The sequence below is a fragment of the Gossypium hirsutum genome, chromosome A05 (genome assembly GCF_007990345.1).
Source record: "Gossypium hirsutum isolate 1008001.06 chromosome A05, Gossypium_hirsutum_v2.1, whole genome shotgun sequence".
In the NCBI taxonomy this organism is placed as follows: Eukaryota; Viridiplantae; Streptophyta; class Magnoliopsida; order Malvales; family Malvaceae; genus Gossypium; species Gossypium hirsutum.
In genome coordinates, this window is record NC_053428.1 from 87,976,636 (window position 1) to 88,048,724 (window position 72,089).

The 72,089-nt window shown below is 35.6% G+C and overlaps 1 protein-coding gene across 3 annotated transcripts; it reads right to left on the reverse strand.

The window, feature by feature from the left end:
- Positions 1–32,308: 32,308 nt before the first annotated feature.
- Positions 32,309–39,633, reverse strand: LOC107926112 (beta-taxilin). 3 transcript variants are annotated; one of them, XM_016856918.2, is made up of 13 exons: positions 39,443–39,633; positions 38,917–39,232; positions 38,719–38,807; positions 38,155–38,263; positions 37,057–37,124; positions 36,016–36,093; positions 35,421–35,485; positions 34,239–34,305; positions 33,946–34,128; positions 33,260–33,316; positions 32,842–32,937; positions 32,599–32,741; positions 32,309–32,529 (listed from the first exon to the last, which is right to left on the reverse strand). In XM_016856918.2, exons 2-12 carry the CDS (start codon positions 39,227–39,229, stop codon positions 32,601–32,603), a joined length of 1,266 nt encoding a protein of 421 aa, XP_016712407.2. In that variant the 5' UTR covers positions 39,230–39,232; positions 39,443–39,633; the 3' UTR covers positions 32,309–32,529; positions 32,599–32,600. The 3 variants fall into 3 exon arrangements, 2 of the variants coding, with proteins under 2 accessions (XP_016712407.2, XP_016712415.2); XM_016856926.2 differs by lacking the exon at positions 39,443–39,633 and having other exon boundaries at positions 38,917–39,418; XR_001692155.2 differs by lacking the exons at positions 32,309–32,529; positions 39,443–39,633 and adding an exon at positions 33,027–33,157 and having other exon boundaries at positions 38,917–39,418.
- Positions 39,634–72,089: the final 32,456 nt, after the last annotated feature.

Genomic DNA, 72,089 nt, shown 5'->3' on the forward strand with positions numbered 1-72,089 from the left:
GTCGGTTCTAGGACTAGCGTAGCGCGTCTAAGTCTAGCTATACATGCCGTATTATATATTACGATAGTGTGATGAATTCTGACATTTGAAAATGTATTTTCATATAGTAAATGGATCCCAATAGAGTTGTAGCTGATGATGTCGAGAGTGTAGCGCCTGCTCCCGTACAAGGGACAGCGCCGGTTGATTCTCGATCGATTTCGAGTAATTAGGAGGGAGAGGCTAAATAAGCCTTTTACCAAATGATGAATGACTGATTTACTCAGTATATCCTAACTAACTCGGCTACATAACAACCTCTACCCTCGACTAATCCATCTTCGATGCTTACTATACCTTAAGTAAGTGATCCGCTGAGATTACATAAGCCACCTGTTGATAAAATCAGAAAACATGGGGCTGAAGAGTTTAAAGCTACTGATGATGATGATTCTGAGCAGGCTGAGTTCTGGCTTGATTGTTTGATGAACTGTCTTGTACCCCGGATGAATGTTTAAAATGTGCCATATCTTCGTTTCGAGACACATCATATCACTGGTGGAATACTCTAGTATTAGTGGTTCTAAAAGAGTAGGTGACCCAAGAATTCTTTCAGACTAAGTTCCGTAAGAAATATATCAGCCAGAGATTTATTGACTAGAAGTGCAAAGAATTTTTTGAGCTAAAATAGGGTCAGACAACCGTGACAGAGTATGAATGGAAATTTTTGAGACTCAATATCGATTGTGTGTTTCTACCGAAGCCATAATGTGTAAAAGTTTTGAAGATGGGCTGAATGAAGACATTAAACTGTTAGTTGGAAAACTTGAGATAAAAGAGTTCGTAGTATTGGTTGAGTGAGCCTGCAAAGCTGAAGAGCTCGGGAAAGAGAAAAGAAAAGCTGACTTTGAAGCTAGAGATGCACGTAAAAGAACATCCAGTAAGTCATTCCAGTTGGAACCAAAGAAGTTCCGAGATGATTTCAACTGTTCTAAAGACACTTTGGGTTATTCTAGACGGGATCAGAGTAGACCACCTATGAGCTCGAGAGCTACCTCAGTAGCTAGTGTGGGTAATGTCAGAACAAATCAACCCGAGTGTAAACATTGCGGCAAACGACATCCCGACAGTTGTAGATTGCATGATCGGGCTTATTTTGAATGTGGATCGATGGATCATTATATTCGTGATTGCCTAGTGTTAGCTGAAGAAAATCCAATGTAGAATACGAGATTGGGTAATACTGCAGCTTGGGGTAGACCACCCAAAAATGCAGATAATACGAGTGGCAGTCAGATCTAAGGCTCGTGCACCTGCCAGAGCCTACGCTATTCGCGCACGAGAGGAGACTTTATCCCTAGATGTCATTACTTGTACATTCACTCTCTATGATACTAATGTAATTACATTGATTGATCCTGGTTCGACTCATTCTTATGTTTGTGAGACTTTAGTAATCAATAAGAATTTTCTTGTTGAGTCTACTGAGTTTGTGATTAGAGTGTCAAACCCCTTGGGCCGGTATGTTATGGCTGAAAAAGTGTATAAGAATTGTCCCTTGATGGATCAAAATTTGTGCTTTCCGGCTGACTTGATGTTGTTACAATTTAATGATTTCGACATAATTCTTGGTATGGACTGGTTGACTTTGAATGATTCTGTTGTAAACTACAAGAGAAAGACTATTGATTTACGGTGCCAGAATGATGAGATTATTCAGATTGAATCTAATGATCTGAATGGGTTACCATCTGCGATTTCTTTGATGTTAGCCTAGAAATATGTGAGACAAGGCTGTGAAGCTTACTTTGCATATGTGCTTGACAGTAAAGTGGCCGAAAGAAATGTTGAATCAGTGCTTATTGTGTGCGAGTATCTAGATGTGTTTCCTGAAGAATTGTCGAGTTTACCACCTATTCGAGAGGTAGATTTTGGTATTGAGTTAATGCCTGGGATGACATCGATATCCATAGCTTCGTACAGAATGGAACCTACTGAATTAAAAGAATTGAAAGCTCAGTTGAAAAAGTTGACAGATAGAGGTTTTGCGCGATTGAGTTTCTCACCCTGGGGTGCACCAGTGTTATTTGTGAAAAAGAATGACGGAACTATGAGAATGTTTATTGATTATAGACAACTCAATGAGGTGACTGTAAAGAACAAATACCCGTTGTCGTGGATTGATGATTTGTTTGATCAACTGAAAGGAGCTATAGTATTTTCAAAGATAGATTTGAGATCAGGTTACTATCAATTGCGAGTTAAAGACTCTGATGTGCCAAAGACTACTTTTCGAACGAGATACAGACACTATGAGTTTTTGGTTATGCCTTTTGGACTTACTAATGCACCTGCTATTTTTATGGATATGATGAATCGGATCTTCAGATAGTATCTGGATCAGTTTGTAGTTGTGTTCATAGATGACATTTTGATCTACTCCTATGATGAAACCGAACATGCCAAACATCTGAGACTGGTGTTACAGACTTTGCAAGATAAACAGTTGTATGCAAAGTTCAATAAATGTGAGTTCTGGTTAAGAGAAGTTAGTTTTCTGGGCCATGTGGTATCAGCATCGGGTATTCAGGTTAATTCGAGTAAAATTTTAGCTATACTTGATTGGAAACCCCCAAGGAATGTTTCTGAAGTCTGAAGTTTTCTGGGACTTGCGGGTTACTACCGACAGTTCGTGAAAGGTTTCTCTATGATTGTAGCCCTGATAACAAAGCTATTACAGAAAGATGTTAAGTTTGAGTTCTCAGAAAAGTGCCAGAAAAGTTTTGATTAGTTGAAAGCCCTTTTGATCGAAGCTCTAGTACTAGTTCAGCCAGAATCGGGTAAAGAATTAGTTATTTATAGTGATGCATCTTTAATTGGCTTGGGTTGTGTTTTGATGCAGGAAGGCAGAGTTATAGCTTATGCCTCGAGACAGTTAAAGCCACATAAAAGGAACTATCCGACACACGACTTAGAATTGGCAGCTATTGTGTTTGCATTGAAGATATGGTGCCACTATCTGTTTGGTGAGAAATGTCATGTTTATTCTGATCACAAAAGTCTGAAATACTTGATGACTCAGAAGGATCTGAATTTGAGACAATGTCGATGGTTAGAATTGCTAAAAGACTACGAACTTGTGATTGGCTATCACCCGAAAAAAGCTAATGTTGTTGCTGATGCTTTAAGCCAAAAATCACTATTTGCTTTGCATGCAATGAATACACATATGGCTGTGTCTAATGATAGTTCTATAATAGCTGAATTGAAAGCAAGACTGTTATTTGTTCAACAAATTTGTGATGCCCAGAAGGTTGATAATGAGTTGATAGCAAAACGAGCTCAATGTGATTCAAATGCTGATTCAGATTTTTGAGTTGATGCTAATAACTGTTTGAGATTCAGAAACCAAATATGTATCCTGAGAAATAAAGAGTTGATTCAGATGATTTTGAGTGAAGCTCACAGCAGTTGGTTATCTGTTCACCTAGGTAGTATGAAGATGTATAATGATTTGAAACAGCTTTATTGGTGGCATGCTATGAAACGAGACATTTCTGACTTTGTTTCAAAATGCTTAATCTGTCAACAAGTAAAAGCCGAGCATCAGGTACCTTCTGGATTGCTTCAGTCGATTATGATACCTGAGTGGAAATGGGACAGAGTTACTATGGATTTTGTATCTGGTTTACCGTTGACATCGAGAAAGAAAGATGCAATCTGGGTTATTGTGGATAGATTAACTAAGTCGGCTCATTTTGTTTCGATACATACAGACTACTCGCTTGATAAGTTAGCTAAATTGTATGTTTCTCAGATTGTGAGATTACATGGTGTGCCTATATCTATTGTTTCGGATAGAGATTCGAGGTTTACATCATAGTTTTGGAAGAAACTATAAGATGCACTAGGTACGAAATTACACTTCAGCACTACTTTCTATCCGCAAACAGATGGTCAGCCTGAGCGAATCATTCAAATACTTGAGGATATGTTGAGATGTTGCATTCTCGAGTACGAAGGTACGTGGGAACGATACCTACCTCTGATTGAATTTGCGTATAATAACAACTTTCAATCGAGTATCAAAATGACACCTTATGAGGCTTTGTACAGTCGTAAATATCGTACACCATTGTACTAGACTGAGCTTAGAGAAAATAAGATACACGGGGTTGATTTGATCAGAAAAACTGAACAGAAAGTGAAAGTGATCCGTAAAAGTCTGAAAGCAGCATCAGATTGTTAGAAATCATATGCGGACCTGAAACGTAAAGATATAGAGTTTCAGATCGGAGATAAAGTCTTCTTGAAAGTCTCACCGTGGAAGAAAATACTTAGATTTGGTCGTAAAGGCAAATTGAGTCCGAGGTTTATTGAACCGTATGATATTATAGAACGCATTGGCCCGGTTGCTGGCCCGGTTGCTTACAGGCTATTGTTGCCACCTGAGTTAGAAAAGATCCACAACGTATTCCATGTTTCGCTGCTCTGTAGATATTGATCTGATCCTTCACAAGTGATTAGCCCATCTGAGATTGAGATTAAGCCCGATATAACGTACGAGGAAGAACCGATTCGTATTCTAGGTCACGAGATTAAACAGTTGTGAAATAAGAAGATTCCATTAGTTAAAGCATTGTGGCATAAACATGAAGTTGAGGAAGCAACGTGGGAGCCAAAGGATGCAATGAGAGAATGTTATCCGAAACTATTCACCGGTAAGATTTTCAGGGACGAAAATCCCTAAGGGGGGAGAGCTGTAATAGCCTGATTTAGACCCTAATCAGAACGGTGGTTTCGGGACCATGAATCCCAGTCAAAAAAATATTTAAAAAATATTTTATTTGTTTATTTTGTCTGAATTTATATCTGTGAAGTTTTCGTACTTTAATTTTATCGTTTGAGTGTCCGATTGAATAAATGACTTAATCGCGTAAAATAAAAATTTGGTAGCTAAAAGTAGAAGGGGCCGAATTGTTATTGGCTTATTAAATGGAAGCCTTTAAGTTGTAAATAGCCTATTGATATATTAAGTGGACGGTAATAGGCATATATTATAAGGTTTTGTTATAATTTTATTAAGGTTAAAAGTGTAATTAGGTAAAATGTTAATATAAGATATAATAAACATAAAATAAGCCATATTCAAATTATTTTCTTTGTTCTTGCACCGAAACTAAAAAAAAGAAAGAAAATAAAAATAAAAACCTAGGGTTCAGCCATTTGTAAGCTCAATCAAGGTATGTGTTTAGCTCAGTTTTTGATAATTTCTACGTTTTTGAGATCGTTGCTAAGTTATCTTCAAGACCCATGCTCGAATTTTTGGTTTTGGTGAATATTTTGAGTTCTGTCATTTTTGAGAGCTTGTGATTATTGTTGTTTCATGATGAAATATGAAAAGGTATGTTTTAGATTAACATGTTTCGTATTGGAGTTTTTGATGATTTTGAGTAATTAGGACTAAATTGAAAAAATAATAAATTGAGGAACTAAAATGTGAAATAAATGAAATATATGGACTTGTATGAATACTAGGAATATTTGGTCAAACATGGGTATATTGAAATTTTGCATATTTTGTGTTTTATGCAATAGGGACTAAATTGTAAAAAGTGTAAATGTTAGGGGTAAAATGGTAATTTTCCCATTTATGTGTTTTTGGACTAAATTGAATGAAAATATGTTTGAATGAGCTTAATTTGAATATGTTTAGATCAAGAACCAAAGAAATCAGATTTGGATCGGGGGAAAATGAAAGTTATAGACTAGCTGTCCCATTCCGATTTACACAGTCCAAGGTAAGTTTATAAGCAAATAGACGCACTCAATTTTAATTAAATGTAATATATATATGATGAAATGAAATATATGATTTTATATATGCTATAGCTGAATGTGAATAAGCTTGATTACTATGTTTCCAAATTCGTTTCGACCGAGTTATGACGTCTGAAAGCCCCGCATGAACCTTAGGAATAGTTAGGATACATATGTCATGACATAGGATTCCGATATATGTGTAAGAGTAAGACCATGGCATCGATATGTGACTCTGATATATGTGTGTGAGTAACACCCTACTGGGACAGTGGCATCTATATGTGATTACATGTAAGACCAAGTCTGGGACGTTGGCATTGTACGATATATGTGTGATTATCTGAGTGTCCTATCCAATTCCAAATGGTTCATCGGGCATCGATAAGTTGTGATCAAAAGTGTAAAATGAGTGGAAACAACCAGGTATGAAATAGTTGGTTACCTAACTAAAATAAGGTAAGTAAGTAATTTGGTTATTTATTGTAAATCATATGTGATATAAATAAAGGATTTATGTGACCATGATATATGTGTTTGGTTTTATGAATGAATGATATGAATATTATAGAATTGATTTTTGAATAGGTATATACAAGACCATGTATATTCAGCTATATAGTTATGTATATATATGATGTTATATTATGATTTTAAGCTCAACTATATAAGTGTATGTATATTCAGCATAAGGTCGAATGATAAATAATTATTGGATTATATTTGTGTATGAAAACACATTAATTATGAAACATGGTAGTTGCAACTAAATGTAATATCTATATTATATTATGGTTTAGTTTAATTAAGCTGATAATATCAATTGGTTGTTTATTTGCTTATGACTTACTAAGCTATAATAGCTTATTGTGTGTATATTTGTTTCTGTTTTATAGATTTTGGATTCAAGTTACAAGCTCGGGGATTGTCAGCAAAGTCTATCACATTATCGACCGCTTTCGGTATTTTATAATTGCATTTTGAAACTATCGCATGTATAGGCTGGATTTAGTTTTGAAATAATGAACTTTGGTTATGTATAAGGCCATGCAAAAATGGCTTAATTTCTATGTTTAGTTTCGGTTTTGTTGGATTATGATTTAAGTTCTTTTTGATTATTATATAATGTGTCCTAGTTGATTATAACTTATGCAATGTGTTTGCATTTTGTGGTTAGTTGTTGAATCTGGATGTGGCATGAATATATTGGTTAGGTTATATATATGTTTGGTCTTGTATTGAGTCTATATCGAGAGTGTAATCAAAATACACGATATTTGTGATGATTTTATGTATTCGGCCGTATGGTTCATTATGGATGTTATTTGAGTTAAGGTAAATTATGAAATCGTTAGGTAAAGATTAAGACATATGCATGATATAAATTTTGGTGTTCACTTATGGATTAAGTTAAGACATGTGTACATGACATTCGACCTTATCATATTAGTTGAATTTTTATATGCCTTACATGTGTATAAAGATGTTCAAATTTATGGATGCTATATACATATGTATATGGCTATATGAACTTCCGAATTAGGTGTAAGTTTGTGAATGTGTACAATGATTTATATCTGCCGAATAGACTAGGAAAGAAGCGAGTTTACTTAAAATCGAATGCTTGTTTTTATTTGGTATTAATATGTAAAATATACGAGTATCATATAGATTAATATGTTAATGCCACATATATGAAATAAAAAGGGTTGATAGGGAAATTTATTTCAATTGATGTATATCCTATGTAAGAATACGTCATAAAAAAAAAGGTTTAATATTCAATAATGGAATTGATGTATTGTATGTTCTGTTTATTTATAAGTTTTTTGATATATTTGGAGGATTCGCTTAGTCAAACTATTATGGAGAAACCACAAGACCAGTGAAGCTATGTAGGAAATAAAGGAATCAATGAAACAACAATACCCTCAACTAGTTGAAGCTGAACATTTCGAGGACTAAATGTCTTAAGTGAGGGAGAGTTGTAACATCTAGAGATCAAACCTGGAAGTTTTGGCCTTGCAAGTAAGGCTTCATCAATGTTTCAGCGAACTAAGTGTTCGCTAGTGCTTCAATGAACTGGGAAACTCGCTAGAAGAGTATCAGCAAGGAGTTTGCCAAGTGTTTTGACGGAGCAGTATACGCTAAAAGATGTAGTAAGGGGTTCGCCAAATTTATTGAAATTATGTTCTCCAGTATGTTTGGCGAGCTAAAGTTCACCAAGTAAGTTGTGAATTGGGGGTTCACCAATTCAGTTGCGAACTAGGGTTCGCAAGTCAAAGATTGAGTCAGTCTCGAATTAGAAAATAAAGATATGGTGTATCTAGGAAAACTGTATGTGCAAGTAATACATTTCCTAAGTCAAATAGGGTATCCTAGGATTTCCAAGACACTTAGGTCTATAACTACGACCTTAATTCATGATAATTCTCTCATTGAATATCCTATCGTTAAGTCTATGTTCTAAGGCTAGTTCGTAGCGTCCATGGTAAGTCTCTATCTTGTTAGGTGATTTTCCTAAAATCTAGGTTCGCTTACATGTGTGAATTCTATAAGTATGGTCTGTTTAAGTAACTGTGTGTTTGTTTATATTGCGAACTAGCCAGACCATCCACTAGAAAGGATAAAAGTAAAGCCAAGCTTTTCTAGTTTCTCAGTGTTTCGGTGAGTGATTTGAATAGTCATAAGTATGTTCACTATCATGATTTTCACTATGAATGTTTAAAGTTTGTATCTTGTGTGTGAATTGTGATGGTTTCAAGAACTTTATTTTTTAAACTAAGCTTCAAAAGTAAGTTTTCAACAAAACCATGTTTTCAAGTTCTAAGAATCTGTTTTAAAAATATGTTTTTTTAAGCTGTGTTTCAAAATTATGTTTTATGCGAGCTCCTAAGTGAGCCAATGTTTTTAAGTATGTTTTATAGAACGATTTTATAAATTTTGTTTTTATGAGCTTTTGTACGAGCTCTCTGTGATAAGCAAGTTCTTTATGTGAATGCTGTATGATGTGTTTCTGTACGTACTCATTTGCGATCCATATTGGACATATTGGTATACAAAAAGATTTTGAGTACTCACCTATTTGTTTTTGTGATTTTGGGCACTGAGGCCCTAGGACATGTGGAGAGATAAGGGAATGTCGAGCTACGCTCCATTCGCTGAGACATGTTGGTGTATATGAGAGTGTATTACTTTGCCTACACTTATGGGAGATGTTATAATGACTCTTTTTGTCATTCTGAGGCGTTATAAGGAGATTCACTTCTCCACAAGACAAAAATTTTGATAAGTGTGTTATGTGTGAGAACATATTTTATGTTTTTCAGCCATTCTGATAAGATAAGTATGTGAGCATGACTTCATGTTGTATAAGTTCTATTTTTGAAAAAGAACAAGCTAAGTTTTTAAATATGATTTTAGTAACACATGCGAAACTATTTTACAACTATTGTTTTCTGATAGGATCTGCGAACTGGGTTTCTCATCCTCACTCACGAACTCAGCACATGAAATGATTTACAACATACCTTGTTTATTCCTGATTATTCACTGATTTTTCAGTGAACTCACCCATTCCTCTCTTCCGTCACATATAAGCAGGTAGCGAGGTAGATGACTTGGTGAAGCTCACTCCTGACTAGATATTGACGAACCTAGAAACATTGGCGATGGGGTTTATTTTTATGAGGGATTTAGACTTATTTTGTTTTGTTTTGCGAACCTAGAAACATTCCCGTTCCTTTAATGTTATAGTTATTTTGTTTTGCGAACTATGACTTAGAATATTTGATAATCTTTTGTTATGAATAAAATCAATGTTTTTCATGCACGACTGTTACGTTGATATACTATTAAAATATGCAAGTCAAATTTATTACTAAGTATCATTTTCTTCGATCCCTGTATATTTGCGATTCTAGAAATTACATGATTACCCCTGATTTAGCGAACCCATGCATGCATACAAACCCTATTAAAGTGTGAAAACCCATACATGTATGATACCTCTCGTTGAAAAGATTGTTTGTTTCTGAACCTATAATGCATGTTGCGAATTTAGGTACTATGCAAACTATTGGTATCTAGCGAACATATACTATTGTATGCGAACCTATGTTGTTGTATGAACTCATACTTTGTGTTTTTGAACCCATGTTGAATGCTTCTAAGTGAGCTTATGTTATTCGATGTATATGAACTCTTAAGTTTTTCTGTTGTTTGACATGCAAACCTTTCCTTTGATGTTTAGTAAGCTCATATGTTTACATTCTATGTATTAAAATAATTTCGCTGTAGTGTTTTTATTTAACGCTCTATTGTCACAGGTAAGTGGTGTGTTGGAGGTTAGGTTAGGAGTTAACGAAGAGTCACTTCGGTGGCTAATGTAGCTCACTAGATTCGGGTTGAACCTACTCAATCGGGTTTAGGCTATTATAGCAAGGCCTGAGAGCTTCACATGTGGCGGTAACTAATACGTTCACTCCCTATTTCCCCTCTTAAATTTTTCTATCCCATTGAGGTTTAACCCTAGTTATCATGTAATACATGTATATATTTATCAGCTATGTTAAAACAACAGTAATCAACTTGTTATGACTCAACAACAATATTCATGCATAGATTACTCATGCATTCACTAGTTCATGCAAGCAACATATCATTGTTTATCGTCCAGAAGCAGGCTACAGAAAACTCACATTATTTCCTTATCCTTGTTACCGTGGTTGCTCGAATGCTAGTGTCTCCTTAGACCTAGCAGCAGTCCCTCAATTTTTCTCCTTCCTGGACATCTAGGCCTACGACTACTGCAATATGCAGGGAGTCTCACGACTACAGTCTTTTTCTTGTTCAAGATAACTAAAGAAGATGATAATGACTTTGAAAAGAAGAATGTGTAAACAAGATTAAGGAATCCCCCCTCTTCTCTCATCCTCCAACCTATATATATATATTCTCATGGCGCAATCTTCACAGACTGTCACTATCACACAATCCTAATTATTACGTTTCCTACCTAACCAAACTAGATTTGGAGTTGAAATTTCTCCCAACCATCCACTAAATTTTCTAAATTTCTCTCTAGTACCCCCAACTTTCCATTACTACTTAATCAACTCCCTGACTCCTTCTTGAATTTGGGTAATTTGGAAATTTAGGTGTGACAGATACTTTATCTTGAAGTGTTCTGTCTTCTCATGAAAAATGGGATACTTCGCAATTGCAATGGTGGATTGATTGTCACACAGAATATGTGTTACTTCAACATGAAAAATATTCAAGTCACCAAGAAGTTTCTCTTCCAAATAACTTGATTTATCACTACTACTGAAGCTAAATACTCTGCTTTAGCTGACGACTAAGCAACAATCTGTTGCTTTTTAAAGCTCCATAAAAATATTCCAGATCCAAGTGAAAAGAGACAACTAGAGGTACTTTTCATGTCATCTATCGATCTTGCGCAATCATTGTCGGTGTAGCCAACTAGCTTTAATGGTTTTTCCTTTTCAAATTATACGTCAAGATTAGCGGATCCCTTGATGTATCTTAGCACCCTCTTAGTAGCCTTAAAATGCGATGTGTTGTAACATTGCATAAGTCTTGATAACATGCCCACTGCATACATAATTTTAGGTCGAGTTGTAGTTAAATACAAGAAGCAATCAATGAGACTTTTGTAAGCTCTCTCATCGGCCATCTCAAACTTATCATTGTTGCTAAACTTTTCTTCAAGTATCACTGGCACACTGATAAATATCCATCTCTCCATGCAAAACCTCTTTAAAATCTTTAAGGAAAAGCTCTGTTGGCTGATAAATATCCCTTCCTATACTTGTAGCACCTCCATCCCAAGAAAATACCTCATTTCTCCTAGATTTGACATCTCAAATACTTTCTTCATCTGTACCTTAAACTCCTTCAACAAGTTATCACTACTCCCAATTACCAATAAGTCATCAACATATAAAGAAACTATTAATGTTGTGACCTTTTCCATTACCTTTACATACAAAGTTGGTTTCACTTAGGCTTATCTTAAATCACAAATTCTGCAGGAACTCATTGGTCATTACATACCAAGCCCTTAGAGCCTATTTTAGCCCATGCAAGGTTTTCCTAAGCCTGCAATCCTTCTCTTCACTTTCTCTAACTGTGAAACTAGGTGGCTGTTCCACATAAATCTCTTCTTATAAGTACCCATTCAAAAAAGTTGATTTAACACCTAACTAATGAATTTACCATTCATCCATGCTGCCAAAGCTAAAGTAGCCTGATTGTATCTAGTCTTGCTACTGGTGCAAAGGTCTCCATGTAATCAACCCTATATTACTGACTGAACCATTTCACAGCCAACCTTACCTTCATTCTATTGAGTGAACTGTCAGCATTGAGCTTGGTTCTATACACTCACTTGACATCGATAACTCTCTTGTGTGGCGGCTTATCAACAAGCTGCTAAGTCTGGTTCTTGTGAATCATTTCCAGCTCAACTTGCATTTCCTTCTTCCAGTATTCTATTGATGCAGCCTCTTCATAACAGATGGGTTCAAAAACTGTCATATCAGGCCTTTCATAAATTTCACTAATAGGTCAAGTCTCCATTACTGGAAAATCATCAATATTGATCTCATCTTTATACACTTCATCTTCATCAATTATAACCATCTTACTTCCATTGCCTTGTTCTTGTTCTAATTTGTTTCAATTTCATGCTGTAGTTTCAACAAGCACAACATCTCTACTTGCAAACACCTTGCTGGATGACGGATCAAAAACTCTATAGTCTTTCTTGTTGTTGCTATAGCCCAAAAAAAATATCAGGTTGTGCCTTCTTTCAAGTGAGAAACTAAAGGTTTGAAGCCAAACCAAGCTTCAAACTGAGTCTTCTCCTTCACAGCCTTGGTTGGCAACATATCCTGAAGATAAACAACTGTACTTATAGCTTCAGCCCAAAAAATCTTAGGCAATTTTTTCTTAAACATGAGGCACTTCACCATATCCATCACGGTTCTGTTTTTCTTTTCACTTACACCATTTTGCTAAGGTGTATAAATACTAGTGAGCTGGTGTCCAATCTATGAATCTTCACAAAACTTCTCAAACTTCCCTGAGGTGTATTCAATTCCATTATCAGACCTCATGATTCTGATCTTGCACCTAGACTGAGTTTCAATTGCTAACTTGAACTTCTAGAATACTTGAGCAACCTTGGAATTCATTTTTAAGAAATAAACCCAACAAAACCTTGTACAATCATAAATTAACAAAAAATATATATATTGTTGCTTAATGATTGAGTTCTCATGGGTTTGCACACATCTGTGTGAACCAAGTGAAACTTTTCAGAAGCTTTCCAAGCCTTGTTCATAGAAAACGACAACCTACTCTGCTTTCTAAATTGACAAACTTCACAGACATTTTCATGCTCAACCATTTTTGACAAGTTTTCAACAAACTCATCCTTAAACAACTGAGATAATGACCTGTAATTAACGTGACCCATTCCCCTATGCCATAACTCAAATTCATTTGCTGAAGTTATAAAGGCTTTAGATGTTACTAAGTTCCAACCCCAAAAAAAGCTTCTATCAGACATAGCAACCACTATAAGCTCACGTCCACATGGATCAACAATCAAGCGTTCTCTATTCTTAAACACAACACAATAGCCCTTTTCAAGCAACTAACCTACACTTAGTGTAACACCCTATACCCGTAACCCACACCGGGGAGGAGTACAAGGCATTACCTAACTTGATCTCATGCATACAACCAATATCAAGTCACCGAGACTCGATTCAAACTTAAAACTTCATCAATATCTACCTTAAACTTCTTGTTATGGGCCTACGAGCCCCAAATCGATCATTGAAAGCTATTTGGAGCCATTCCGGGTCCTTAAACCAACCTTAAGAAATTTTCCTTTAAAACAGGGCACATGCCCCTATGGAAGAATAACACGCCCGTGTAGAATAAATTTCTAATTCAAACCTACAGGGGTTTTCACACGGCCAGACACATGCCCGTGTCATTGGCAAGTATCCCTCACACGGCCACGACACGCCCGTGTCCTAGCCCATGTGTAAAAACATTGACATTCTATTTCTGACATCGGCATACTCATAATGTCACACAGCCAAGGCACACGCCTGTGTGCTGGGCCATGTCCTCCACACAGCTGAGACACACGGTCGTGTCTCTGCCCGTTTGTTTATTACCATGCATACTGACTTGAAATTTTTATGTGTAGGGGCTACACGCCAATGGAGCAGATCGTGTGTTACACACGGCCTAGACACACGCCCGTGTGTCTACCTGTGTGGACAATATAAGGCTATTTACCAAGCCTTATTGTCACTCATACATATATTGTTCCATACAAATACCAACCAATATTGAAACAAGTATAACTCCTATAACTAAATCATCCATAATAGACATTCATTCAACCATGAGAATGCATCTTTCATAAACTCAAAATGAATATTAACTATCATTCAAAGCTTAATACAAATTAAAGGGTTTCCAACCCGAGCCAACACATTTGGACAATTCTCAAAGACACAAAATAACAAAGTCTAAGTCCTATACATGCCATATTCAAAAATATGAATCCAACTATACCGAATGCTTTTGTTGATAGTGTGATCGATATCTCTGACTTTCAGTGACCCTTGAGCTAGTTAGGCACCACTAAAAGAAAATGGAAAGGAAAGAAAGTAAGCATAAAGCTTAGTAAGTTGCATATAAGTAAGTACACAACAACAACATTTTATCAATGATCGACATGCTCATGATACCAAGGTAGGAATAAGCATAACTTACTCATTACCATCCATACTAGTCACATATTGTTAAATGAGCTCATATCTCATACATACCAATTAGGTACTTGTACCATTCACAACACGGTTATACTTTCCCTATTAGCTTAAGAACATAACGTTCACCGTTGAACCTTTTGGAACACCACTGAATATTCATTAAGTCTCAAACGTGGGTAAGGTGCCGATGCCATATCCCAGACATGGTCCTACACTAGCTCATATCTCAACTCGATACCATGTCCCAGACATGGTCTTACACTGACTATCATCTCGTAGCAGATGCATGTATCAAACATGTCTTACACTAGCTTATGTCTCGAGGCCGATGCATGTCCCAGACATATCTTACACTAGCTCTCGTCTCAATGCTGATGCCATGTCCCAGACATGGTCTTACACTATCTCTCATAATGTGGCCGATGCATGTCCTGGACATGTCTTACACTTGCCAATAATAACCCATATGTCATGGCATGAATATCCGATTTATTTCCTAAGTTCAAACAAGAACTCTATCATCTCTATTATCATCATACCATCTCAATTCCACAATCAAGCAATTCATGCTATATTAATTCAAATACAATTCAACACATACATTAGTAATGTAGTTTTATTATTTACATACAACTTACCTCAAATTACAAAATGTGGCGACTAGTCAATTTACTCGATTTGCTTGGCTTTCCCCCGGTCTACACTTGAATTTGGTATTTCTTTATCTATAATAGCAAAACGCACTTATTTAATCACTAAGTAAGTTTAAGCAATTAAAAATTCACATCTTCGATAAAATAACCATTTTGCCCCTAAACTTTGGCAAAATGACCATTTTACCCCTATGCTCAAAAATCGATTTTTATCGAATTTCTTTGTATCTTAAACTTAGCTAAACTCTTTTTACTCTTATAGAAACCCTATGTACTCTCCATTTCACACATTTATCACTTATTTCATAACTTCTGCAAAGTGGTCCCTTTAACTGTTTACAGGATAACACCTTTCACAGAAGTTGTCTATTACACAACTAAGACTCATATTCTTCCATAAAATTTCAAAAAACACCCTAAATGCTCGCATGGAAAAACCCTAGACCTTCAATCATTTTGCAAGATATACCCCTCATGTGAAAGCTCATGCTTCAAGGGTCTCAAAAATACAAAAATCATCAACAAAGGACATGAAAATCACTTACTTGTGAGTGCTTCAAGTTGCTGAAAATTTTAAGCTCTCAAACCCCCTTCAATGGCTAATTTTAGGTGGAAAAAAGAGATGAGTAAGGGATGATATCATCCCTCTTTATTTTATTTCTATTTTAGTCAAAATTGGTCACCCAACCTAAAAAATTTTAAAAATTTTGACCACATATGTTTCCTATGGCCGGCCACTCTATTTCTAGGGGTCTAATTTCCCTTTAAAATCCCTAAATTTTTCTTCTCTAATAAAATAAAACCTTTAGCTATCAAAATAAACTTTTTCACTTTATGCGATTTAGTCCTTTTTCGCAATTGGGCTCACAAACGTCAAAATTAGCTCACCAAATTTTCATGTACTATTATAAACATGCTATGACTCCAAAATAATAATAAAATAATTTATCCAACTTCTAATTTGTGGTCCCGAGACCACTATTCCACTAGCCCCAAAATTGGGCTGTTACATTTCTCCCCCTCAGGGATTTTCATCCTTGAAAATCTTACAGGTGAACAAGTCTGGGTACTGATCTCTCATAGTCTTTTCGGGTTCCCATGTGGCTTCCTTGATTCCATGTCTATGCCACAAAACTTTCACAAGTGCTACACTCTTATTTCTTAGTTGTTTGACTTCTCGAGCTAAAATCTTGACCGGCTCTTCACCATAAGTCATGTCCGGATGAATCTCAACCTCTGAAGGCGTAATCACATGCAAAGGTTCCGATCTATATCAACGTAGCATGGACACATGAAACACGTCGTGAATCTTCTATAACTCTGGTGGTAAAACCAATCGATAGGCGACTGGTCCTACTCTATCAATATAGGCTATTTACAAAGCCTCATTGTCACCCTTACATATGTAGTTCCATACAAATACCAACCAATATCGAAAAAAGTATAACTCCTATAACTAAATCATCCATAATAGACATTAATTCAACCATGAGAATGCATCTTTCATAAACTCAAAATGAATATTAACTATCATTCAAAGCTTAATACAAATTAAAGGGTTTCTAACCCGAGCCAACACATTTGGCCAATTCTCAAAGACACAAAATAACAAAGTCTAAGTCCTATACATGCCATATTCAAATATATAAATCCAACTATACTGAATGCTTTTGTTGATAGTGTGATCGATATCTCTGACTTTCAGTAATCCTTGAGCTAGTTAGGTAGCACTGAAAGAAAATGGAAAGGAAAGGGAGTAAGTATAAAGCTTAGTAAGTTGCATATAAGTAAGTACACGACAACAACATTTTATCAATGATCCACATGCTCATAATACCAAGGTGGGAATAAGCATAACTTACTCATTACCATCCATACTAGTCACATATTGTTAAATGAGCTCATATCTCATACGTACCAATTAGGTACCTGTACCATTCACAACACGATTATACTTTCCCCATTAGCTTAAGAACATAACGTTCACTGTTGAACCTTTTGGAACATTATCGGATATTCATTAAGCCTCAAATGTGGATAAGGTGCCGATGGCATGTCCCAGACATGGTCTTACACTAGCTCACATCTCAAGTCGATGCCATGTTCCAGACATGGTCTTACACTGACTACATCTCGTAGCCGATGCATGTCCCAGACATGTCTTACACTAGCTCTAGTCTCAATACCGATGCCATGTCCCAGACATGGTCTTACATTGACTCTCATAATGTGGCCGATGCATGTCCCGGACATGTCTTACACTAGCCAACAATAACCCATATGTCACAGCATGAATATCTGATTTATTTCCTAAGTTCAATCAGGAACTCTATCATCTCTATTATCATCATACCATCTCAATTCCACAATCAAGCAATTCATGCTATATTAATTCAAATACAATTCAACACGCATATTAGTAATGTAGTTGTATTATTTACATACAACTTACCTCGAATTATAAAATGTGGCGACTAGTCAATTTAGTCGATTTGCTTGGCTTTCCCCCGGTCTAGGCTCGAATTCGGTTGATCTATAATAGCAAAACGCACTCATTTAATCACTAAGTAAGTTTAAGAAATTAAAAAATCACATCTTCAGTAAAATGACCATTTTGCCCCTAAACTTTAGCAAAATGACCATTTTACCCCTATGCTTGAAAATCAATTTTTATCGAATTTCTTCGCATCTTAAACTTAGCTAAACTCTTTTTACTCTTATAGCAACCCCAAATTCTCTCTATTTCACACATTTATCATTTAATTTACAACTTGTGCAAAATGGTCCCTTTAAGTGTTTCATGATAACACCTTTCACAAAAGTTATCTATTACACAACTAAGAATCATATTCTTCATAAAATTTCATAAAACAACCGAAATACTCTCATGGAAAAACCCTAGACCTTTAACCATTTTGCATGATATACCCATCATTTGAAAGCTCATGCTTTAAGGGTCTCAAAAATACAAAAATCATCAACAAAGGACATGGAAATCACTTACTTGTGATTGCTTCAAGTTGATGGAAATTTAAGCTCTCAAACCCCCTTCAATGGCTAATTTTTGGTGGAGAAAAGAGATAAGTAAGGGATGATATCATCCTTCTTTATTTTATTTCTATTTTAGTTAAAATTGGTCAACTAACCCAACAAATTTTGAAATTTTTGACCACATATGTCTCCTATGGCCGGCCACTCTATTTCTAGGGGTCTAATTGCCCTTTAAAATCCCTTAATTTTGCTTCTCTAATAAAATAACACCTTAGCTATCAAATAGAACTTTTGCACTTTATACGATTTAGTCCTTTTTCATAATTGGGCTCGCAATCGTCAAAATTAGCTCACCAAATTTTTCATGTACTATTATAAACATGCTATGACTCCAAAATGATAATAAAATAATTTCTCCGAGTTTAGATTTGTGGTCCCGAGACCACTATTTGACTAGCCCCAAAATCAAGTTGTTACACTTAGCATATTCAAATAGATTTCGGGTACAAAAGAACATTTGAAACAAGTTTTGCGCCAAATAGAGTGTTGATTAAAACATCTATTTTCCTTTTTGGCTTGATGTACTTAGCATATTCAATAGTGATGTGATATTTTCCAAGTTCCGACGAAGACTTAGAGTATATTACTAAGTCTTCAAATTTGAATAAAGAGAGTTCTCTTCTTCTCTCTTCAAAAATATTGAAATCTAAGGCTGGACGAAACGATAGTATTTCATTAAGTTGGATCTGAGACCTTGAATGTTATTGATGATTTCTTCGTGCTAAGGTAAGTCTTATTGCTTGCAAAAGTAGATCTATATGAGTACAAGAAGAAATAAGGCTCTATTTTAGAATTATCTAGGCACGATGATTGTAAAGATTATCTGGATGGGTGTTAATGGAAAATTTTTTATTTTTACAAGGTAGTGGTCGCTACAGTTCTAAAAAGACCTTAGGCCTAGAGCCCAAGTTGATTAATATCTTTAACAGGTGAGTTGCTAGATTGACTCTTACATGTGTATTATGCTTATCTATAAGCTTCTATGCTAAGTGGGCAAAGCATGAGATTGAAAATAGGAAAAATATGATTTGACGAATTTGATAAGAAATGTAAGACTTGTAAATTTGAATGACTATGGTGTGTTTATGTCTAAAAGTAACAACGAGTCTGACAGGAAGTGCATGTGTGTCTAGTAAGCATAAGAATGTTTTTCATGAGTGAATCAATGTATAATGAGTCTGTGTTTGTCTCCGGAGTCATCAAAAGGGTCCGTCGGGACTAAAAACATGAATTTCTGAAAGGACAAGTCCATGACCATGGTGCAGAAGGACCATATCATGTAAGACCGTGAACTGGTGGGTTATGGCATCATATCCTGAGGAATAAAAGAAGGTTATTACCTAACATGGTTATCTGCCAGTCCCAGAATGATGAGGGGCAAACCTCACTAAGTGTGAGTTTAGGCAAATCCCTATCATTTAAAACACCAGAAAAAGGACAGCCTTTGTGGCAAAAATTTGGAAAGGCAAGCATTGTTGGCGAACCTATTAAAGGATAGCCTTTATGGAAAAACTCTCGAAAGCAAGCCTTTGTGGTGAACATGTTAAATGATAGCATTTGTCGCAAATCTTTAGAAGGGTAAGCTTTTGTGGCGAACCTCTTAAAGGATGCCTTTGTGGCGAGACCTTGAAAGGAAAGCCTTTTTGGTAAGTACTTAATGAAAATGACGCCTTTGTGGAAATCTCTAGATAAAGAATCCTTTGTGGCTATCTCTGAAAAGGAATGCCTTTGTGACACCATCTAAAGAATGAACCTTTTAGAAACCATTTGAAAGAAATGCCTTTGTGGCAAACTTTGAATGAAAAGAAAGAAACCCATGGAAAAGTTTGATAAAATGACATAAGAAGTCTTCTGAAGGAACGATAAGTATGACAAACTCTGAAAGAAAAGCTCCGTAAAAAGTGTTTTGGCTAACCTAGTATAGTAACATGGTAAGAATAACGAGACTAGAGTGTGCCAGAGTATGTGGCGAACCTAGAACATTATGTTTGAAAGGCCCTCTAGAACGAAAATGGTTAAGGAACCACAAAAGAATAAGACGAGTTACATGAGAGTGGTACAGAAGATATGAAAGGTAAGATATGACCTCAGTAAGAAGCGTGACACCCATGGTATAATGAATAGAATCCAAAGGATGTATCCCTTAGAGTTAAGTTGATGAATAAAAGATAATGAGTTAGATAAAAGAGTTCTCAGATGAGACTCAAGTAAATAAGAGCTTACTCACTAAGCTCAATTGAACTTACCTCTGTGTTCTTATGATTTCATGAAATTTTTCTCAGTGTTTGGAAATTTTTCAGATGAGACACACGCCAATGTCTTTGCCCGTGTGCTCAATTCTGAGCATTCTGTTTCTCCCAATTAAGGTGTCCCTGCAGGGGACACACAGCCAAAACACATGCCCATAGGACAAGCCGTGTGTCACACACGGCCTAGACACACGTCCACACGTCTATCCGTGTGGACAAAATAAAGACTATTTACCAAGCCATTTGCCACCCTTATTTGCTTAAACACATACACCATTTCAATGACATAAATTATAGTATACTTAGGCAACCAAAACATCCACAATCATGGCTAGTGCATGTCAATGCAATACCATCATCTAACATGCACATGAAATTTTAATAACCCAAATCAAACATACCGTTCTCACATTCCAAAAACACCATTAAGACTACTATCAAATTGTATTCACTCATCAATGTGTTATAGCATATTAATGAACCAACTCACCCATTTCACAACAAGGCATTAAACCACAATCAACAAATAGCAAACCAATGTAAACGACATCTCTAAAAAGCATTGGCACATACATGCATATAAGTAGACTTGCAACCAAGTTAACCAAAATGAGCCAATTTACATGGCCAATTTCCACAACAAGCCTTTGATTACAAGCCAATACATTTGGCTAAAATCATAATGACACATATTTCAAAATAACCTAGTCCCTATACATGCCATATACTCAAAATGTTAAATTCCATCAATACCCAAAATGATAGTTTTGATAGTGTGAGGTGAATCTTCGATAATCCCTAATCTGAGCAAGCTTGGCGGCACTATAAAACATGGAAAATAAAACGGTGTAATCTATATAGCTTAGTGAGCTCGTATGAAGGAATTAAGAAACCTTACCATACATTAATCATGAAAATAACATAACATAAGATAATGTAATTTACTAAATTCTCATGATCATAATCCATTCCATCACAAACTTACCTTGTAATCGTCATCTCACAAATTAATGATCGTAAGCTTAAAGTACATACGTGTACCATATCATAATAATTTCATACTTAGTCTCATCATTTCCATACCCAATGAACCATTTGGAATAATAATATCATATACACGTGAAAACCTTGCACACAAGGTGCGGTATATGTAGCCATTGCTACCTCTATCTCATAACACATATATGCTCGTTCTCGAGCCATTATCGAGCCTGCTCACACAAGCTGTCAGTCGAGATGTAGCTACACGGTGCTGCTCACACAAGCTGTCAAGTAACCACAACATATGTCAGTATACTCAGCCACCGGTAGAACGTATAGGACAAGCACCCGGATCACATAACATAAAACCCTGGTAACATGTCACATCCTAATCTATTCCTAAGGTTCGATTGGGATTTCTCGCTTACCAAAACGTTGTCGAACATGTTCGTAGAGTCATTTATGCAATTCATGAAATATTAAAGCATTTAAATACAATTATAATAGAACTTATTCATCATACGCACTTACCTCGGATGCAAAAATGGCCAAACGAGTCTATTCATCAATTACTTTGTTTTTCCCCCGATCTAGACCCGAACTTTGTTTTTCTTGATCTATAATACCAAATTCATATCATTTAATTATCACATTATTCAATTTAGCCTAAAAACACATTATAGCAAAAATTACATTTTTGCCCCTAACTTTTCAACATTTTACAATTTAGTCCCTAGGCTCGCAAAATGAGTTTCATTCAATTTCTTCTCAACCCAAGCCTAGTCAAACCTTACTCATACTCATACCAGTCCGCATTTTTCACCTTTTTCCACTTTTTTACACATTTTACAACTTTTTACAAATAGGTCCCTAATCGACGTTTTTACCAAAAATCACTTTGTAAAAGTCGTTTAACAAACAATAAACATGTATTTTCCACTATCAAACATCAAAAAACAAACATATTCATCATGAGTCAAATTTTAGATTTTAGTTTTCTTTCAAATTACTCCTTGAAATAACTAAATCAAGTTACAACGATCTCAAAAATATAAAAATCGTTAAAAATGGGACATGAATGGACTTACAATCGAGCTTAAAAGTGGCCAAAACCCTAGCTATGTCTTCTTCTTCAAATTCGGCTTGAAAAGATGGACACTTTTGTTTTAGCTTATTTTGTCTTTATTTACTAGATTACCAAAATGCTCTTCACTTAAACTTTGAAATTTTTTTCCTAACCATGTCCATTTTTGTCCATATTAAAGTATAATGGTTTAATTACCATCTAAAGACATCTAATTTAGAGTTTCATAATAATTTACTACCTTTAGCCTATAGAACTCAAATTTTGCACCTATTGCAATTTAGTCCTTCTAGTCAAATTGAGTACTCAATCAATAAAATTTTTTAACGAAATTTTCACACAATTATTCTATTATACTGTAGACCTTAAAGAAATAGCAAAAAAAATATTTCTACTCCAAATTTGTGGTCCCGAAACCACTATTCTGATTTGACCCAAAAACGGGCTATTACAACTCTCCCCTTTAGGGATTTTCGTCCCCGAAAATCTTACCAGAAAAAAGGTTTGGGTACTATTTTTTATAGGTTTCTCGGGTTCCCACGTAGCCTCTTCGACCTCGTGTCGTTGCCACAAAACTTTCACTGGGGTTATGTTTTTATTTCTCAACTGTTTGACCTCTCGAGCTAAAATCTTGATCAGTTCTTCACCATAAGTCATATCAGGTCAAATCTCAACCTCTGTTCGTGAAATTATGTGTGAAGGATTTGATCAATAACGACGCAACATCGATACATGAAACATATTGTGGATCCTTTCTACTCTGTTGGTAAAGCTAACTGATATGTCATTGGCCCTATTCTTTCAATAAGCTCATACGGACGAATCAAACGCGGGCTCAGTTTACCCTTGCGACCGAATCTAAGAATTTTCTTCCACGGAGACACTTTTAGAATTACCTTATCACCAACTTGAAATTCAATTTCCTTTCATTTTAGACCCGCGTACGATTTTTGTCTATCCGAAGCTGCTTTTAAACAATCACGAATTACTTTCACTTCTTCTTCGATTTCTCTGACCAAATCAATCCCATGAATCTGTCTCTCACTGAGCTCAGTCCAGTACAACATAGTTCGATACTTGCAGCCATACAATGCCTCATACGGTGCCATCTTTATACTCGACCGAAAACTGTTATTATAAGCAAATTTGACTAAAGGTAGATATTTTTCCCAGCTACCTTCGAACTCTAAAACAAAATAGCGTAGCATATCTTCGAGAACCTGAATCGTTCTTTCAGAGTGACCGTTGGTTTACGGATGAATGCAGTATTAAAGTTCAACTTTGTGCCCAAAGCCTCTTGCAACTTTTTTCAAAATCGAGATGTAAACCTCAGATCTGTATCTGAAATAATAGAATTAGACACCCCGTGCAATCTAACAATCTCAGCAATGTATAATTCAGCTAGCTTATCAAGTGAATAGTTGGTACGTACTAGAATAAAATGAGCTGATTTCATCAATCTATCAACAAAGACCCAAACAACATCTTTCTTCTTTGGAGTCAGAGGTAATCCAGTTACAAAATCTATCGTAATTCTTTCCCATTTCCACTTGGGAATCATCACAGGCTAAAGTAAACCTGAAGGTACTTGATGTTCGGCTTTTACTTGTTGACAAATTAAACATCTCGATACGAATTCAGAAATATATCATTTCATACTCGACCACTAATACAATTTCTTCAAATCATTTTACATCTTTGTACTTCTTAGATGAACAGACATACAACCACTATGTGCTTCGTGAAGGATTTTCTGAATAAGCTCAGTGTCTCTCGGTACAGAAATCCATCCTCAAAACATCAAACAATCATCGGTCCCAATCTGATAGTCTGAATCACTAGTCGATTCGCACTAAACTCTTTTAGCTTGAAGTTCTTTGTCACATTTCTGAGCTTCATAAATTTGGTGAAGAAATACCGGTCTAGCTTTCAACTCAGCTAGAATCAAACCATTATCAGATAAAGTTAGTCGCGTATTCATTGCTTTCAAAGCAAACAAAGATTTCCTACTTAAAGCATCGGTGACTACATTTGCCTTTCCCAAATGATAATCGATTACCAACTCATAATTTTTTAATAGCTCGAGCCATCTTCGTTGTCACAGATTCAAGTCCTTCTGAGTCATCAAATACTTTAAACTCTTGTGATCAGTGAAGATATGACATTTCTCACCAAATAAATGGTGTCTCCAAATTTTTAAAGCAAACACAATAGTAGCTAATTCCAAATTGTGCTTCAGATAATTCTTTTCGTGCGGTTTTAACTGTCTTGAGGCATAAGCTATCACTTTACCCTCTTGCATTAATACAAAACCAAGACCGTTCAACGACGCATCACTAAAAATCACAAAATCTTTCCCCAACTTAGGTTGCACTAACACCGGTGCCTCAGTCAACAACGCTTTCAACTGTCTAAAACTCTTTTGACATTTCTCAGACCACTTGAATTCCACATCCTTTCATAACAATTTTCTCATAGGTGTAGCAATCATCAAAAATCCCTTAACAAAGCATCGATAATAGCCAACTAAGCCCAAAAAGCTTCTAACTTTGGATGCATTTCTCGGTGGTTTCCAATCAAAAACTGTTGAAATCTTACTCAAGTCAACCAGTATACCTTCTGTTGAAACAATGTGTCCCGGAAATCCAACTTCTCGGAGCCAAAACTAACTTTTGCTAAACTTAGCAAACAATTTCTTATCTCTTAAAGTCTGTAATACAATTCTTAAATGATCGATATGCTCAGACTCATCTGGGGAATAAATCAAAATGTCATCAATAAATACAACCACAAACTTGTCTAAATACGATCAAAAAATTTGATTCATCAAGTCCATAAAAACGACAGGAGCATTAGTTAACTCGAAAGGCATAACAAGAAATTCATAATGGACATACCTAGTTCTGAACACGGTTTTTGTCACATCTAAGTCTTTAACTCTCAGCTGATAAAAGCCGGAACAAATATATCTTCGAGAACACTGTTGCCCCTTTCAATTGATCAAACAAATCATCAATTCTCGATAAAGTATACTTGTTCTTTATCGTAACCTTGTTAAGTTGACGATAATCAATAAAAAGTCTCATAGATCCGTCCTTCTTCTTGAAAAACAACATTGGTGCACCTTAGGGCGAAAAACTCGATCTCGCAAAACCTTTATCTGTTAACTCTTGCAACTGAGATTTCAATTCTTTCAATTCGGTCAGAGCCATTCTATATGGAGCTATCGATATTGGTGAATTTCCCGGTACCTAATCAATAGTAAACTCAACCTCTCTGACCGATGGTAATCTAGACAACTCCTTTGGGAACACATCCGGACATTTACAAACTACCAGCACAGATTCAATCTTCAATTCAGACACTTTCGTATTCAGTACATATGCAAGATAGGCTTCACAACATTTTCTTACATACCTTTGAGCCGACATTGACGAAATTACAATAGATAACTCAACCAATACATCCCGTTCAATAAGAAGAATTTCATTATTTTGACATTTCAATTCAATAATCTTTCGTATACAATTCACTATAACATCATTTAGAGTCAATCAGTCCATTCCAAGAATTACATCAAACTCGTCAAATGGTAGAAGCATTAAGTCAGCTAGAAAACAGTGACCCGAATCATTAAAGGACAACTCTTGCAAACTTTATCAACTAGAACATATTTGCCTAAGGGGTTCGACACCTAAATCACATACTAAGTAGACTCAACAAGAAAATTCTTACTAGATAACAAATTTATACAAATATAAGAATGAGTCGATCCAGAATCAATCAATGCAACTACATTAGTATCATAAAGAGAAAATGTACCAGTAATAACATCAGGAGATAACGCATCTTTACGAGCGCGAATAGCGTAAGTTCTAGCAGGTGCTCTGAGCTCTAATCTCGTAGTTAATTCTTTCGTCACACCTCTGCTACTGTTCCCACTTCCAGTATTTCTCGGTGGCCTCCCTCTAGTGGCAGTGTTACTCAGCCTTGCATTTTGAAAACTATCTTTCTCAGCCATTTCAGGGCAATCTCGAATGAAGTGATATTGGGAGCCACATTTAAATCAAACCCAGTTATTCATCCTACATTCACTGGGATGTCGTCTACGATAGTGCTGAATTTCAGGTCTATTAGACCTAGCATTACCAACGCTCGCTATTGACATAGTTTGGACCTTAGAACCCAAATATTGTTTCCCATAATCTTTGTTGGGATACCTAGCTGAAGCATTCAACGAGTATACAAATCCCTCGACTTCTTTGAGGAAGATTGAAATGATTTATTCATCAGTCTTTTTCTTGAGTTTCTAGCCTCAAACTCAACTTTTCTCTTTTCCTTGCTTAACTCTTCAGCTTTGCAAGCTTAGTCGACTAGCACGAAAAATTCTTTCAACTCTAAAATCCCAACTAGCAGTCTGATATCTTTATTCAACCCATCTTCGAATCTCTTGCACATGATAGCCTCGGTGGAAACACATTCCCGAGCATACTTACTGAGCTACCTTACTTCAGTTCCAGAAACTCCTTACATTTTTTATCAATGAACCTTTGACTGATATATTTCTTTCTGAACTCTTCTTAAAAGAAATCCCAGGTAACTCTTTCTTTTGGTACGACAGATACAAGAGTATTCTACCACTGGTACACTGAGTCCCTCAGTAGTGATATAGCACATTTCAAGCACTCATCCGGTGTGCAAGAAAGCTCATTAAATACCCTGATGGAGTTCTCAAGCCAAAACTCTACCCTCTCAGGATCATTGTCAACATTGGCTCTAAATTCTTCAGCCCTTTGTTTTTGAATCTTATCAACTAGAGGTTTGTTCAGTCTAATCAATTCCACACCTTGGGGAGCTACGGGAACCGGTTAGGGCTTAGGTGGGGGTGGAGGATGTTAGGCAGCTGGATTTGTTCAAACAAACTTGGCAAACCACTCATTCATCTTTTGGAAGAAGGCTTCTCTAGCTTCTCCTCATTGACTAACCATTACTGGTCTACTTTTAGATGGCGCTGTCCCTTCGGAGGGAGCCGGCATATTACTTTTAACATCATCAGCTACCTCTTGGTTGGGACCCATTTACTAGATGAAAACACAATTTAAATTGTCAAGAGTCGTCACACTATCACAAATTATATATGGCATGTATAACTAGACTCCCACACACACTATGTTAGTCTGAGAATCGACTAAACCATAGCTCTGATACCACTAAATGTAACACCCTTCACCCGTATTCAATACTGAAACAGGGCTTGAGGCATTACCGAACTCTCATCACAAATAATCATACAAATCAAGTCATAAATTTGCATCTAAATTTAAACCATTCATATTCAATCATAAAATCCCTAATACGAGCCTACGAGGCCCAAAACATGCTTTTGAAGTGGTTTGGGACTAAACGATGACTCACGAAATTTTTACAAAACTTAGAAAATTTTTTCCATGAACAAGGGTCACATGCCCGTGTGCTTTTGGGACACGCTCGTGTGGGTAGGCCGTGTGGCTACACACATCCGTGTCCCTAACCCGTGTAACTCTTTGACTTGCAATGCATGAACAAATTGAAGTCACACGCCTATGTGCTAGGTCGTGTGGTTAATTTAATTTTCATAAAATAGGTGCAGACTTCACACGGTCGGGACACACGCCCATACCTGAGGCCGTGTCCCTCACACGGTTGAGACACACACCTGTGTCCCTGGCCGTGTGCTCAATTCTGAGCATTCTGTTTCTCAAAATTAAGGTGTAGGGGACACACAGCCAAAATACACACACCCGTGCATCTACCCATGTGGACAAAATAAAGGCTATTTACCAAGCCATTTTCCACCCTCCATTTGCTCAAACACATACACCATTTCAATGACATAAATTATAGTAGACTTGGGCAACCAAAACATCCACAATCATGGCTAGTGCCTGTCAATGTAATACCATCATCTAACATGCACATGACATTTTAATAACCCAAATCAAACATACCATTCTCACATTCCAAAAACACCATTAAGACTACTATTAACTTGTATTCACTCATCAATGTGTTATAGCATATTCATGAACCAATTCATCTATTTCACGACAAGGCATTAAACTACAATCAACGAGTAGCAAACCAATGTAACCACATCACTAAAAAGCATTAGCACATACATGCATATAAGTAGACTTACAACCAAGTTAACCAAAATGAGCCAATTTACATGGCCAATTTCCACAACAAGCCTTTGAAAATTACAAGCCAATACATTTGGCTAAAATCATAATGACACATATTACAAAATAACCAAGTCCCTATACATGCCACATACTCAAAATGCTAAATTTCATCAATACCCAAAATGATAGTTCTGATAGTGTGAGGAAAATCTCCGACGATCCATAATCCGAGCAAGCTTGGCGACACTATAAAATATGGAAAATAAAACGGAGTAAGCTATATAGCTTAGTAAGCTCGTATGAAAGAAATAAGAAACCTTACCATACATTAATCATGCAAATAACATAACATAAGATAATGTAATTTATCAAATTCTCATGATTATAATTCATTCCATCACAAACTTACCTTATAATCGTCATTTCACAAATTAATGATCATAAGCTTAAAGTACATACCTGCACCATATCGTAATAATTTCATACTTAGTCTCATCGTTGCCATACCCAATGAACCACTTGGAATAATAATATCAGATACACCGGAAAACCTTGCACACAAGGTGCCACATATGTAGCCATTGCTACCTCTACCTCATAACACATATATGCTCGTTCTCGAGCCATTATTTGGCCTGCTCACACAAGCTGTCTGTCAAGACGTACCTACACGGTGCTGCTCACACAAGTTGTCAAGTAACCGCAACATATGCCGGTATACTCACCACCGGTAGGACGTACAAGTCCAGCACCCAGATCATATAACATAAAACCTTAGTGACATGTCACTTGTATCCTAATCTATTCCTAAGGTTCGATTGTCATTTCTCTCTTACCAAAACGTTGTCAAACATGTTCGTAGAGTCATTTACGCAATTCATGAAATATTAAAGCATTTAAATACAATTATAATAAAGCTTATTCATCATATGAGCTTACCTCGGATGCAAAAAAGGCCAAACGAGTCTATTCGTCAATTACTTTGGTTTTCCCCTGATCTAGACTCGAACTTCGTTTTTCTTAATCTATAATACCAAATTCATCCCATTTAATTATCACATTATTCAATTTATCCCAAAAACATATTATGGCAAAAATTATATTTTTTCCCCTAACTTTTCAACATTTTACAATTTAGTCCGTAGGCTTGTAAAATGAGTTTCATTCAATTTCCTCTCAACCCAAGCCTAGTCGAGCGTTACTCATACTCATACCAGCCCACGTTTTTCACCTATTTACACTTTTCTACTCATTTACAACTTTTTACAAATAGATCCCTAATCGACGTTTTTACCAAAAAACATTATGTAAAAGTCGTTTAACAAATAATAAACATGTATTCTCTAACATCAAACATCAAAATACAAACATATTCATCATGGGTCAAATTTTAGACTTTAGTTTTCTTTCAAATTACTCCTTGAAATAGCTAAATCAAGTTACAACGATCTCAAAAATATAAAAATTGTTAAAAATAGGACAAGAATGGACTTACAATCGAGCTTGAAAGTGGCTAAAACCCTAGCTATGTCTTCTTCTTCAAATTCGGCTTGAGAAGATGGACACTTTTATTTTAGCTTATTTTGTCTTTATTTACTAGATTACCAAAATGCCCTTCACTTAAACTTTAAAATTGTTTTCCTAACCATGTTCATTTTTATCCATACCAAAGTATAATGGTCTAATTACCATTTAAGGACCTCTAATTTAGAGTTTCATAACAATTTACTACCTTTAGCCTATAGAACTCAAATTTTGCACCTATTGCAATTTAGTCCTTCTAATCAAATTGAGTACTCAATCGATAAAATTTCTTAACGACATTTTCACACAATTATTCTATCATGCTGTAGGCCTTAAAGAAATAGCAAAACAAATATTTCTACTTTGAATTTGTGGTCCCGAAACCACTATTCCAATTTGACCCAAAAACAGGCTGTTACAAAAAAAATCCTACCAACTAAGATTGGTTTTATCAAACACATGTAACATAACTTATGCAACATGCACCAAAATATTTTCATGAATTCGCGGATACAATCTGCAAGCATACTTCGTTGATATACTTCGTATATGATCAATTTGCCAAGCTCTTCGTAACTTATGTTCCCGCAAGCTTATTCTCACTTGGACAATCCACCAATATTCTTTCGCTTAGGCTATCTGCCACTTTGGCTTGCATTTGGATTGTCTGTCACTTGTACGAGTTGTTGCACGATTGGCCATCTTGCAACACTACTAAATATTGACCATAAATCATCAAAGGACCCCTCGACAACACCCATCCATAACATTCCAATTTAGAGAACTTGGACAATCTAGAAACCACCAGAAATTTCCCACATACTTTTGAATCTAGTAACTAGAGCTTTGTAACCAATAGCACAGCAAGAAGTCGAACAATAACCTTCTAACACATAGTTTGATCAATCAACCCATGCACCCTTTTAGAAAAATTGATCTCAGGATACAATCTTTCCATAGTCACACATCATCTTCTAAAAGTAAAATATTCTTACCCTCCAAACCAACATCATCTCCTCCACAACTTTTGGTGTTACTCATTCACATTTCTTTAAAAGAGGCTTTCAAGGTTTTAGATCCATCCCCCATCTCTTGATCCTCACTATCACCATTCTCTACCTTTTTTTTATTCTTAACTCTCTTCATGGCTCTTTTTAAGTCCACTAGAAGTGGTAAACCAGGCCGCTCAAGGCTTTCTAAAGGGTAAAGGTTGATCTCCTTCAAAACTTAATAGCTTCTTCTTTTCTTTTTTTTTCTTTAACCACGAAAATAACTTATTTTAAATAGATATTTTTTTAACCCTTGCTACTATAATTTAAAATATTTTTCTTTTTAAAAAAAAATTATATGAACTATTAAAAAAAATATAAAAACCCTTACAATAATTTTTGTTGTTTGTTAAAAGAAAAGGATTTTATAAACTTTTTATACTCAATAAATTACACTATTAATCACTAAATTATAGCTTTATCATTAAACTATTCGAAAGTTTTCATTTAAATTATTAATCTATTCAAAAGTTTTTATTTAAGTCAATGTGATGTTAATATTTTTTAAGTGTTTTGCTAGCAAACTCCAAGTGACAATGCAACAATCAATATGATAAACCAGTATCCATCGGTAAATAAAAAAAACATACCTTAAATCCACATTGATCTAACAGTCAATTTTTCTTCTGAAATTAAAAAAAGTTTGAATTTTAATTTGCAAATTTATGACATCTAAAATTATTTCATGAAAAAGAATTACAAAAGATTATAGAAAAAAAAAAGCTTTCAATTGATACAAGTCATACCATTTCTTTTAACATCCCCATAACTTAAATAAAAACTTTTGAATAGTTTAATGACCAAGCTACAACCTTTTTTCGTTAAATGATCAAATCGAAAACTTACCCATAGTTTAATAACTAACAGTACAATTTACCCTTTTATAATTGAATTATATCAGATTTAAATATAACACGAAATCAATCAAATAAAGATTCCAAAATGCTTTATTATTAAAGCAAGCAAAATCAGAGCGTATTGCTTTTATATTGGATTAAAAGAACACTTGTTAGCTCAAAATGAAAGTTAACAGAAAATTGCCATAAATATCCTTACAATGAAAGACAAACTAGTTATATATATACAATAATAATTGCTGGGTGGGATGCTACACTCCATTACCACAACCTTCTTTCGTGGCTCCACGTCTCTAGACAATACGATAATATTTTTAGATATTAATCACAAATATATATATATTGGTTAAATATAAGTTTACCTTTAATCTGTGACCGGGTGTTCAGAGGAGCTATTGCCTGTGGCAGAACCCTGCTTCCTCTCGGCTTGAAGTGATCGACACAATGATTCAAGCTTATCTTTCTGATTCTTTGCCTTCTGTAATTGTTTCTTCATTTGCTCCCGCTACTCAGATCCAAAGAATAAGTTCTCAGTACCCACTTCTTCAAATATATGATAAGTTCCAAAGACTGAAAGCTTTAAAATTCATATATGTCAATCATACCTCTTCCACTAGTTCTATAAGTGTAACATCTGATTTCTCACATTTGCTCTTCATGAATGCATTTTCTTTCTTCAGTTCCTTTATCGATTTTGCCATCTACTTTTACATATAAAAAACGGAAATAGTCATTAACTTCTACATAATTCATAATAAAACCCAATTCTTTACTTCTTTTTTCTAAGTACCCGTTTTCCAGCACTCGGGTCCAATGCATATTTGGACATGAGTAAGGAGATATGATCCTCCACGAACCCTCCAAACATAAGAAAATCTTCAAAAATATTGAAGATACCCATATCATACACCCTGCCCATGTCTGACAGGCCCAAGTGACCAGCTATCATCAAATGGAGCAACAGGAAAATTTGAAATGTAGTGCATTGAGGGAAATGTCTCTCAAAGATTAAGGCACATGTACCTTCTCAATCTCTTGCTTAAATGTTTCAAAGACCTCGTTGCTCTTAAACAATGCATCCTGCAAATCACAAAGATAATGAGATAGGTATGATTATCCTTCAAGCAACACTGGAAATACTAATCTGGCTTCGGCATTGCGGCCTCTAGACAGTTAATATGCAGAGAATGTCTGATAAATGCATTCAATGGTGAGGTTGAAGCACTTCCAAAGCAAAACACCTCAAACATAAAGACGGTTGGTTTATCCCTTAGTCACTCGAGAAGGTATCAAAAAAGCATTCCCCAACTGTTCTGTATATAATAGCACTTAAAACGTCCACAATTTTTCCATCAACAATGGCGCTTAGATTGTAGCCTTCTACTAAATTATTATGCCATAATTTTGGCATTATGTAGGCGAGAATGAAAGGTTCCAAACTATCAAAATACATGAAAAAGCTTAGAAAAATATAAGATATCTGTATCAGACATATACTCATATCCAACACTTAGTTACATCCGAGTACAAGAACATAGTCAATTACCGTAAAAAAGTAGGAGAATAAGTCCCCTTAACTGCTGGATTATCCATCAAGCCATCCAATACAAAGGACTCAAGCACTCGGAACAGAATATTATATTCATCAACCTAAAAGAGAACAAATGCCAACAAAACCAATACAATAAATGACACGGGAAGAGTCAAACCTGAAACTGTTGGAATTTTTCTCCATCAGCCGTCAATTGCAAGCGTAAATTCTTTTCAGTAGCCAATAACTGCGACACTTGTTCTGCGTATACTTTCATCTGCGCTTGTTCCTCAACCAATTTCTCTTCATGTTGTTTAATTTTCAGATTGGCAAGTTGCAGTTCTAGTGTTTTCTGCTTTAGCTGTATCAAAAATCCAAAACAGCGAAAGTAAGTTCAGTCCTCGACAATGGGAACCAATTATTATTTCGAGAGAGAATTCCTTAGATATACCAGGAAATCTGAATCTATACCTTCTGTGCATATTGCTGTTCAGCGAGGGCACATTGATCGGCAAACTCCTTCAACTTATTTCTTAACCTATACATGAAGAATTTCAAAATTTCAATTAATTATGAAGAACAAGCACTAAAACAATATAGGTGAGGATGATGCTTTAAATTCTATGAAATTTTACTCAAAATATCCAACATATCAGGAGCTACTAATGTAAGAAAGATCAAAAGCCCAAATTAAAGATTCTAAGTTGGAAAATTCAAAAATTCGGAATGCAGAATAGATGCAACATGATCATTTGAATAACTTTCAGAGTTTGCATTGTAGAGTGGATAGAAAATTGGAGAACAAAAGTGAAAAGATGGAAAATACTTTTTATTTTTTCTTTTCAACAGTGTGCTTTGAAGGAAACTATGTTGCTTCAACTCTTCATTTTTCTTAAAGCACCCATGTCCGATGCATATCAGAACATGGTTATGAAAATATGATCTTACAATGGTCCTCCAAATGCATGAAAAGAAAAACAAAAGACAAGGGAATATAACCAAGTTCAAATCACTCACAAGTTCGAGTAAATATAGGTAGGAAATATGGAAAAGTTGAGAGAAAAAAAAAAAAGTTCTCCTCCATACATGGCTTGGTAAAGAAAAACAAAATTTATATTTAACCTTTGTAAGGTGAGATGAAAAGGTTAAATATCGACAATCCTGTAATGTGCAACATGATTTGCACCTCTTCATTTTCTCTTTTCTTGTCAATATAGAGTGATTTGTTTCTGTGAACAAGCATGGAGAAAATCATCTTTCCTATTGCTCTCATCTCACTTTTCTCTCCTATCAAACACACCTAACATTTATTTTTCTTTCCGCTTTTCCACCCTCCTCTATCCATCCTTCCAATTTTCCACCCTACCAAAAACACAAGCACAACCTTGGCGTATTTAGATGTTACCAATCACGAAGAAAAAATGCTATGTTACTTAGACTGATGTACGTACAAGTGTTGGATACGTGTACTTGTCCAACACAAGTATGTTCAATTTTTCTAAGCATTTCATGTATTATTTGGAGGGTCTTCGGAGAGACATATCTCCATTCCCATGTCAAAAAAAGGTGTCAAACACCAGTACCTAAAAAAAACTCAGAGTCTGAGCAACATAGGAAAAACATATAAGTAGACAAGCATTTCCAGGCTCTTACATCTCATTCTCCTTCAGTTGAGATAGACATTCATCCTTCTGCTCTTCCAGCTTATTGCTCACGTCCTAAAAAAAATCAAAAACAAAACCCTTAAGAAGTTACTCATAAAATATGTTAAAATGGGGAAAAAGAACTAAAGTTAGACTATTAAAATAAGGTTTCTCAGGATGTTATACGGATGTTGAGGAAATATTTACATTTCCTTTCATGCTAAAACTGAAGAGTCAGGAAGAAAACACAAATACACGTACAAGCACACAAAATCACAGAAAGAGAGACTTCAAAGAACTGAAATATCATGATTCTATAGTGATATGCTAAAATGGAATCATTGTTAAGTATTCATCCAACAATAGATGAAGTTCCAACTCTTGCTTATAAATTTCCATTTCTCTAGCTTTTGGCATATCAACTCCATTGATCTATGCTACATGTATGTTATTTATTTAAGCCCATGTTTCAGGATCAGTCATACATGGTGAAAGAGTTGTATCATAAATCTCCTCATAGTTATATGCTATCTAAAATGTTGGACTATAAAATCAAGGATGAGTTCTTATATAAGTCCGCCTATATCAAAATATGGTCATTAAACCTTGATTGCATCCTGGAACCTGGCTGATAAATCTAATCTTAAGTTCTGTCCTTCGGTCGATACCCGTTTGCATTCGTCCTGCAAAATCACAAACAAATCATCAGTGTTTTCATAAAAAGAAAGTCAAACAAATAGCTTGGAAGTTACAAAGCAGAAATTTGTCAAGGAAGTTGAAGATTTTAAAACAGAAATGGCGATCAATGATCTCTTTAATATATCAAAATGTAGAATAGACATTATGAACAGTAAAATAAAGGAAAGGCGCTTTTCCCATTCTGCAAAATTGTTATACAAATAATATAAAGTTTTATCACTGCAAGTACTACTATAAAATTTGTATGAACAACTTTACCAAGGAAGAGTAGTCGAGAATTTTTATTTATTTCATTTTATATCTGGTCATGCGAAATTGAAAAAAAAAAAATCACAACCCATGATTGTGCAAGGCTACATCTTCATTATTCTTTAAGTACTGGTATCCAATGCACATGGGCATAGGTAGGAGGATATGAGCCTCCAAGGACCTTCCAAAGATGGAAAAACTTGAAAAAGAATTGAACACACCCATGTAGAACATGTACTCGTATCCAAAACTAAGTGTTGGTTGTCAACAATGGCCTTTACAAAACTAAATACACTTCGTTTAGCCTAGCATGAGGGTTCCTACGTTTCTATATTTTAGCAGATTACTCTCTCACCCCCTCTCGAAAATTTATCTACATGGTATCTTTGATGGCCTTTTCAAAATTAAGTACACTTTCATTTAACCTAGTATGAGGGTTCCTACGTTTCTGCATTTTAGCTGCTTACTCTACCACCCTCTCTCTGAAATTTAGCAACATGGTATCTTTGATGGCAGGGTAAATGACCCAAACCAGGAAAGAGGAAGGATAAGAAAAGGGGACAAATTTGAAGGCTAATCTGCAACATGTAACATTATCCAAAGCCCAAAAATACTAGGAACAAAGTGCATCAAGAACAAATACGAAATGTCAAATGTCATTAATCAAAAATTGATAAAAAATCCAAAGAAAAGCATACCATTAACATTTTTTTTTGACGTTGTAACTCCCTACAAAGTGATTCAAGTTTATCTCGAACAGCAATAGCTACAGACAAAGGCAAAGCAAAAGGAAAGAAACAAAAATTAATCTGCCATGAAGCTAAAGATACATAAAGACATTATAAAATATTTCAATATGTCATATGTGCCTCTTAAATATCTATATCATGCAAGACTTGCTAAACTCTTAACATTCACCTATAGCTTCAAAGTTCAGCTGGTCAAAGTTTTCAAGGAAAAGCTACATTGCTAGGACTATGGTTTGAGTGTCAGATATGGCTATGTTCCATTTTTTCAAGATTTTCATATATTTAGAGGAACCTTGGAGGATTGTATTCCCATACCCCTGTGGCCATGTCCTAGAATGGGCTGGACATGAACTTCAAACATAGGTACTTCAAGAAAAATGAAGTGTTGAAACAACCTAGAGGAAAAGAACAAACTAGAAGAGAGAAGACTTTTCTCTTCGATACCACAAAAGAACAGAAGAACCTCTGTAACACTTAACTGCAAAACAACTCATACAATAATAACTCTTTCCAAGAGACAAAGTTAGGTTAAAATATATTTGTTTAAGTCTGCACTATGGTAAGCTAGATGGTTATAATCTTTTGAGAGAAATCATAAGAGTTATAACCAACCTCATTCCATGGCAAACTGAAGTGACCAAATGAACCAACAGACTTTCAATTTCTTCATTGGATATATGAATCTTAACTAATTCATTCTTCAAGTTTCTAACACCCAACATGCAGAAACTGCATGTGCCTGGCCTGTAGCCTACATCACTCCAACTCTTCATTTTGGTTGAAGTAACTATATCTAAAACTCATGTCCACATGGATATGGAGATACGACCTCCAAGGATCCTCATACAAATGGAAAAATCTGATCATACCTGTGTTGGACACATATCCATATCCAAGACTCATAAGGCTATAGCAGTAGGCAGAAACTAGTATCCGACCTAAAAGTGTTAGGTAAAACTTGAAAGAGTCTTAGGCAATTAGATGAATGTGTTCATAGCAATACATGACAAAGACTTTTTGGACATCATAAATGTTATTTCAACTTACCTGCATCTCTTTCTGCAAGAATTTGTTGATATTTCAAAGAGAACTCGAGGAATTCCTTTTCAGATTTGAATGTACGTTTTGCATTCTTGCGTTTTGTTTCGGTGGTTTCCTGAGGAATAAACAGCCCAATTAAGACTAGTGAAAATAACTTCTGAATAAACCGAACATAACTCAGTGAACAGACTATCACATTCTTGAAACTAAAGCAACTTAGTATGGTTATGAACTATCAATGTTGCAACTCAGGAGCTTATCCAACATAAGAAAGCAATTAAAAAAGAAGGGAGATATCTAGAAATACTTTGTGAAATAGACTAACATAGTGAAACATTCAAATTCCTAAAACCAATTATCATATTGTAATCCTTATGAACTGCTATAAGGATTATAATCCAGACAAGACATACTAACTAATCAGACATTATTCTCAGTATAGCAAGGAGACAAAATATGCTTTCCATATAAATAAGCAATAAATACCATTACTCAACTCAATTCGCATACCAAACTACACAAAAGCATAAGAATTTGCAAGAACTTAGTAATGCACTATGATATACTAACTGGTTTTTTATCTTTCAGCGAATTGACACTTTCTGATGAAGATGTTTCTTTCAAAGGAGTCAAAGTTGCTTCTGATACACCTTCAACAGCTGCAAAAATCAACCGATGAGCACTGAAAGGGGGGGAGGGGAATCTACCTAAGTTTCATTTATGGAAAGACAAAATCTCATAAATAAATTGAAATTTAAGAAAATTTACATCTTTCTATACTTTGATACTCCCCTTCAAGATCAACTTTCACCTCAGTGCATTCTAATTTACCATCTACAGAGCCCAAAGAACCATTAAAACTGTCCCCTTCAGACAATGGAAATGGAAATGTTCTTTGCTTTTGGCCCTTGCCTGCTCCAAACTCGGTGGCAACTAAATCCTCTTCTTTATAATCAGATTGCAAAGGCTTTTCTTGTTCCAAAATTGGAGTTTTTGGAGCCAATGAATCTGTAGGACTCTCAACAAAGCCATCTGGTAATGAATCCACCTCAGGAAGATGATTTGCTTCTGGGTTTTCCATTTTCTACCCAAAAAAATGAAAAGTCACTTGATAGACAAAAATAAAGAAAACTCAGATCATAATGAATTTGGGTTTTCATTATAAAAAGCTGAAAGCTCCATTTTTTTTTTATTTTGCCGATGATTTTTAAGATCTTAACTTTTAAAACACCAATGAAACAACAAATAAATAAAATACAGTAACAAGGAAGGGATGAAATAAAAGGGGGAATACCAGAGATGAAGAAGATGCTAAAACCCTTCTAAAGCGTTGCCGTTTTAATAAAATTTGCCTTTCTTCGTTCTCTGTTCCTCTTACCTCTCTTTTTTCTGTTTTTTTTTTCGGGTCTTAACTCTTAAAAGTGGATTGTAAGAAGCTGCAAAAATTATCTGATTTCATTTCGTGTCCATTTTGTATTCACTTTCAAATTAAGTAATAATTAAATATATTTATTATGATATTCTATTTATAAATTAAAAAAATCGTAACTATTCTAATTAAATAATTTATTTTTAATTAATATTAATAGATTTATAAGGTGAAATTATATTTTTATTTTTAAATTAGAAAATAATGAAACGTTAAAAAAAATGTATTTCTCAAGTTTAAAATTTTAACTTAACTAAGATTTGATTTTAGTTCAATCTTTAAAAAAAAAAATTCACAATAGTAAATTTTCTCAAATAACTAACCAAGCTTTTAATTGAAAATAGCTAAAATACTTTAATCAAATAAACATGAACATAATTCTCCCTTTACAGCATCCGCTTTTTCGTTTTTTTGTTTAGCCAAATTATGCTTTCTGTATTTTAACCAAGTTTAAAATGTTTTAATTAAAAAATTAATTCAATATTTTACATTATTAATATTTTTCTTAAATTTTGTTCTTCATCAACTATACATAATAGATTCACAATGACTACATGATACAAATTTTGACAAAAAAACACAAATGATGGACCATTTTTTAAAAGTAAGACGAATTAAAATTTTCAAGAATTAAAATTAAGCTTCATTTACATATAAGACTAAATCATAAACTTCATTTAAGTTTAAGCAATGGTGAAATATTTCAACCTTTGAAGATGGATTTACTTACACTTCAACACTTTCATAATTCTTCTTTTATTTTTTATCTAGTTCACATACATGTTAACTGTAAAAAACTTTCAAGTTTCATAATGATGTTTGAAAATTTAGAAGAACTCCTTTAGACTCCTACAATGTGACTTGATCATCCTAAATTTAAGCATATCTTTAAAAGATTCTAGGTTATCCCTAACAATTCCTTGGCTAATACCATTTCATTCATCACTACCTTTCTATCAGAATGGAATAAATTTACCTTTCATAATGTGTTTTGGAAAAAGAGTTGTTTGCTTGTTAAAATATCTGAAGCGGAAAGAGCGTTAACTAAAAAGCTGAATTATTTCCTTATAAATCTTCATAAGAAAATTATGAATGAATTCCATGAGCTCTTCTCTAAAAAGGAATCCATTTGGGCTCTAAAATCTAGAGTTAATTGGATTATCGAATGAGAGTGTAAAACGAGATTCTTCCATCTATCTACCATGATCAAGAGAAATTTCAATAAAATTGTAAGTCCCTTTTTATGCGAACGATAGGTGGATCACGATAAGAACAAATATTGAGGCCTTAGCTCAAGAGCACTTCTCCAAATTGTTCTCAACATTTGAGGAATTCTCTGCAATCTCATCTAGGGGTGCTAAACATACCTGGCATTGTTTCTCAAAGTTCAAATCACAATCTCTTTTATTAGAAGTTTTGTGTGTTGATATAGCCAAGGTAATCTGGTCCTTCAAACCTACTAAAGCCTTCAAGCCAAATGGTCTTCACCCTTTCTTTTACCAGAAATGTTGACCTCAAGTGAAGCATAAAGTTATCATGTTGATCTCAAAGGTATTCTAGAGTTTTTCTAGTCTTACAACCCTAAATGAGACTCTAATAACCGTTATTCCAAAGTCTATAGAGGCTTTCTCTATCTCCCAATTTTGATTGAATAGTCTATGTAATACAATCTATAAGGATATCACTATCACAACCAATTCCCCTAGGAACCCGAAGTTAAAGATAAGTTCAGGAGCAAATTGGAAGAAAAAGGGAAGTTGAGGATCCAAATAAGTTGTTTTAAAACATGAGTGGCTGGTTGGCGGACGACTAAGCTCCAACCTTGCTTTAGTTAGATTGGAATCAGCTGGTTCCATAGTGGGAGACATAATAATTAGGATTTTGCATAGGTAAAGGTCTGCGGAAACTGTGCCAATGGTATATATATATGAGTGCGTAGGACTGCTTCTCGAATCTTTTTCTTTAAGTATTGTATTCTTCACCATTCCTGAAGAAGAAAAGATTATGAATGGAGGAAGTTCTACATGTTGCAACTATCGTGCGGATTTAAGTCTAGAAGCCTAAAAAAGGGGAATTGGTAAGTTTCCTTGCCTTGTGGGTGGTAGAAATGTAGAGTAAGGATCCATTAAGCTTTGGTATAAATATAAATTCTAGGTTTTTCTAAAATGTGAATGTTCCCTAAATTAACCGATAAAAGATTGTTATGCCTATCTACCAGGGTGAAGGAGGCTTCGGCGTTCGTACAAGCTAAGTTGTCAGGAATAAGAAAGCAAGGTGAATTTCTGTGCCACATATTTGAATCAATGAAAGATATTTATTGATTATGTATGCTATAAATGTGTAAAACTTGTATAAAGTAGACAGGATAAAATGTTTTAGGAAATGGTATAGTTAATGTTGACATGTAAGTGAATTGTATTTATTACCTGGTTTAGAAAATGGAAAGTATTGATGGGAATAGAATAAGATAGGAATGGTAAATGAGATAATTCTGCTAGATACAACCATACGGTCTTGCTGAGTGCAAACCGTGATGAGCAAAGCTTTGAGCTGTGTAGAGGGGATACTACAATGTTTGAGCATCAAGGTTAGGGATGGTGAAATGGAGGAATGGAATGGGAAGAGTAAAGATCATGGCGAGGTCATGGTACTGATCGGAGGCTATACGCCTAAAATGAGTAAGACAATAGTTAAACGATGTTATGGCATCATGACGAAAATGAGTAAGACCATAGCTGAAAGATGAGTAAGATCATAGCTGAAAGATGCTATAGTATCCTTTGATAGTCCACTGGGACAAGAAACATGAGGTTATATTGAGTAAGACCATAGAATAAAGATGCTATGCATCAAGAGATGAGTTGACAGAAAAAATGAGTAAGACCATGGTTGAAAGATACTATGGCATCACGGATAGTCTATCAGGACACTAAACACAGGGAAGTCCACTTAAAATTTAGACAAGGAAAGTCCGTCAGGACACTAAACACGAGAAAGTAAACTAGGACACAAAACAAGAGACATACGGTGTAAGTTCATATCCAAGTTATGGCATTGTGTAGAGCATTCTTAAGGACAAAATGCTCAGGGCGATTTATTTGAACAAGTTGCTTGTAAAGGAGGAGTGAGAAAACCATAACTCAATTATGGTTTTATCAAGACTCAATAAGGTAAAATGGATTCGGAAGTCTATATAGGGAATATTTTTAACCCGATGTGGAAGGGTTGGTAAGGATTACTGAGTAAAGTGAACTCTAAGGTCAGTTGAGCCAAGGGATGTTCTTGTTCAAAAAGTAGGAAATTGTGGAGGTTCTATGGACATAAAAGGAAATTAGAGGCTATTATGTCCACTGCGGTTATACTGGGCTTAAACGCTCGAGACGACATAAATAGGAGCCCGCCAAATACTATTCCAGGGCGAATAATTTACAAGGAATAAAGGAGGAAATGAACTTAGAACTCGAGGAAATAAAGACCAAATGACCAATAATCGGTATAACACTTTCCAATCAAGGTTTTGAGGGAGAGAACTTTTGTTGAGGTATATTTAGGTCTATACTCTTGGATGACTACCACTCTAAAGAAAAAAATGGGCTTGACATTCAATTGGAGTAGAAGTTAGCCAGTTATTAGTAGAAGGGCAAAGGCTTCATCAATACAATCTGCCTAATGTCAAATTTATCAAGGACTAGATAGTTTCCTTTAAAACCCTCAATCCTTTAGCTGGAATTTTTTATTTGACAGCTTCACAGAATCTCACTAAATTCATTAGACTTATAAATAATCTACTTGATTGTAGGATAAAGTTAACAACAAAAACTAATTAGAGGGCTGAGCCAGACTTCACCATCGTGAGAAATGGGGGAAGAAATCATAGCATGCATATAGAGGGGAACTTTCAAATACTACAACTCAAAGTTTTAGCCTAGGCGCAAATTATTTGAGTTGTACAATTAAATTTATAAATAGAATTACCAATAGGAGAATTTTTAAATAATATATGTTTTAGTTTAGATTAGTGTATGCAGTTGATTGAATTTAGTTTGTTATTTAGAATTTGTATCATCTAGATCCTTATTTCGATGAGTCGGTTGGAATTCAAGTGTTAGAAATTTATTGGTATCAAAGCCTAATTTTAGTCGATTGTTTGGACATAAGAATGATAGATTTAATTCTATAAGCATGTTATGATCAAGTCTAGCTAAGTTTTTAGGTCATTATATGAGACTACTTAGCTAATATTGGGTATAACAAAGCCTAGGGAAGGAATAGGAGGCAAGGCACGAAAGACAAAGAGAGAAAGTAAAAGAAAGCAATTGTCATTGAAAAACTCAAAAGAATAGTTATAAAATAGGTTAACCCTTAAGTTATTCTCTGGATTGGTCTTTCCTAGAGAATCAGGGTCTAATATATTCATATTTTTATTATAAAATAGCCTCCCAGACTCTCTCCATTCCCTCTAAAATTCCTCTCAGTTTGACCCCAAAGGGCTGTAGACATTAAAGTCAAGGTTAGTATTAGTAAACTAGCGAAAGCAACCGAAGTTTACTTGACTTAGGTTAAAACGGCGACTTGTGCATGCAATATCAAATTAGCCATTAGTCTAGGCAGAAAATTTTGAATGCCCTGTTGGGTATCTGCCTTATACTTCGTCAATTCCTCATCATTCTCCTTTTAGATGCACTCTATATCGATGAGGTATTTATGCTCATAGGACTCCAATTGGTGGACCCTTTCCTCTAGCTCCTTTACTCTGACCTTTAAGGATTCGTACTTGGTCTCCTAGACGGAGACGGATTTAGCCATCTTGGCAACCTACTAGACAAAAGCCTCATGACTAGTGGAGATGGACAAGAGATTTTTTTCTTTTGAAAAGGGGTTTTTTTGAATCGGCCTGCTCAGCCTCAATTTCGGTACAAGCCTGTAATAAAGCCTTGTTCACGAGGGTATTCTCCTCTGACAGCATGGAACAAGAACCCACCAACTCGTTGAGAGTGGCTTGTGGGCGCAAAAGAAAGAAGATGAGGGTAGGCTAACTACTTCAATTCTGAAGGTAGCTCCTGGTCTTGGCATTGTAAAACAACAAAAGAAGAAAAAATGATACTGGCCTACATGGAGATGATTTCACCAAGGGAAGAAGGTTTAGACTACCCCTAAAGAATGAGTATAAGTGATGGCTCCAATAGGGAAAGGGTGGGGAACTAAAGTGTTAATGGGCAGGTCTACGGCATGGATGAACTCAACCCGAAACTTGAAAGGAACCAAAGGTAGGGGCAAAAAATGTACTAGAGAAACGACTAGCAAAAATGTTGTAGTGGGTTCTGACGGAGGAGCGAGGAAGTCATCCTCTAGAAAGACCGATTGTTTGCCAAGCCATTGATGAGGTGACTTGATGCCACTACTCCCCGTGGCACTAGAGGACCCTCTTTCTACTCTTCGCCTCTTACAACTTCTAGGACAAACTCGTGCACTTAAAGTAACCACATCCATAGATTGTTGTGCACTTTCAAATAAGGCCTCGATATTTATGACTCCTGGCTGAAATAAGAGGCCTGAGGGTAACACCTCTAACCTATATCTATCACCAGAACAGGGTTACAGAGCATTACTAGAGTTTACAGAACAATTTCATACAATCCATGTCATTTACTAGTCATATCCGAAACTAATCTTATCGTCCCTTGAATGGACCTTTAAGGCCCAATTTAGACATTAGAAATAATTCGGGACTAAAACAAGAATCCAAAGAATTGTTTTCGAAAATTTAAAATTTCTCTTATGTACAGGGGTCACAGGCCCGTGTGAGTAGGCCGTGCAGCTCACATAGCCGGATGACATGCCCATGTCTCAAGCTGTGTGGGCATTCGATGTGAGGCACACGGTCGTGTCCTAGCCTGTATCCTTACCCATGTAACTCTCTGACTTGTGCCACACGGCCTGCCACACGCCCATGTCCTTCATCATCAATTTGATACAATTTATATTCGATTACCATTTCGCCTTATATTTTTCATAAATCTAATTTTGTCCCTAGGATTAGAAAATGAAATTCGTACAATTTAACCTTTATTCCAAGCCTAACTGATTTTTACATATAACATTTATAGCACATATATTTCATAAAAATAAAAAATTTTCCATGAATTTTACATCTTTACAACTTAGTCCCTAAATCTCAATGTCATGAAAATTCACTTTACAAAAGTTGTTTATCTATCAACAACCTTTCATTTTCTACCATAAATTTCAAAATTTTAGCATATTCATCCATGGAAAAGCTTTGATACTTTGATAACTTTACAAATTAATCCCCAAAATAAATAGATTAAACTATTCCGATATCAAAAATATAAAAATTACTAAAAACGAAGCAATAATTCATATCTAATTAAGCTTGATTAGTTTCCTACTCTCTCCTAAGGTTTTCATGTATTTGGGAATGAAGATGATATAAAATGATGATATTAAACCTTTATTTAATTTGTCATCTTTTAATTTTTCCACTTTCCAATTTAGTCCTTTACCTTTTCTAATTTTCCATGGATGATTCATCAAAAATATCTACTAACTTTTCTTTAATGGTCTAATTATCATATAAGGACCTCAGATTTTAAATTCCATAGCTAATTGATCCTTTTAGCTATTAGAACTCAACTTTTGCATTTTATGCAATTTGGTCCTATTAGAACTCAACTTTTGCATTTTATGCAATCGGTAAAATTTCTTATCAAAATTTTCATATAATATTCCTATCCTATTGTAGACCATGCAATAATATTAAAATAAATTTTCTTTCTAGCTCAGATTTGTGGTCCCGAAACCACTATCCTGATTTCACTGAAAATGGGCTGTTACAACTCTCATCCCTTAAAAATTTTCGTCCTCGAAAATCTTACCAATAAAGAGGTTCGGATATTGCTTTTTCATTGTATCCTCCGATTCCCAGGTAGTCTATTCTATAGCATATCGTTGCCAAAGAACTTTTACTAAAGCTACCTTTTTATTTCTTAGCTCTTTTGTCTCACGTGCCAGAATTTTGATCGATTCCTCACTGTAGGTCATGTCAGGCTGAATCTCAACTTCTGTCGGAGATATAACATGTGAAGGATCTGACCGATACCGTCGTAACATGGAAACATGAAATACATTATGAATTCTGTCAAGCTTTGGTCGTAATGCCAGTCGATACACAATAGTTATTTCTTATTTCACAAATACTTGCCATGGTAAGGAAGAAGGGGGGAACAAGCACACTTGGAGAACACAGCACAACAGAAAGTTGTATGCTACGTTCGGGAAGGATGAATCACTCCTAAAAAGGAATCTATTGATTCTCTCCCAATTGATTGAACTGTAGGTGCGATGATTTACTTCATGGGCGAGGTCTCTGGTTCAAGTCTAGGATGGCCCAACTGCGCTAAGGAAAAGAATAGAAGAAGCATCTAACTCCTTCATGCATGCTTCACTTGGCTCGGAGGATATAGCTCAGTTGGTAGAGCTCCGCTCTTAAAATTGGGTTGTTATGATTACGGGTTGGGTGTCTAATTGTCCAGGCGATAATGATAGTATCCGGTTCTTTTAGTAATCTCATATGGCCTGATGAATCGTGGATTCAATTTTCATTTTCGACCAAACCAGAGAAATTTCTTTCAAGGTGATACTTTCAAGAATACCTTATCACCAACCTAAAATTCTATCTTTTTTCATTTAAGATCGACATAAGACTTTTGATGATCTGAGGCTGCTTTCAAACTATCTCAAATCACCTTTACCTTTTCTTCGGTTTCATGGCCTAAGTCAACCCCGTGTATCCTTTTTCTCACTGAGCTTTGTCTAATACAATGGTGTTCTACATTTACGACTGTACAGAGCCTAATATGGTGCCATTTTAATGCTAGAATGATAACTGTTATTATAAGAAAATTCAACTAAAAGTAAATACTTTTCCAAGTTACCTTCAAATTCTAGTACCCAACACCGAAGCATATCTTCCAAAGTCTGTATAATACATTTGGATTGCCCATCAGTTTGAGGATGGAATACAGTGCAGAAATGTAACTGTGTACCCAGAGCTTCTTCCAATTTATTCTAGAACCAAGATATAAACCAATGATCACTATTGGAGATAATAGAGACTAGTACTCCATGCAGTCTAACAATCTCAGAAACATATAATTCAACCAATCTATACAAGGAGAAATCCATACATACCAAAATAAGGTGTGCAGACTTTGTTAACCGGTTGACGATTACCCAAATAGTATCTTTCCTCTTTGGAGACAAGGGTAACCCTGATACAAAATCCATGGTAACTCTTTCCCATTTCTATTCTGGTATTGTAACTTGCTATAATAATCCCGAAGGAAACTAATATTCAGCTTTTACTTGTTGACATATCAAACATTTAGATGCAAATTTAGAAATATCTCGTTTCATTCTCGGGCACCAGTATAGCTTTTTCAAATCATTATACATTTTATTACTACCCGGATGAATAGACATGGTGCCATTATGAGCTTTATGTAGAATCTTCTGTACCAGTCCCGAGTTCTTCGGTATACATATTCTACCTCTAAATAAGAAACAACCATCAGGCCCAATCTGAAATTCTGAATTAGGATTCAACTCACACTGTTCTCGTTTAGCTTGTAATTCTTCATCACCCATCTGAGTTTCACAGATCTGTTGCAGAAATGTTGGTTTAGCTTTTAATTCGTCTATGATTAAACCATCATCAGAAAAAGACAACCAGGAATTCATTGCTCGTAATGCAAACAGATATTTTCTGCTCAGGGTATTTGCAACCACATTGAATTTTCCTGAATGATAATCAATAGCCAGGACATAATCTTTTAACAATTCAAGCCATCCACATTGTCTCGAGTTCAAGTCTTTTTGCGACATCAAATACTTCAAAATGTTATGATCGGTAAAGATGTGACATTTTTCACCAAATAGATAATGTTGCCAAATTTTCAACGCAAACACAATGGCTGCCAATTCAAGATCATGTATCGAGTAATTTCAAGATCATGTATCGAGTAATTTCTTTCATGTGGTTTTAGTTGTCTAGAAGCATAAGCTATTACTTTACTTTCTTGCATCAAAACATAGCCTAAACTATTAAAAAATGCATCACAGTAAATTACAAATTCTTTACTCGACTCAGGCTGAACTAACACATGTGCTTCAGTTAACAAGGCTTTTAATCTATCAAAACTCTATTGACATTTATCAGACTACTCGAATTTCACATCTTTCTGCAACAATTGAGTCATCGGAGAAGCAATCACTGAGAATCCTTGTACAAATCTCTGATAATAACTGGCTAATCCTAGAAAACTTCTGACTTTAGACACATTTTTCGGTGGCTTCCAATTAACAATAGGTGAAATTTTATTCGGATCCACCCGAATACCTTCTACAGATACTATATGTCCAAGGAAACTAACTTCCCTAAGCCAGAATTCACATTTACTAAATTTGGCATATAATTGTTTCTCCCGCAGTGTTTGTAGTATTATTCTCAACTAATCAACATGTTCATTTTCATCTTGAGAGTATACCAGAATGTCATCAATAAATACCACCACAAACCTGTCTAAAACAGTCTGAAAATTTGTTTAGTAAATCCATGATACTGCAGGTACATTTGTCAAACCAGACGGCATCACAAGAAACTATAGTGCCCATACTTGGTTCTGAAAGTTGTCTTTGGTACATCAGAATCTTTTACTCGTAGATGATAGTATCCAGAACGTAGATCTAGTTTTGAAAATACAGTGACACCTTTTTGTTGATCAAACAGGTCATCAATACAAGGCAGTGGAAATTTATTCTTTATTGTGACTTTGTTGAGCTACCTGTACTCAATACACAACCTCAATGATCTATCTTTCTTCTTTAAAAACAGAACTGGTGCACCCCAAGGTGAAAAACTAGGTCGAGCAAAACCTCTATTAATCAATTCTTGTAACTATGCTGTCAACTCTTTCAATTCAATAGGAGCCATTCTGTAGGGTGTTATGGATATCAATGTTGTCCCCGGAACAAGATCTATAGAGAACTCCACTTCTCTAACTAGTGGTAAACCAGGTAATTATTCTAGAAATACATTAGGAAATTCAAAAACAACTGGTACTGACTGAATCTTCAACTCAGATACTTTAGTATCCAGCACATATTTAAGATAAGCATCATACCTCTTTTTGACATATTTCTGTACTGATATTGCTGAAATCACAGTAGATAACCCATCTAGTTTATCAGATTCAACATGAAGTAACTCACCATTTTGACACTTTAACACAATGTGTTTCTGTTTACAATTCATTATTGTATCATGCTGGGTTAGCCAATCCATTCTTAAAATCACATCAAATTAATCAAAGGGCAACAACGTTAGATTAGTTGAAAAGCAATAACCTTTTACCATCAATGGACAGCTTTTACAAATTTTATCCACCATAACATATTGGCCCAGGAGGTTTGAAACTTTAACCACAAATTCAGTGAATTCAACAGGTAAATTTTTTTAACAGTCACTAATTTCATGCATATGTATGAATGTGTTGAACCAGGATCAATCAAAGCAGTAATATCAGTTTCAAGAAGAGAAAATGTACCAGTAATAACATCAGGTGCAAAAGCATCCTCTCTAGCAGGGATAGCATATGTCCTTGCTAGTGCTTGTGCTTCAGATTTAACTGTTGAATATTTTGTCACACCTCAGCTACCACTAACATTACCGGGGTTTCAGGGTGGTCTGCCTCTCGAGACAAGATTGCTCGGCCTAGAGGTCTAAACAGTATCTTTTACAGACTTTTCTGGACAGTCTCTAAGATAGTGGTCAAAAGAACCACATCTAAAGTAAGCTCCGTTTTTTATGCGGCATTTTCTGAAATGCAATTTATTGCAATGTTTGCATCTTGGTTTAGGACTTCCAACACCTTCTACACTTGTAACAGAAGGAGACAGAGATCTCGGATTAAAATGTTGAGAGCCTCGTTCTTTTCCAGAATACCCCGTAAATATAGTAGAACAATCATAGTATTTTTTAGATTTCTTTAAAACAGATGCTTGTGACTTCCCAAAAGATTTCTTACTAGAAATCCGCACTTCTCTTCTGCTTGTCTCTTCTCTTTGCTTAATTCCTCAGCTTTGTGTGCCTGATTGGCCAATACTACAAATTCCCTTCATTCAAGAATTCTAATAAATAGCTTGATATCCTCATTTAATCCTTCTTCAAAATGTTTACACATATTAACCTAAGTCGGAACCCATTCTCTAGTATACTTGCTCAATCTGACGAATTCTCTTTCATATTCAGATACTGTCAGGCTTCCCTATTTGAGCTCAAAATTTTTTTCTTTTTTTTTATCCAGAAATCTTTGACTAATTTACTTCTTTCGAAATTCTATCTAGAAGAATTCTCAAGTAACATTTTCTCTCAAAACAATAAAAGTTACAGTATTCCGCCAGTGATAAGCTATGTCTTTTAATAAATATATTGCACATTTTAAACATCCAGCTGTTGTACATGATAATCTTCTAAAACCCTGATGGTATTTTCCAACCAAAATTCAGCTCTTTCCGGATTATCATCGGCAGTAGCCCTAAATTCTTTTTCCCCATACTTACGGATTTTATCTACCAGAGGCTTACTAGTTCTAACAGGTTCAGCACCTTGTGACATATCAGGAACCAGTTGAGGAGCAGGAGGGGGAGGTTGTTGTACAGCAGGATTCATTCTTATGAATTCTGTGAACCATTCACTCATCATTTTGAAGAAGGCTTCTTTTTCCTCCTCACCTTGGTCTTCAGATATGGGCCTTCTACTACTACTAAATATAGCTCGTTGAACAGAAGCTTGAGCAGTGCTCTCAGCTTCCTCAAATTCAGCTCTAGCTCGATTGGATGCCATTACTATATGAAAAACAAATTTAAAATTGTCAGGAGATATCACACTATTACTAATTATATAATGACATGTATAGCTAAACTTGTACTCACTACGTTAATCCGAGAATCGGCTAAACCATAGCTCTGATACCAATAAATGTAACACCCTTAATCCATATCCATCACCATAATAGCGTTACGGAGTATTTCTAGAGTTTACAGAACAATTTCATACAATCCATGTCATTTACTATTCATATCCAAAACTAATCTTATCATCCCTTGAATGGTCCATTGAGGCCCAATTTAAACACTATAAACAATTCGGGACTAAATTGGGAATCCAGACAATCTTTCGCAAAAATTTAAAATTTTTCTTATGTACAAAGGTCACACACCCGTGTGAGTAGGCCCTACGAGCCACAAGGCCGGATGACATGCCCATGTCTCAGGCCGTGTGGGCATTTGATGTGAGGCACACGGTCGTGTCCCAGCCCGAGTCCTTATTCGTGTAACTCTCTGACTTGTGCTACACAGCCTGCCACATGTCTATGTGCTAGGCCCTGTGGTCAATTTAATTTTCAAAAATTAGGGGCAAGTTTCACACGACCATGACACATGCCCGTGTTCTAGGCCGTGTATCTCACACGGCTGAGACACATGCCCATGTTTCCGCCTATGTGCCTAATTCTAAGCATTCTGTTTCTTAATTTTAAGATGTAGGAGACACACGACTAAACCACACACCTATGTGCATGACTGTGTGTCACACATGGTCAAGACACACGCTCTTGTGTCTACCTATGTGGACAATATAAAGTCATTTTCTAGCTTTATTTGTCACCCAAAATTTGCCAACAACCTACACCAACACTTGCAAACATATACCAACAAATTCAAGCATTATAACCAAACCAAGTCTAACATTTAACATGATATATTATTACATGAATTCATGTGTTTCCAAAATTACCTTTGTAATAAATATACTTTCCATAATTCAATTAAATCACACCAAGCACACATGTATTAACCATGTAATAACCTCATATATATATTCACAAAACATCCTATCATTAGCCATTCCAATGGCTAATTACAAACAACCATTATATGCCAACATTGGGCAAGTTAGTTTATACACGCCATTATGTCAAAATGAGTTTTCTATTTATACCAAAATAAACTAGAGGATAGTTCGGTGATGCTTCGACCGGCTCCAACCATTAGGAGCTTTTGAACACTATAAAACAAAGAAAAGAAAATCGTGTAAGCATTTCAAATGCTTAGTAAGTTCATATAATAGGAATTTAACTTACCATATATTTATATTTAAGATAAGCATACAAAAATGCATCCAAGCAATTTGGGTTATAGCCTAAAACACTTCACCAATCATGTTAGTCAAGTAATTCATATAATACCAAGAATATGGATGAGCTCATCATTTAATAACTTTCATATACATATTCCATATTACATGTACATTTTGATAACAAATCATTTCAAGTTCAATTTAAACATATCAGAACTTTACTCGTTGAATTTATTTCAAATATCGATGGATACACTCATGAAGTACACTTTAGTATAAACTACTATAACTCGTCAATTCATATCCAGGAGTACCCAATTAGGGCACATAATCGAGAAGCACACTCTCGAGCCTTGTAATAGAAAGCTCACACAGAGCCATTTTGGGAAGCTCATAAAGAGCCTATCGAGAAGCTTATCCGGGCTATATAACAAGAAGCTCATAAGAGCCATAATCAGGAAGTTCACAAAGAACCATAACGGAAAGTTCTAGATAGCCAATATCAGAAATTTCAAGCGAGCACTATCGGGAAGCTTATAAAGAGCCAATTTATCAAGAAGCTCATGAAGAGCCTATAATCGAGATGCTCATAAGAGTTAAGGTGTGTCCACAACAAATGTAGAACACAACCTATCAGAACGCTCCGAAGAGCTATAACGGGAAGCTTGCTGAACCATATAATGAGAAATTAAGAGGGCTTATAACGAGATGCTCATAAGAGTTTGCAACATATGTTAAATCACAACCAATACGGTAAGCCCTGTATCTGTTGACTTTTATTAATTCAAAAGGGATTTGACATTTATTGAACATTATTGAATATTCAATCAATTTCATATTCATGGCAATTATACAATTCACATATATAACATTTCACTCAAACATGTAAATATACAAATTTAGTTACACAAACTTACCTCGACACTTGTTTGTATTCAAAAGTCTACTGATCCGGCACCTTTTCTTTTCTTTGATCTAACTTCAAATTTGAGTTATCCGAATCTATATAATGAATTTAATCATCAATTTGATACAATTCATATTCGATTGGATTCAATTTACACCCTAGGCAAAATTACCATTTTGCCCTATATTTTTCATAAATTCTAATTCCGTCTCTAGGATTAGAAAATGAAATTCGTACAATTTAATCTTTATTCCAAGCCTAAACGATTTTTACATATAACATTTATAGCACATATATTTCATAAAAATAAAAAATTTTCCATGAATTTTACATCTTTACAACTTAGTCCCTAAATCTCAATTTCATGAAAATTCACTTTACAAAACTTATTTATCTATCAACAACCTTTCATTTTCTACCATAAATTTCAAAATTTTAGCATATTCATCCATGGAAAAGCTTTGATACTTTGATAACTTTACAAATTAATCCCCAAAATAGATAGATTAAGCTATTCCAATATCAAAAATATAAAAATTACTAAAAACGAGACAAAAATTCATATCTAATTAAGCTTGGTTAGTTTCCTACTCTCTCCTAAGGTTTCCATGTATTTGAGGATGAAGATGATATAAAATGATGATATTAAACCTTTATTTAATTTATCATCTTTTAATTTTTTCACTTTCCAATTTAGTCCTTTTCTTTTTCTAATTTTCCATGGATGATTCATCAAAAATATCTACTAACTTTTCTTTAATGGTCTAATTATCATATAAGGACCTCAGATTTTGAATTCCATAGCTAATTGATCCTTTTAGCTATTAGAACTCAACTTTTGCATTTTATGCAATTTGGTCCTATTAGAACTTAACTTTTGCATTTTATGCAATCGGTTAAATTTTCTTATTAGAATTTTCATATAATATTCCTATCCTATTGCAGACCATGCAATAATATTAAAATAAATTTTCTTTCTAGCTCAGATTTGTTGTCCCGAAACCACTATTCTGATTTCACTAAAAATGGGCTGTTACAACTCTCCTCCCTTAAAAATTTTCGTCTTCGAAAATCTTACCAGTAATGTGGTTCGGATATTGCTTTTTCATTGTATCCTCCGATTCCCAGGTAGTCTATTCTATACCATGTCGTTGCCAGAGAACTTTTACTAAAGCTACATTTTTATTTCTTAACTCTTTTGTCTCATGTGCCAGAATTTTGATCGGTTCCTCACTGTAGGTCATGCCAGCTGAATCTCAACTTCTGTTAGAGATATAACATGTAAAGGATCTAACCGATACCGTTGTCACATGGACACATGAAATACATTATGAATTCTGTCAAGCTTTGGTTGTATTGCTAGTCGATACAAAATAGTTATTTCTTATTTCACAAATACTTTCCATGGTAAGGAAGAAGGGGGGAACAAGCACACTTGGAGAGCGTAGTACAACGGAGAGTTGTATGCTACGTTCGGGAAGGATGAATCACTCTCGAAAAGGAATATATTGATTCTTTCCCAATTGGTTGAACTGTAGGTACGATGATTTACTTCATGGGTGAGGTCTCTGGTTCAAGTCCAGGATGGCCCAGCTGCGCCAAGGAAAAGAATAAATAAGCATCTAACTCCTTCATGCATGCTCCACTTGGCTCGGGGGATATAGCTCAATTGGTAGAGCTTCGCTCTTGTAATTGGATTGTTACGATTACGGGTTGGGTGTCTAATTGTCCAAGTGGTAATGATAGTATCAGATTCTTTTAGTAATCTCATATGGCCCGATGAATCGTGGATTCAATTTTCCTTCTCGACCAAACCGGAGAACTTTCTTCCAAGGTGATACTTTCAAGAATACCTTATCACCAACCTAAAATTCTATCTTTTTTCGTTTAAGATCAGCATAAGACTTTTGATGATTTTAGGCTGCTTTCAAACTATCTCAAATCACCTTTACCTTTTCTTCGGTTTCACGAACTAAGTCAACTCCGTGTATCTTTTTCTCACTGAGCTTTGTCCAATACAATGGAGTTCTACATTTACGACTATACAGAGCCTAATATGGTGCCATTTTAATGCTAGAATGATAGCTATTATTGTAAGAAAATTCAACTAAAAGCATATAATTTTCCCAGTTACCTTCAAATTCTAGCACTCAACGCCTAAGCATATCTTTCAAAATCTGTATAATACGTTCGACTTGTCCATCAGTTTGAGGATGGAATGCAGTGCTGAAATGTAACTGTGTACCTAGAGCTTCTTGCAATTTATTCTAGAAGTGGGATATAAACCAAGGATCACTATTGGAGATAATGGAGACTAGTACTCCATGTAGTCTAACAATCTCAGAAACATCTAATTCAGCCAATCTATCCAAGGAGAAATCCATACATACTAGAATAAAGTGTGCAGACTTTGTTAATCGGTCGACGATTACCCAAATAGTATCTTTCCTCTTTGGAGACAAGGGTAACCCTGATACAAAATCCATGGTAACTCTTTCCCATTTCTATTCTGGTATTGTAACTTGCTGTAATAATCCTGAAGGAAACTAATTTTTAGCTTTTACTTGCTGATATATCAAACATTTAGATGCAAATTCAGAAATATCTCGTTTCATTCTCGGGCACCAGTATAGCTTTTTCAAATCATTATACATTTTATTACTACCCGGATGAATAGACATGGTGCCATTGTAAGCTTTATGTAGAATCTTCTGTACCAGTCCCGAGTTCTTCGGTATACATATTCTACCTCTGAATAAGAAACAACCATCAGACCCAATCTGAAATTCTGAATTAGGATTCAACTCACACTGTTCTCGTTTAGCTTGTAATTCTTCATCACCCATCTGAGTTTCACAGATCTGTTGCAGAAATGTTGGTTTAGCTTTTAATTCGGATATGATTAAACCATCATCAGAAAAAGACAACCAGGAATTCATTGCTCGTAATGCAAACAAATATTTTCTGCTCAGAGTATTTGCAACCACATTGAATTTTCCTGGATGATAATCAATAGCCAGGACATAATCTTTTAACAATTCAAGCCATCCACATTGTCTCGAGTTCAAGTCTTTTTACGACATCAAATACTTCAAAATGTTATGATCGGTGAAGATGTGACATTTTTCACCAAATAGATAATGTTGCCAAATTTTCAACGCAAACACAATGGCTGCCAATTCAAGATCATGTATCGAGTAATTTCTTTCATGTGGTTTTAGTTGTTTAGAAGCATAAGCTATTACTTTGCCTTATTGCATCAAAACATAGCCTAAACTATTAAAAAATGCATCACAGTAAATTACAAATTCTTTACCCGACTCAGGCTGAACTAACACAGGTGCTTCAGTCAACAAGGCTTTTAATCTGTCAAAACTCTGCTGACATTTATCAGACTACTCGAATTTCACATCTTTGTATAACAATTGAGACATCAGAGAAGCTATTATCGAGAATCTTTGTACAAATCTCTGATAATAACATACTAATCCTAGAAAACTTCTGACTTTAGACACATTTTTCGGTGGCTTCCAATTAACAATTGGTGAAATTTTATTCGGATCCACATGAATACCTTCTACAGATACTATATGTCCAAGGAAACTAACTTCCCTAAGCCAGAATTCACAGTTACTAAATTTGGCATATAATTGTTTCTCCCACTGTGTTTGCAGTACTATTTTCAAATAATCAACATGTTCATTTTCATCTTGAGAATATACCAGAATGTCATCAATAGATACCACCAAAAACCTGTCTAAATACGGTCTGAAAATACTGTTCAATAAATCCATGAATACTGCAGGTGTATTTGTCAGACCAAACGACATCACAAGAAACTCATAGTGCCCATACCTCGTTCTGAAAGTTGTCTTTGGCATATCAGAATCTATTACTCGTAGTTGATAGTATCCAGAACGTAGATCTAGTTTTGAAAATACAGTGACACCTTTTTGTTGATCAAACAGGTCATCAATACAAGGCAGTGGAAATTTATTCTTTATTGTGACTTTGTTGAGCTGCCTGTACTCAATACACAACCTCAATGATCTATCTTTCTTCTTACAAACAGAACTAGTGCACCCCAAGGTGAAAAACTGGTTCGAGCAAAACCTCTATTAATCAATTCTTGTAACTGTGCTTTCAACTCTTTCAATTCAGTAAGAGCCATTCTGTAGGGTGCTATGGATATCAGTGTTATCCTCGGAACAAGATCTATAGAGAACTCCACTTCTCTAACCAGTGGTAAACGAGGTAATTATTCTGGAAATACATCAGGAAATTTATAAACAACTGGTACCGACTGAATCTTCAACTCAAATACTCTAGTATTAGCACATATTCAAGATAAGCATCATACCTCTTTCTGACATATTTTTGTGCTGATATTGCTAAAATCGTAGTAAATAACCTATCCAGTTCATCAGATTCAACATGAAGTAACTCACGATTTTGACACTTTAAAACAATGTATTTCTGTTTACAATTCACTATTGTATCATGTTGGGTTAGCCAATTCATTCCTAAAATCACATCAAATTAATCAAAGGGCAACAACATTCGATTAGTTGAAAAGCAATAACCCTTTACCATCAACGGACAGCTTTTACAAATTTTATCCACCATAACATACTGGCCCAGGGGGTTTGAAACTTTAACCACAAATTTAGTGAATTCAACAGGTAATTTTTTTAACAGTCACTAATTTTGTGCATATGTATGAATATGTTGAACCAGGATCAATCAAAGCAGTAATATCAGTTTCAAGAAGAGAAAATGTACCAGTAATAACATCAGGTGCAAAAGTATCCTCTCTAGCACGGATAGCATATGTTCTTGCTGGTGCTTGTGCTTCAGATTTAACTGTTGAATATTTTGTCACACCTCGGCTACCACTAACATTACCGAGGTGTCGGGATGGTCTGCCTCTCAAGATGGGATTGCTCGGCCTAGAGGTCTGAACAGTATCTTTTATAGAATTTTCTGGACAGACTCTAAAATAGTGGTCAAAAGAACCACATATAAAGTAAGCTCCGTTTTTTATGCGGCATTTACAAAAATGCAATTTATTGCAATGTTTGCATCTTGATTTAGGACTTCCAACACTTTGTACACTAGTAACGGAAGGAGACGGAGATCTCGGATTAAAATGTTAAGAGCCTCGTTCTTTTCCAGAATACCCCGTAAATGTATTAGAACAATCATAGTATTTTTTTGATTTCTTTGAAACAGATGCTTGTGACTTCCCAAAAGATTTCTTACTAAAAATATGAACTTCTCTTTCTGCTTTTCTCTTCTCTTTGCTTAATTCCTTAGCTTTGTGTGCTTGATCGACCAATATTACAAATTCCCTTAATTCAAGAATTCTAATAAATGGCTTGATATCCTTATTTAATCCTTTTTCAAAATGTTTACACATATTAACCTCAGCCGGAACCCATTCTCTGGCATACTTGCTCAATCTGACAAATTCTCGTTCATATTCAGATACTGTCAGGATTCCCTGTTTGAGCTCTAAAAATTCTTTCTTTTTCTTATCCAGAAATATTTGACTAATGTACTTCTTTCGAAATTCTATCTAGAAGAATTCTCAAGTAACATTTTCTCTTGAAACAATAAAAGTTATAGTATTCCACCAGTGATAAGCTGTATCTTTTAATAAATATACTACACATTTTAAACATCCAGCTGTTGTACATGATAATTCTTCTAAAACCCTGATGGTATTTTCCAACCAAAATTCAGCTCTTTTCGAATCATCATCGGCAGTAGCCCTAAATTCTTTTTCCCTATACTTACGGATTTTATCTACCAGAGGCTTACCAGTTCTAACAGGTTCAACACCTTGTGACATATCAGGAATCGATTGAGGAGCAGGAGGTGGAGGTTGTTGTACAGTAGGATTTGTTCTTATGAATTCTATAAACCATTCACTCATCATTTGGAAGAAGACTTCTTTTGCCTCCTCACCTCGGCTTTCAGATATGGGCTTCTACTACTACTAAATATAACTCGTTGATCAGAAGTTTGAGCAGTGCTCTCAGCTTCCTCAGATTCAGCTCTAGCTCGATTGGATAACATTACTTTATGAAAAACACATTTAAAATTGTCAGGAGATATCACACTATTACTAATTATATAATGACATGTATAGCTAAACTTGTACTCGCTACGTTAATCCGAGAATCGGCTAAACTATAGCTCTGATACCAATAAATGTAACACCCCTAATCCATATCTGTCACCACAACAGCGTTACGGAGAGTTTACAGAACAATTTCATACAATCCATGTCATTTACTATTCATATCTGAAACTAATCTTATCGTCCCTCGAATGGACCATTGAGGGCAAATTTAAACACTATAAATAATTCGGGACTAAACCGGGAATCTAGAGAATCTTTCACGAAAATTTAAAATTTTTCTTATGTACAAGGGTCACACACCTGTGTGAGTAGGCCATGGGAGCCACATGGCCGAATGACATACCCATGTCTCAGGCCGTGTGGGCATTCGATGTGAGGCACACGGTCGTGTCCCAGCCCGTTTCCTTACTCGTGTAACACCCCTCGCCCATATCCAATGCCAGGACAGGGCTTGAGGTGCTACCGAACTTAAACTCAACCAATAATAGAAAATTAGGCCATAAAATTTTGATCAATTTAAAACTTTTCATTTCATATGCAAACTGTCCCTTAATTGGGCTTTAAAGGCCCAAAACATACATTCGAGGTGGTTCGGGACTAAACTGGGGCTCAAGAAAAGCTTTAAAAATTTTGTGCTTTAAGTTTCCACACGCCCGTGTGGGTATAGGGCACACGTCCGTGTGCTTGGGACACGCCCATGTCCTGCACCCGTGTGGCCAATTTAATTTTTATAACTTTTTAGAAAACAAGTGCAAACTTAACACAGTCTGGACACACGCCCGTGTCCTTTGCCTGTGTCCTTTCACACAACCACAACACGTCCGTGGCACAGCCCGTGTGCAAAAACCTGGGTATTCTATTTCTAACGTCAGCATCACACGACCATGGTACACGTCCGTGTACTAGGCCGTGCCCTCCACACGGCTGAGACACACGGCCGTATCTCTGCCCTGTGACCCTTACCATGCATTCTGACTTGAAATTTCTAGGTGCAGGGCATGACCTTTTCACACGCCCATGGGGCTGATCGTGTGTAACACACTGCCTAGACACACACCCTTGTGTCTACCCGTGTGGACAATATGAGGCTACCTACCAAGCCTCTTTTCCACCCTAGTGTACCTATTTTCATGTCAATACCAACCAATACCAAAACAAGTATAATAGACATTTATTCAACCGTGAACATGCATCTTTTATAGAATCAAAATGAAAGCCCTCATTCAAGGCTCAATGTAAAGAGTAAAATCTATTCTAGACCAACACATTTGATCAATTCTCAAAGACACAAAATAATAAGGTCTAGCCCTATACATGCCATAATCCAAAAATATAACTCCAACTATACTGAGTATTACGGCTAATAGTGTGATCGATATCTCTGACTTCAAGGGATCCTTGAGAAAATAAATCGGCACTGAAAGAAAAGGGAAAGGAAAGAGAGTAAGCATAAAGCTTAGTAAGTTGCATATAAATAAATATACCACAACGATTTCACCTCTAGTCATCATAATAATAGCACAAAGATAGGCATAAGCTTGACTTACTCATTACCGTCTACTCTAGTCACATTTTTTATTTTGTGCTCATACTCATGCATACCAAATAGGTACATGTACCACTCACAACATTATTATACTTTCCTTACTAACTCACTTCCATAACTTTTAAAGTTGAGCCTTTTGGAATACTACCGGATATTCTATAAGCCTCAAACATGGGTTAAGTTGTCGATGCCATGTCCTAGACATGGTCTTACACTGGCTATCCTCATCGAAGCGGATGCTATGTCCCAGACATGCTATATCCTAGGGTTTCAACGGGGTCTTTCTACTATCTCAATTATTACTAAGCATTCTCAATTCACAATTTAGCAATTCATGCTATATCAATTCAATGACAATGCAAATACATGTATTAACAATGTAGTTATATTATTTACATACAACTTACCTTGGATTACAAAATGTACTCGACTAGTCGGTTTAGTCGATTTGCTTGGCTTTCCCCTGGTCTAATTTCAGATTCGGTGAATCTTGATCTATAATAGAAAAATGCACTCATTTAGTCATTCAACACAATTAAGCAATCTAAAATTTACATCTTAGTTAAAATGACCATTTTACCCCTAGACCTTCGCAAAATGACCATTTTGCCCCTATGCTCGAAAATTTATTTTGTCAAATTTCCTCTTATTCTAGACCTAGCCGACCCTTTTTTACTCTTACCACCTATTTTGCAACTTATGCAAAGTAGTCCTTTTAGGTGTTTTCATGCTAACACCTTTCACAAAAGTTGTTTAGAACTTTTCTAAGATTTATTTTCTTCCATAAAATTTCAGGAAACAACATAAACTCTCTCATGGTAAATCCCTATACTTTTTACCATTTTTTAAAATAGTCATCTCATTTGAAAGCCCATGATACAAGCATGCCAAAAATGTAAAAATCATCAAGAAAATCATCAAGATCACTTACATTATGAGAAAAATAAGTTGCTGTAAATTTTCAGCTTTTAAACCTCCATATTTGCTGATATTTTTGGTGGGGAGAAGAGATAGAGAAGAAAGAAATTGATAGCTTAGCTCATATGTATTATTTTATCACAAGATTATGTCATCAAGTCACCTAACATTGACCTTTTGACTAAATTTGCTTCCTATGGCCGGCCACCTTGTTTCTAGGGGTCAATTGCTCTTTAAAAGTCCCTAATTTTAGTTCTCTAGATATTTAACACATCTTGGTACTAAAATTCAACTTTTTCCTTTTATGCGATTTAGTCCTTTTTCGCAATCGGGCTCTCAAACATTAAAATTGACTTACTAAATTTTTCATGCACTAATATAATCATGCCATGACTCCATAATAGTAATAAAATAAATTTTCTAACTTCAGATTTGTGGTCTCGAAACCACTATTCTGACTAGGCCCTAAATCAGGCTATTACAACTCGTGTAACTCTCTGACTTGTGCCACACAGCCTGCCACAAGTCTATGTGCTAGGCCGTGTGGTCAATTTAATTTTCAAAATTTAGGTGTAGGTTTCACACGGCCATGACACATGCCCATGTTCTAGGCAGTATATCTCACATGGCTGAGACACACGCCCATGTTTTCGCTTGTGTGCCTAATTCTAAGCATTTTGTTTCTTTATTTTAAGATGTAGGAGACACACGGCTAAATCACACACTTATGTGCATGAATGTGTGTCACACATGGTCAAGACACACGCTCGTGTGTCTACCTATATGGACAATATAAAGTCATTTCCTAGCTTTATTTGTCACCCAAAATTTGCCAACAACCAACACCAACACTTGCAAACATATACCAACCAATTCAAGCACTATAACCAAACCAAGTCTAACATTTAACATGATATATTATTACATGAATTCATGTGTTTCCAAACTTACCTTTGTAATAAATATACTTTCCATAATTCAATTAAATCACACCAAGCACACAAGTATTTACCATGTTATAACCTTATATATATATATTCACAAAACATACTATCATTAGCCATTCCAATGGCTAGATTACAAACAACCATTATATGCCAACATTGGCTAAGTTAGTTTATACATGCCATATTACATGTACATTTTGATAACAAATCATGTCAAGTTCAATTTAAACATATCAGAACTTTACCTGATCGCGTGATTCGTAACAAGTAAAAAATATTTATAATGAAGATCAAACCTAGACTAAATATTATCACGGTGAAAAGGCAAGTGCACCTATCGAACAATAGTATAGTAACGGCAAGATCGGGTTATCGTACCCAAGGGAACCAAAAGTACTAGTAATAACTATCTTTTTATTATCTAGCCTAAGAATAAAAGGGTTTGTTTTAATTAACTAATTATTTAAACTAAGAACGCACAGAGAAAAGAATTGGGGAATTGCTTTTGGGAAAATCGATTGACTTGAGACAATACCTAAGGAAAAATCCGCCTAGACTTTACTTGTTATTCTGGCTCCGAATCGGACGATTTATTCATTCAACTTGTTTTGTAGAGATCCCTAAGTTATGTTATTATCCTTATTCAAGACTAATAACGTCTAATCCCTAGATTGAATAACCGAGACTTTTCTCTAATTAACACTCTAGGGTTGCATTAACTCGATCTGTGGATCCCCTTATTAGGTCTCACCCTAATCCGGCAAAATCTTGTCAGCCTATTTCTAGACGCGCAATCAACTCTGCTCTTAGACAGGGTCTATTCTTCCTCTGAATAAGAGCATGTCTTGAATCAGTATCCTGGGATATCAAAACAAGAATTAAGAACACATAATTAAGAACAAGTTAAATATTTATCATACGATTCAGAAAATAATAACAAGATTCGTCTTAGGTTTCATTCCTCTTAGATATTTAAGAGATTTAGTTCATAACTAAATAAGAAAACATCTCAGAAGAATAAAGAATACAAAACATAAAGAAAACCCAAAACTCCTGAAGGGGAATTGAGGAGAGATCTTTAGTTTTGATGATAAATCCGCCTTCTGAGATGGATCAATCGGCTTCCTTGGGGTAATTCCATACCCTCTTCTCCGTCTCCCCTTTTTCCTCATCTAGTGCGTATTTATAGGCTTTGGGATGCCTAGAAACCCTCCAAAGTGGCCTTTTCCGAATTGGACTTAACTTGGGCTCAGCAGGGACACGCCCGTGTGACACGGCCATGTGACGTGATTGCCAGACCGTGTTTGATCCGTTAAATTGCACACGACCATGTGGGTCAATGGCCAGGCCGTGTGAATCGTGAAAGCCTTGGTCAACACCCTCGAAAGACACGGGCGTGTGAGCTGCCCGTGTGGCAAGGCTTAAGCCGTGTCATCTTCTCTATTTGGTCCGTTTTGTCCCTTTTTGGCTCATTTTTGGCTCCTTTTGACTTTTGGTGCTCCATTGAGTACAAAACATGAAATTAAAGCATTTAGAGCATCGAATTCACCAATTCTAATGAGAAATCATCTATAAAATGCATTAAACATGGGGTAAAAATATGTATAATTTACGGTTTATCAAATACCCCCACACTTAAGCATTTGCTTGTCCTCAAGCAAAATTCTTAACTCATAATCATAATAAATCCTTCTCAACTTATAATTTCTATCAATAATATCTCAAATGAATCCATATGTAATAATACATTGAGAATTTAACTAAAAGAACATAAAAGTTTCAATCATTCCAAGTTGAGTATTTTATCCCGAAAATATAAGTGTCTTCCCTCATCTAAGTAATTACCTTTAATTCAGAATATCATAGAGTTTTACATCCTCACTAAAGATTCACTCAAATCACTCGAGGTGTTTTAAGACAATAAAGGAAGCACTCAATAGTCAATAATGGAAAGTCATTACCATAGGCTTGGATGAAAATCAAATCTCCACCACTTTAATTTTAAGATGATACATCAATCAAAAGGTCTTTAGAGGGTTGTAATGAGGCTTGGTTAGGGGGTGTGGTCACAAGCTGAAAGAAAGGGTTAGAATCGAGATTGAATTGAAAAGTTGCCTAACTAGAAAAAGAGTTAATCATCACTTGTGTACAACAGAGCTTCTCTCAGAATATGAAATTACAGATATGCATACATAGTTGTGTTTTTTATTTTTTTATTTTTTAAGAATAAGTTAAATAATATAGACTAAATATCAAGAACAAAACAAAGCTAGGCAATCCATTCAACTCAAATATCGACAAAAATAGGGATTAATTTAGGGGATTTCAACAATAATGGGTTAAAGGTTAATATTAAGGGTAATACAAGAATTGGTTTGTTGGCCTCAAGGGGGTTTACTAGAGGTTAATCGTGGAGGTAGGCTTTTCATGGCATGAGTGGGTTAATCCTAAGTGCCTTAATCATTTTGTTATATCAAATCAAATAGTGTAGTCTCAACATGCATAATCAAACAAGTTCTAGAATAACAGTTCAATACTGACGCACTCAAAGCAATAATAAAAGTGAGCATGAAAGGATGAATGGATGCTCAAAAGGCTCAAAAATCTCACAAAAAATTATGGTTTTTTGATGTTTAGACTCATGAATTCTAATTCAAAGTAATACCTAGACTTGGGGAAACAACCTATAATTTAATTTCTTAAAAATCAACTTATCATGCTTGATTCTCTAATGTCTTAAAGTTTAAATAATCAATGCATAAATCCCTATGTTTTAATTCAAAATGTATCAATCAAAATCATAAATCAATTAAAATTTATCCTAAATATGATATACGAGTTTTTAATGAGAACAAGGTGATTATTCAGGGATCTTTTTCTGATAGTGAAATAAATCCCCCCACACTTAAGATGTACATTGCCCTCAATGTACAATGATAGATGTTAGAGAATAAAAATAAGATAGGGAGAGAAGTGAAACTTCCTATATGATGAATTCCTCGAACTTAGAGTTTTGAAGAGTGATCGGTTTGAGAGTGGAGGAAGATACTCCGGCAGTTGTAGAGGTTCATTAGGCCATAAGTTCTACACCAAAAGAATATTATATCTAGTGGTAGCTATGGTCATGGTCGAGCAGGACATGGCAGTCGTGGAGAACCTTCCCCGGTGGAGTTGTAGTTCCTATGTGATGATGAGCTTAGGAGTTCTATATAACTGTGATAAAGAAAAAAAAATAAAAATCTTAAAATCTACTAAAAATAATAGAAATAGTTCCAATAATAAGTAAAAACAGAAAATAATAAATAAATATTTCTAAACATCTTCATTGCTGGATGGTTCGCGAGGCGAGACTGGAAATGATATGGGAAGGTGCTGACAACTCTGCTGTAGAGTAGCATCAATATTGTCAAATTGTTGAAAATACTGAAGCTCGAATCTGATGAGGTGCTCAGAGATGTTAGCATATGAAGCTGCCACATGAACTGGACGAGAGGGTAGTGGTGGCTGAGAATAGGGATCAGGGAGTGGAGAAGTTGAGATTTCGGCTAGGGCTTTTGAAAGGAAGAAGAAAATGAACAGTGATTTGCTTATATAGGGGAGGGCCACACAGCCTAAGGCCACGCCCGTGTACTTATAAGGGTGAGCCCGTGTGTTTCGAATTTTGCAATTTTAGGTCGTGATTAGCTATTCTCCCACGCCCGTGTGTCTTGGGCGTGTGTGGTACACGGCCATATCGCACGACTGTGCCTAGCGTTTTTCGTTTCTCTCCCGCCCATGTTAAGGTACCACGCCCGTGTATTGTTATCCACGGCTTAACGGTATGGGCGTATCTCACACCAGTGTCGAAGAAACAAAATCGTGCCTTGTCCCTAGCACACCCATGGGTTTCTATTCCTACGCCCGTGTACGTATCAAGTTCACCCACGGCCATGTCGCACGGCCGTGTAGATTTATCGCATCCCGTGTTTTGGGGAAATCATTTACCCTATTTTGGCACCACCGTATCGCACGGACGTGTTTCCCTCCGTGTTGGGCACACGGCCTTAAGCACGGCCGTGTTACCGGCCGTGTGGTGCTGGGAACCTGTGCTTCAAATACTCTGTTAGTGACCTAAATGTTTAAAACTTGAATTTAAAATAATTGAAAATGGTTAGTACTCGGGTTGCCTCCCAAGAAGCACTTGTTTATAGTCTAAGCTCGACTATTACCTTGTTAGTATACTCAGGGCAGTTTGTGGAGTCATAGCTCCTCTCCATCAACTTTAAAATTCTCACCATTATAAAGTTTGAGACGTTGTCCGTTTACTTTGAAAGCACCATATGGTGGGTGACTTACCTCTATCGTGCCATATGGATGAACATATTGAATTACGAAGGGTTTTGACCATCGTGATTTTAGTTTCCCGGGAAACAATTTGAGTCTTGAGTTGTATAGTAAGACAAGATCCCCAACTTCAAATTGTTTCCGTTGCTTTAAACAAACGTCATGGCGCCGCTTTATTGCTTCCTTGTATAGGCGTGAATTTTCATATGCATTGGCTCGCCATTCATCTAGCTCGTTCAGCTGCATCAACTTGTTTTTTCCTGCAAGTTCGGGATCAAGGTTTAGAAATTTAATAGCCTAAAAAGCTTTATGCTCTAGTTCGAATGGGAGATGACAACTTTTTCCATAAACAAGTCTGTAAGGTGATGTCCCTATAGGAGTCTTAAAAGCGGTTATGTAAGCCTATAAGGCATCGTCTATTTTTGTTGCCCAGTCTTTTCTGTTTGATTCTACCCTTTTTTCAAGGATCTGCTTAAGTTCTCGGTTTGCTACTTCAGCTTGTCCATTAGTTTGAGGATGGTATGGGGTGGCCATTCTATGATGAACTCCATATTTCTTAAGGGTTTTTTCAAATTGGGTATTACAAAAATGAGTGCCCCTGTCGCTGATAATTGCTCTAGGTGTTCCAAATCTCGAAAAGAGTTTTTTAAGGAAACGTACTACCACTCTAGCATCATTAGTAGGTAGAGCTTGAGCTTCTACCCATTTGGACATGTAGTCAATTGCTACTAAGATATATTTATTTCCAAATGAACTGGGGAATGGGCCCATGAAATCGATACCCCACACGTCAAATATTTCACAAGAAAGCATATAGTTTTGAGGCATTTCATCACGTTTAGATATGTTACGTGTCCGTTGGCATTTGTCCCATAAAGTAACATACCTGATAGCGTCTTTGAATAACGAAGACCAATAAAAACCTGATTCAAGTATTTTGTGTTCGGTCTTTGTTCCACTATAGTGTCCTCCGGTTGGCCCTGAGTGGCAGTGTTCCAATATTTTTGATATTTTTGATCCTGTAACGTATCTTTTGATGACTTGATTTGCACATCTACGAAACAGAAATGGATCGTTCCAAAAGTAGTTTTTTACATCATTAAAGAATCGCTTCTTTTGCTGGTGTGTTAACCCTTTTGGGATAATGTTAGCAGCTAAAAAATTCGCGATGTTTGCAAACCAAGGTACCTCGGAGTTAGATATAGCGAAAAATTGTTCTTCAGGGAACGAATCATTTATTTCCACGTCATCTAGTTCTCTGGTATTGGTTTTCTCGAGCCTGGATAGATGATCAGGCGCCAGATTTTCAGCTCCTTTCTTGTCCTAAATTTCCAAGTCAAATTCCTGCAAAAGGAGAATCCATCGGATGAGTCGATGTTTTGCATCGGTTTTAGTTAAAAGATAGCGAAGGGTGGAATGGTCAGTGTAAACAACAACTTTAGACAATATGAGATATGATTGAAATTTATCAAAAGCAAAAACCACAGCTAGCAACTCTTTTTCCGTTGTAGTATAGTTTTCTTGTGCAGCTGTTAAGGTTTTGCTGGTGTAATAGATAGGTTGAAAATGCTTGTCTCTTTGCTGTCCTAGTACTGTACCTATTGCAAAATCACTCGCATCACACATTAGTTCAAATGGCAAGTTCCAATCAGGTGCAATTATAATTGGAGCATTAATTAATTTATCCTTTAAAGTATTAAATGCTTCTAAACATTCCTGATCGAAGTTAAAAGGTATATGTTTTTCTAACAATTTAGTTAAAGGCTTAGCTATTTTAGAAAAATCCTTAATGAATCTTCTATAAAAACCAGCATGTCCTAAAAAGCTTCTAATAGCCTTAACTGAACTTGGAGGTGGTAATTTCTCGATTGTTTCTACTTTAGATTTATCCACCTCAATCTCTTTACTAGAAATTTTATGCCCTAGTACAATACCTTCTTGAACCATGAAGTGACATTTCTCCCAGTTAAGCACAAGGTTTGTTTCTTCACATCTTATTAAAACTCGTTTTAAATTTTTAAGGCAGAGATGGAAAGAGTTACCGAATACCAAAAAATCATCCATGAAGACTTTCATGATATCTTCCACGAGTTCGTCGAATATAGCTATCATACAGCGCTGAAAAGTAGCAGGGGCATTACATAATCCAAAAGGCATTCTACGATAAGCGAACATACCATATGGGCATGTGAATGTTGTCTTTTCTTGATCTTCAGGAGCTATTGGGATTTGGAAGTAACCAGAGAGTCCATCTAGGAAGTAGTAATACATGTGTCCGGATAATCTTTCTAACATTTGGTTAATGAATGGCAAGGGGAAGTGATCTTTTCTTGTGGCATCATTTAGTTTCCTGTAGTCTATGCAAACTCTCTATCTTGTAACCGTTCTTGTTGGGATTAGCTCATTCTTCTCGTTGGTCACAACCGTCATGCCTCCTTTCTTGGGGACAACCTGCATTGGACTTACCCAAGAACTGTCAGAAATAGGATAAATAATTCCAGCATCTAGAAGTTTAATTATCTCGGCTTTTACAACTTCCTTCATGTTGGGGTTTAGACGTCTTTGAGCTTGCACACATGGTTTGTATTCATCTTCCATTAAAATTTTGTGGGTGCAAAAAGAAGGACTGATTCCTTTAATGTCAAAAATTTTCCATGCTATGGCCTTCTTATGTTCTTTTAATACTTGGATTTATTCCTCTTTCTCCTTGGGTTGCAAGTTAGAAGCAATAATAACTGGTAATGTAGAATTATTTCCAAGAAATGCATATTCTAAATGGTATGGTAATTGTTTAAGTTCCAGTTTGGGAGGCTCCTCAATCGAGGGTTTTTGCTTAAGTTCATCGTTGATCTTAATACCCTCATATTCTACTTGTCTTGGCGGATGGTTATTAGGTTCCTCACCTATCTCCTTGTCTTGAGCTGGACATGGTTCTGTCATCTCCTCTTGTACAATTTCCTGAAAAGAGTCTTGAGTAGTATGATTAATACAGTCAATGAAATAACATGAATCATCTTGTTCCCCAGAGAATCTCATAGCATCATAAATTTTAAAGATATTTCCTCGTCACCTACTCTAAGTACCAATTTACCATCACCGACGTCAATCACGGCTCTAGCAGTGGCTAGGAATGGGTGCCCTAAAATTAAGGGTACTTCCACATCTTCATCCATGTCAAGCACAACAAAATCAACAGGGAATATAAATTTATCTACTTTTACGAGTACGTCTTCTATAATACCCCTGGGATATTTAACAGATCTATCAGCTAATTGAATACTCATCCTAGTGGGTTTAGGTTCCCCAAGACCAAGCTGGTTGAACATTTTATAGGGCATCAAATTAATACTAGCGCCTAAATCAGCTAGTGCTTTTTCAATATTCAGATTACCAATTAAGCAAGCGATAGTAAAACTTCCTGGATCTTTTAGTTTGGTTGGGAGCTTATTTTGGAGTATGGCGGAGCACTCCTCGTTGAGTTCTACTGTAGATAAGTCCTCAAACTTCCTTTTATTTGTTAAAAGCTCCTTCAAAAATTTTGTGTATGTAGGAATCTGCGAGATAGCTTCAACAAAAGGTAAGTTGATATGTAATTGCTTAAAAAGTTTAAGAAACTTACCGAATTGTGTATCAATGCGATCTTTTTTTAATTTTTCTGGATATGGAACCGGTGGTGAATATTCCTAAGGTACTGGTTTGTCACTATTTTCTAGTTTTTCTTCCCTCCTTTCGCTCTCCACGGCTTCTTATGCTAATTTTTTTTCAGATTCCGCTAACACTTTCCCACTTCTTAGTGTAACTGCTTTGACATGCTCTCTGGATTTGGTATTACTAAATAAATTTTCTGGTGGTCTTTCCGAGATTATTTTAGAAAGTTGGCATATCTAAGTTTCTAGTCCTTGGATCCTTGCTTGTTGATTCTTAAGTGTTGTCTCGGTATTTTGGAAATGGGTTTCTGACATTGATATAAATTTTGAGAGCATCTCCTCAAGGTTCGGTTTCTTCTCTTGTTGATAAGATGGCTGTTGAAAACCCTGAGGATTTTGTGGCTTTTGATTACCACCCCAGGAGAAATTTGGGTGGTTCCTTCAACCTGCATTATAAGTATTACTGTATGCGTTATTTTGAAATCTAAAGTTATTATTACCCATATAGTTGACTTGTTCTTCTTCTGTTGTGGGATTGAAGGATTGATATTCTATATGCACAACTCTTCCGCTTGAGTCACACCTCATTACTGGATGTACCTACGTAGAACCAAGAAAACTATCAATCTTTTTATTGATAAGTTCTACCTGATTTGACAGCATAGTAACTGAGTCGACGTTATAAACGCCGGCTGTTTTTGTTGGCTTAGTCCTCATGCCTTGCCACTAATAGTTATTCAATGACATTTCTTCAATGAATTCATAAGCCTCTTCAGGTGTTTTGTTGTTGATGGTTCCGCCAACAACTGCGTCAACCATTTCCCGAGTCGAAGGATTCAGACTATTGTAGAGCGTTTGAA

Excerpts from the sequence above, each read along its gene's own strand:
- LOC107926112 (XM_016856918.2), bottom strand. The coding sequence starts at position 39,229 with ATGGAAAACCCAGAAGCAAATCATCTTCCTGAGGTGGATTCATTACCA. Across the intron at positions 34,306-35,420 it reads CAACTGAAGGAGAATGAGAT|GTTAAGAAATAAGTTGAAGG; the intron begins GTAAGAGCCTGG and ends CTTCATGTATAG. Across the intron at positions 34,129-34,238 it reads AACAGCAATATGCACAGAAG|CTAAAGCAGAAAACACTAGA; the intron begins GTATAGATTCAG and ends TTTTTGATACAG.